At 38.3% G+C, this 51,487-nt stretch overlaps 5 protein-coding genes and 1 pseudogene across 11 annotated transcripts; 4 read left to right on the forward strand and 2 right to left on the reverse strand.

The window, feature by feature from the left end:
- Positions 1-1,729: 1,729 nt before the first annotated feature.
- On the reverse strand, positions 1,730-2,275 carry LOC122654986 (enoyl-CoA delta isomerase 2, peroxisomal-like). The gene has a single exon (XM_043849240.1). The coding sequence runs from the start codon at positions 2,273-2,275 to the stop codon at positions 1,730-1,732; it is 546 nt and encodes a 181-aa protein (XP_043705175.1).
- A 1,021-nt stretch (positions 2,276-3,296) lies between these two features.
- LOC122656620 (dehydrogenase/reductase SDR family member on chromosome X-like) lies at positions 3,297-8,822 on the forward strand. Its single transcript, XM_043851227.1, has 10 exons — positions 3,297-3,411; positions 3,598-3,862; positions 3,944-4,010; positions 5,149-5,177; positions 5,266-5,429; positions 6,745-6,789; positions 7,946-8,064; positions 8,317-8,412; positions 8,499-8,574; positions 8,793-8,822. The coding sequence occupies exons 2-10, from the start codon at positions 3,623-3,625 to the stop codon at positions 8,794-8,796; spliced, it is 840 nt and encodes a 279-aa protein (XP_043707162.1). The 5' UTR covers positions 3,297-3,411; positions 3,598-3,622; the 3' UTR covers positions 8,797-8,822.
- Positions 8,823-9,599: 777 nt separating this feature from the next.
- Positions 9,600-15,016, forward strand: LOC122654987 (annotated as a pseudogene).
- A 9,700-nt stretch (positions 15,017-24,716) lies between these two features.
- Positions 24,717-25,416, forward strand: LOC122654988 (ankyrin repeat-containing protein BDA1-like). The gene is made up of 2 exons (XM_043849242.1): positions 24,717-25,316; positions 25,402-25,416. The coding sequence occupies exons 1-2, from the start codon at positions 24,717-24,719 to the stop codon at positions 25,414-25,416; spliced, it is 615 nt and encodes a 204-aa protein (XP_043705177.1).
- An 8,388-nt stretch (positions 25,417-33,804) lies between these two features.
- On the forward strand, positions 33,805-41,195 carry LOC122656619 (short-chain dehydrogenase TIC 32 A, chloroplastic-like). 7 transcript variants are annotated; one of them, XM_043851220.1, is made up of 11 exons: positions 34,029-34,110; positions 34,168-34,206; positions 34,295-34,559; positions 34,640-34,706; positions 35,885-35,913; positions 36,001-36,209; positions 37,425-37,543; positions 37,911-38,006; positions 38,093-38,183; positions 38,610-38,763; positions 41,025-41,195. In XM_043851220.1, exons 3-11 carry the CDS (start codon positions 34,320-34,322, stop codon positions 41,172-41,174), a joined length of 1,155 nt encoding a protein of 384 aa, XP_043707155.1. In that variant the 5' UTR covers positions 34,029-34,110; positions 34,168-34,206; positions 34,295-34,319; the 3' UTR covers positions 41,175-41,195. The 7 variants fall into 7 exon arrangements, with proteins under 7 accessions (XP_043707158.1, XP_043707159.1, XP_043707157.1 ...); XM_043851223.1 differs by lacking the exons at positions 34,029-34,110; positions 34,168-34,206 and adding an exon at positions 33,805-33,860; XM_043851224.1 differs by lacking the exon at positions 34,168-34,206 and having other exon boundaries at positions 34,004-34,069.
- Positions 41,196-42,699: 1,504 nt separating this feature from the next.
- Positions 42,700-50,465, reverse strand: LOC122656617. Its single transcript, XM_043851217.1, has 5 exons — positions 49,776-50,465; positions 48,270-48,737; positions 47,723-48,100; positions 47,571-47,638; positions 42,700-43,082 (listed from the first exon to the last, which is right to left on the reverse strand). Exons 1-5 carry the CDS (start codon positions 50,442-50,444, stop codon positions 42,869-42,871), a joined length of 1,797 nt encoding a protein of 598 aa, XP_043707152.1. The 5' UTR covers positions 50,445-50,465; the 3' UTR covers positions 42,700-42,868.
- Positions 50,466-51,487: the final 1,022 nt, after the last annotated feature.

Here is a 51,487-nt window from a genome sequence, read left to right on the forward strand (position 1 = left end):
CGTGAGTTCGGGGCTAGTTCAAGGGTACAAGTAATTTAATCATAAAAGAATGTATAAATTAATCTCACAAACTCCAAACTCAGCTCCAAACGTTCTCACTTTCGATTTCTTTATATTGAATGTATTAAAAAACAAACGTAACATGATTCTCTGACCAAAAAAAAAAAACTAACATTATGCATCCAGTTTTTCTTTCAAGGATGTGTTAATTTTTCTGTGTCCGTCCAGCTTTTCTTTCATTTGTGTATTTTATATTTTTTTCTTTTAATACAAATGACCCTTTTAGCCAAAAAAAAATTCTTAACATGATTCACTCTTGGACCTTTATTTATATTAAATCTAAGATAAAAGGTGAAAGTTGAAATGACAATGAGACGCAAAATGACCATCCCACCCCCAAAATGCCTCTGCGCGCCCTCTCATTGGTCCCTGCACACACACAAGGGCCACACTCCCCACAAAGAACAGTCCTCCCAAAAATCTATTAAAAACAACATGACTCAATGGTAATTAGGATTGTCTCATTAGACTCATCAGGTTTTGAGTGTGAGTCGAGTCACTCTTAATATCCCTCTCAAAATCGAAATGCCGAATATTTCATGAAAAAATTTCGAATCATTTGTGGGAGGAATGGTATGCAACAATGATTGTCCCGATTGAGAGAGACTCGAGAGTGGAGGGAGACCTCGCATGATAGTGGTGTAAGTTTGACCATGTCAGCCCGAACCCGAACAGGGCTTGGATTGGATTTTTCAACACTGAGGGTGGGTTAGGGTTGAAATCTTCAAGCCCTTGGTTAGGATCGGGCTGGGCCAGGGTTGAGGCCTCAGGCTAAGCCCAGATTGGCCCGGCCCAACCCTGTGTTAGGTTATGCTTTAAATTTTATTGTTTACATTTTGTAATTTTTGGTTAGTATCTAATTATCTATTGGTTTACAAAAAAAAATGGCTAATTATCTATTAAACGAAAATATCTTAAGATTGGGATAAAAATTTTTATCAAAAAAAAGATTGTGATATTTTTTTAACCCAAAGAAACGCCTATTAGTCAATTGAATATGAAACAAACCAATGCGCAATCACATGTATCTCATTTTTTTTTAATGCATAGGATGCCGTAGATGGAAAAAAAAGCATGGCAAGTTAGGACCAACAAGCCCTAGCAAAAATCAGGCGCAATCAGGGCCAACCCAGCCCTTGGCAAAAATCAAGATCAATGAAGGCCAACCCGGCCCATTTAGGGCTGGGCTGGGCTGAGCCCGGTAGGGTTGGGCCTGGGCTAAGAGACCTAGAGCCGGGTTGGGCTTGGGTTGAACTAAGAGGACTCAGGGTTGGGCTAGGGTTTTAAAAAACCCAGCTCAACCTGGCTCTGTTTCACCCCTAATGGATGAGCTACCTCGGCACCGCTTAATAACCTTCCCAAAAACTGTTTCTGGTGTTTTTTTATTTTGAGAAATAGAAAAACACCTAAAAAGTGCTTGATAAACATTGTTCCATAGAAATTGTTCTGTGAAGGATAAATCAAAATTTCTGCTTCTTTTGAAAGAACATGCGTCATTGCTCAGCACAAACATGACAAGTGGTTTCCGATAATTCCCAAACATCATCAATCGTGGAGACCCAACGAAGTTCCATCAAAGCTCCATTGAACCGAACCCTTTGTTTGGATCATCCCCATCTTCACCGCCTTTCGGAAACATCATCAATCGTGGAGACCCAACGAAGTTCCATCAAAGCTCCATTGAACCGAACCCTTTGTTTGGATCATCCCCATCTTCACCGCCTCGTCTGCCTTCACCTTCGCTGCTTTCAACACCACGTTTCGCCGATTGCATCAACGCCATGAAGTACTCAGGGAAGGGGAGTCCAATATCGAGCTCGCTTATGTAGAGCACTCCTTTATCTCTCCTCATCAACACATAGTCGTGGCTCAGCGCCAGCATGAATCCTGCCGCGGCGGCGTGGCCGAACACGGCGGCTATGGTTGGCATCGGAAGAGAGATCAGGTCGGCGATAAGCGGTTGAAAGAGATTGACCATGTGTCCGAGGCGTTGGCGGGAGGAGCATTTGCCAGCGGCCTGAGCCCAAGCCAGATCGAAGCTGTTGGAGAAGAACCTGCCCTCTTTGGTTACCAGTACGGTGCCGCGGGTTGATTCGGCGTGGACTTGGTGGAGAGCCGAACGGATCTGATCGATGAGTTTGGGGTTTAAGCGGTGCTCATCGTCGTCGGTAAGGGTTAGGAAGAAAATGTTGCCGCGCTTCTCTAACGTGCACATCGTCGTCGTTTTTTTTGTGCTCCTCTTCGCACACACTTCATCCTAGAAGTTAAAACTCGTCTCTGCTTCTTCCTATTTGTCAAAAAAAAAAACGACCCCTTTTGTTTTATTTTTTGTCTTCCAATCAATATCAACTGTAACATTTTTGACAGTTATTTCTTTCTTCTCCTTTCTCCAGTTCTCCCTATGTATATAAAGCCCCCGAACTTGTTTGTTGAGGCATTGTAAAGCTCTGTACTCTCTCATTACTCATTTTTCATTTCTCCTCCATCTTTCTGATTTTCTCTCTATTCTTTTGCTACTGAAATGGACGTTGCGCATTTCTTGTTTGGGATTTTTGGTAGGTTCTTCTTTTCTTTCTTCTGGGTTTCCTGTTTGGTCTCTCTGGGGTGTGGGTTTACTCTCCCTTTCCTGTTAATAATGGCTTCTTTTTGGGTTTCTATATTTCTTGAATCAGGAAACGCTACTGCTTTATTTCTCTCTTGATTACAGCTGATTTGAACTGAATACTCTGTTCTATGCCATTTGAAGTCTAAAATTTGTGATGGGAGAGTGATGATCAGTGATGGATCAAGCATTTTGATTCTCACTCATCACAGGACTTTTAGATCTCTTCCATTCTGGATCCGATTCATTGGTGCATTTCCAGAACAGGTTTATCAAGCGGGTAAAAAACGGTTTCTCAGCAAAGAAAATGAAAAAAACTGTGCTGGGAAACAAAAAAGTGTTTTGATGTTTCCCAGCACAATTCCAGAACAGAAACACCTGGTAAGGTTATCAAGCGGTGCCCTCGTTCCTCAATCCCCCGCAATACTCAATTTATGAATCTTGCATCTTCGGCTGTCCCTGCAAGTTGTTAATCTTCTTATGGTATTTATTCGCTTTTCTTCTTCTTCTTCTTCTTCTGCTGCTCTGTTTTCTCTCTCTCTCTTTAATTTATTTTTCTTGCGTATGGGTCTAAAGCGGATTGATCGAACATTCGGCTGCATCCCTCAACTAATCCACAAACGTGTGCTGGGCCGAGTATGCTTGCCGTGTCTGCAACTTTGTGCCTGAAAACAAGTTTCATTCCTACATGCTCTCTTTCTCTCGACAAGGTTTCTGCGTCTGAAAGTCCTCAAATATAACGAGGTTTAGTTCTGCAAATTCCATTTTCACCCTCCACTCCTTGATGCTTATTTTATTTTGAATTCTGAATTTATTGTTTTTCTTCTTATGTTTATGCTCCGGAGAGGTAAATTTCTCGGATTTAGATTTAAGATCTTAGGGACTTTACGTGAGGGAATTTATTAGTTTTGGTTTCCCCTTTTTTTCTGGTTAAGGATTTTCGAGAATAGGGTGAGGGAGATGAAGACGAATTCAAGGATGCGGGACTGTTGGGTCGCATTGAATTTTGTTTGCTCTGTAGAGTTCTGGAGAATGGCAGTGTTTTGGACACTTGCTCTTGTCAACTCCTACTTGCAGCTGTTCTCCAGGGCTTTCTTCTTTCGGATATCTCACTCCTACCCTAGTTGTTCTCCGTGGCCTACTGCCACTTCAATTTCCAAAACAAACGCACCAACCAGGCCCCTCTGCATCATCACGAGCGTATGTCTATCCATCATTTGTTACTCTGTTGTTTACTTTTGTTCTCCCTTACTCTTACTTTTTATTCCTTTGATGCTACGGGCTACATCTGATTTGGGTGCTGCATCTGCCCATGCTCTTTCCCGTGAAGGCTTCTATGTCGTTCTTGGTATTCTTAATTATTTTGTATTTCTTTTGGTTTAATGTATTGTTCATTCCTGGCCATAAGCCATGTGTATTCAGTATATCTGCACATACTGTATCTACAAAAATGTGATTTTGAAAAATGATTTTGCTGTCAAGACCTTGGATTTCCATTCTTCAGGTCACAAAACTCGTTGTGTTTGTTAGGAACCTACATTTATGCACAAGAAGTGGATCCGGTGTACTTCTGGTCCCTTTTTTTTTTTTTTTTTTTTTTTCTCATGATTGGAATTTTGATGACTCAAAATTATAATAGGAATTGCAGGAGTACCTTGGTGATTGAAGGTTATGTCACATAGTATTCGGCGAAATAATTAAGTTGATAGCCTCAACTTCCATTTGGGCTTTGCTTTCCAGATCTAGTCTGTCTACTATATAGTTCCGAACCTACTTCTATTCCAGGATGCTAGTGTTTGTGTTACCTTCATGACTAAACAATTAGTATGCATTTACCCATTACCCTGTCATTCATCTAATGATGGGCTATTTCCACAGCCTCATGTCGAAAGCATTTTCATCCACTAAAGATCATGGATTACAGTTGGAATGGTGGCGGTGGTCTCTGGTCAGGTAATGGTGGGAGAAGGTAGGATGTGAGTCAGTAAACTAGGAGTGGAACATGAAACTTCTCTTATCTTCCACTGATCCTCACACACACACACACACACAAGCTGCATGCATTGGACCCAAAAAAAACCCGAAGGATTTAAGGCTAAACCCACCACTATGTTAACTATTTTAAGTAACATAATAGGAAAATAATTATAAAAGCTTTGCGTAAATTTGTATTAACAATCCAATGGTTTTTTATTGCATGATTAACATCAAGATGTCAACTGAATCTGACCATTTTTTAGCTGATTCTGATACATTCATTTTTTCCAGTGTATTTGTAGACTTATCTGCTTTGATCTTAATAAGGCTGATGTAGGATGCCTTTTCTTTCTTTTTGTTTTGGTGGAGACTTTTGGATGATTGACCCTTGCATTGGCTTGCTTTTGTCAATCAAATCATACATGAAGCAGTTTCATTTATTGTGTGAAATAGATTATTCCTTTATCAATATCTGATCTAATAACTAAATTTCATTTTTTTATTTGCAGGTGGACGCTCTTCCTATCTTCTATCTAAGGTACAGTTCAAAGCTAAATCCTGTTATCATTTTCCACCACATCCTTTTCATTTCTTTCTACATTTGCATTTCTCTGGTGGTTAAATAGACTGTCGAAGAGATCAGGAAACAGAATGTTGATGCCCATCTCAAAGCATTTCAGATTGATCTGTCATGTTTCCAATCAATCATAAATTTAAAAAATGCATTTGAGCAGTGGCTCTCAGATTCAAATATGCATCCTTCAGTTCAAGTCTTGATCAACAATGCGGGGATATGTAGAAACCGCTTCCTCTAAAAGGCCGACCTTGTAGGAAAGGGAGGAAACAATATGTATATCATACAGGAGCTCTAACACGGCGGACTATCCAAAGGGGGACACGGGTGGATAAATAATTTTTTAACACTTGCCCGCTCCCAGGGGGACTCGATACCGTGACCCCTGTCTGCTCTGATACCAAATAACAGCCATGCCATCCTTTTTTCCAACACCATTCCCTTTCAATAATTCTAATTCCCTTCATATCCCCTACATTTGGCCTAAACCCATAACCCCTTTGGAAGTTAATGGTTTCTCTAATTTGTCATTTCTTCCTTTGCCATTACCCTTAGCACCTCTTGGACAATTCTGGAATATTATGTTTTTGCCCTATCTCTTACATCATCTCTGTTATGTCCACGTGTACTACGCGTGAGGGGGTGATTATGTACAATACACCTGCAGACATTGCAGAATGTAGAACTTGCAGGAACATTGGTGCAGAACATAGAAGATCAGTTCTCTCCACCATTGCCATTGGGTATCCTTCGTTATTGGGTTGAGTTTGCCGTAAGGGGGAGATTGAAGTATTGAAGATATTTGGTTGTTGCCTATTTGAGGACTTTCGATTGGGTTGATCACAGATTTTTTCGCTCACGATTCGTTTTTTGGAAGACATTTCAGTCCCGGTTTGCTTATCATGTCTGTCCAAGTTTTGAAGATCTATTTTTTCAAGTTCTTGAAGGTTTATTTGGGAGCTGCATTCATATGTCAAACTGGATTCTGCTGCACCTTAGTTTTTTTTTTTTTTTCCATTTTGTTCAAATTGGGCATTAATACCTTGTATGCGCCAACTTGAGGGGGAGTGTTAGCATTATTTGGAGTTCTTTTTTCTTTAGTTCAAGTGGATCTTCTTTCCTTATTTATTTGTATAATCCAGCTTGAGGGAAGTGTTGAAATCTTGTTCATGTGACACTTGTTCACGTGAACAGTGATTTGGTTGATATGTGTATCTTCTATTTTCCTAGTCCTAGTTGGAGTCTTAGTTTCTAATTATGTTAAGTCCTAATTCTGCTGTGAGTTGTTAGTCTTAGTTTCAGTTTGAATTGTTAGTTCTAGTTCTTTTCTTATTGTAACTTGGAATCCTATCATGATTAGGAATTCCTAATCTGATTAGGAGTTCCCCTTTCTATTGTAATTTGAGATTATAAATACAAGCATTATGAGGGAGACTGATAAGTTAAACAGTTCTCTCCTCTTCCTCATCTTCTTCTCTTTCTCTTTTTTTCTCTCTAAAGTTACTGGTTACAGGTCCTTGGTTTTCTACAGGATATTTGCAACATCATGTAAATTCACAAATGAAGGCTATGATCAGTAATTATCTCATCTGTTTTCTGTTTCCTTTTCATTATTTTTATTTCCTTATGCCAAAATGATCTCACCTTAGAAGGCTATGATCAGTTATTTCATTATTTTTCTTTCCTTAGGCATAACTTATAAGTCTGATCTTCCCCAAACTAACAGCAGTAGATGGTCTCCCTAGGGTCTTCAATATCCCCAAAAGTGATCTCAATCTGACGGTGGGATGGTGAGATATTGTAGGTTTCTCCAATCCTACCTTCGGTTGGAAGTAAAGGCCCATCAGAGGTGGCCTTAGGGTTATACTGTTGATCTCAAGTTTCTTTTCTTTTTTTTTGGGGGGGGGGGTTCTGTTAACTCAATTTCTGTGGTACCCTGTTACTACCGAGTGTTGAGATATTTTCTTGTGCTTGTTAATTGCTGTGTGAACCATATTAACAGTACATTGACCTTTAATATGTGGTTTCCTTAGTTATCAATCTGGACAGCAGGTTGTCATCACAGTAACCTTACTGTGCAGTGTGATATCTGTCCTTTGATTGACAAATATCCTGCGGTTCAACCTTGTGTCATAATCCTTATACTGTTACCTTTATTATTAGGCTTGCTACTGCTCTACTGTTACCATTAAAGAGGAGTTTACCTTGCTGGACATCAATACCATCGATACTGTCGTTGGGTTGTGTTGTAAGCTTGCTGTTTATTGACCCTAGCCCCATCAGACAGTCATCGTTGGATGGGGGGAGCATGATGAACACAGTCCACTACTATTATAAGTAAGGGCTGAAACCAAAGCGAATAAACACAGTTGCAGTTTAGCACATATCCTTTGTTTTTGATAATTAACAATAGCTTTATTAATGATGAGAAAAATAATACACCTTGCAAAGAATTGGTGACTAATACACTACAACAATAGAATCAAGAAAACATCAAAATTGACCACAATCTATTGAAAAAGCTTCTCCCAAAGAAAATAAAAGGTCCAATCACCCCTTTCTTGGCGAAGTCATCTGCTTTCCAATTCACCACTCAGCATCAGTTTTGTTTAAATATTTGTAATGCCTTAAATGCTGTGTTTTTAGTCAGTTATTTGCCTGTATGGTAGCAATCAGGTATCAACTCTCCAGAAAAAGCATGACCCACTGAGAACTTTTTGTTTATGTTCCAGGATGATGGGAACCAAGTACATTGGTGCATTTGCTCTGACTAATCTACTGTTACCACTACTCAGAAGCAGCCGTGTTCCTTCCCGGATAGTTAATGTTACATCATTTACCCATCGATATGGTGAGCATGCTTTTAATAGTTATGCAAAGTTTTAAGCCCACAGTTTTTGAGTTAAAATAGCTATTTGATTCCTTGAGAAGATCTTGCATTGAATTGCGTACTCAACATTTACTCCCTTGCTTTGTAATCTAGCAGACCTGCATGGTTGTCATTTATAATCTAACTTCTTGACCTTTGGATCTATGCATACTTGGTGCCTGATCGGTTGGTCATTTAATATAAATTTAATTATGTTAATTTGCTTTCCTGCAGTGTCTGGTACACAAGTGGATGAGGAAACTTTGGCTGGGAAGTATTTCTCAAGATCAAAGCAGTGCCCATTCGCTCATATTTATGAAAACTCTAAGTGTGAGCCAGTTGTCCCTAAAATTATAAATAAAATCAACTCTGATTTGTTTATACTCTAATCATCATTTGTGGTTTTCAATTTACAGTCTGCTTGCTGCTGTTCTCTTATGAGCTTCATCGGCGACTATACTTGAAAGATAAATCTCGCAAAGTCTCTGTCTTGTACGTATTTTTTAAATTTGTCTTTTCTTTTTTTTTCATAAACCCACAATCTGACTATTTTAAATGAATCAACTAATGATTGTTGTCCAAATCCATTTGGGACACATGTTGAGAAAAAGGAGTTGAGATCTAGAATGTGCCTGTCATCTAGGACATTTTTAGGTAAACTATCAGCCTTCAGATGATGACAACCATTGATTGGTGGACATGTATCTTAGGTAAATGTTGAACATGATCTTTGATGCTGTTATACCGAAGGGAATAATGGGCACATCATCCTAATGTGCACTGTATGTCCCTATAATGCATATTATAATGGTAATTCCGATATATAGTGCTCACACTATTGTTAAAGCTTTGATTTTCTTTATTTCATCAATTTTTTTATTAGATCTATAATTGTTTGAATTCCTCATAAAACAATTCTGTGCAATTTTACAGTGCTGTGGATCCTGGGGTTGTAGAAACTAACATCATGCGGGAAGTTCCATCATGTCTTTCTCAGCTGGCTTTTATGGTTTTAAGACTCCTGGGTCTCCTGCAGTCTCCTGAAAATGGGGTTGAGTCTATTGTTGATGCAACCCTTGCACCTCCAGTAAGTTTGGTTTTCCCTTCGTCACTCATATGTAGTCTCCGGCTTTTATTTGGCTTGCATTTAAAGCAAATCTGACATAAGAGATGTTGGGTTAGGCTGAAATTTTAGATCTTAGGCTGATTTTGATCAGGAAATACCAACTTGACTGTCTTTATTGGTTGTGCATGGATTGGGGCCTCAGTTAGTCAGTTACCCAACCAAATGCGAGCCCAACTTGTGTGGTTCACTGAATTATAAACCATAGTGAGAACTAGTGGTTACCTCTACTGCAAGATTATGTGAGAGTTCAATGCATACACACTCTTGCTTCTAACTTGAAATGGTCATACAAGCCTAACTTGACCTAGATATTACCTGAGTTGAGATGGTATCTACTAGATAAGAATTAAGATTTGGTCAGGCAGGTTGAGTACCTCTGGGAGGTCTGGTAATGCCGTTATGGGTAGACTGTTCTGTTTGTGCAGTTGGCACTCAACCTGACCCAGCCTACTGAAGTTGCACCCTTATTATGTTGCTTGCAAGTGAGCTGCAAAAGGGATCATATGTTGCTAAGCTGCCAATACAGTCGCTCCCCTTGTAATCAATATTCTATAAAAGAGAATCTCCATATCTAACAATTTTGGGGAACTCAATATCCTTTGAGATAGTAGGAAATGGACTGGTGACTGGAAATCTCTCATCTCCGATTGAACTCATTGAAGAAGACGAGCTCATTCTCGATAGAGTTATGATGATCACTTCCTTCAATGAGACTCCACTTCACATAGCAGCAATGCTAGGTCATGTTGACTTTGCGAGAGAGATTTTGAGACGCAAACCAAAACTTGCAACTGAGTTAGACTCGGAAAGTTACTCACCTCTTCACTTGGCTTCGGCAGAAGGGAATCTTGAAATGGTGAAAGAGCTGTTTAAGATCAACTCAAATGTTTGTTGTTACTGACAGTGATGGGAGAACCCCTCTTCATCTTGCAGAGATCAAAGGCCAGATAGATGTCATGAAAGAGTTGATTCAGGCATGACCTGAGGTCATTCATGTCAGAGCTGATAGAGGAGAAAGCATTCTACACTTGTGTGTGAAATACAACCGTTTGGAGGCACTTAAACTATTATTGGAATCAGCAAGAATTGACCAAGAGCAGCTACTCAATTCGAAAGATGATGATGGCAACACTGCTTTGCATCTCGCTGCAGCTAAGAAACAGACAAAGGTACGAGTAAACATACACATGGGTTCCTCTACCACTTACACTTAACAGTTTTTCTTTAGACACAGGCAAAATTGGTAGATGGGCATGTTAGAAGTTTCTAATTATATGTGGGCTTAATTAATTATTGGGTTAGTCGGCTAATAACCCAATAATGAGAAAAAATAGGATTGAGCTCTTCTCCAGGAACCTCAGTAGAGGGCATCCAGCCGTTGGGCTGTGCTGCACACATCCCTAGATGTGCACTGAGATGTGTGTGACACAGCCCAACCCTTGGATGCCCCTTGAGCGTAGGGCGCTAAGCTCCCTGGAGAGGAGCCGGATCCAAAAAATTATAGAGCGTCCAACAACTAGGGGAAACAAACTTAACCAACAAAAATAGACCTCCTATAAAGAAAACAAAACCTGCAACAAAATCGGCAGAGGATTGGCAACCAACCTCGAAGCCCAAACAAAAGGAAAATCAAAATTCAAACTAAGATCTGAACACTCTAAAACAAAAAACTGAGATATCCTAAAGCAACTTAGCTTTGTTCCTAGAGTTATGGAAACCTATAATCTCTTTAGCAACCAAAAAATAAAAAAAAGAATTTATTCTAATCCCTTAATTTCCATGCCACATAATCCAATCCCTCTCTTAAAGGTAAGCTCTCAATCTCTTTGGGCGAAGAGTAACTTTCTCTTCTTCCACCCCTACAAATAAAATAGATCTATCAAATATATTGTAGCACTTAAAATGCTTTTAGAAGGGTGATGACGTTCGTTATTGTCAGGTTGGGAATTAGATGAGTCTTTTTTTTCCCACTAAAACGATACCTTGATTAAAAGAGGAAAAAAATAAAGACAGTTACAAAAACATAAGCAAGAATTGGAGAGACCTAGGCAAAACTACGGAGATTAGATGAGTTGATCCCAAGATCAAGTTGAATTTTGGATTTCGTAATATAAATCTTCTACTGAAGAATTTTGCCTTAACGATATTTCTTTATAGAAAAAGTTTTCCTCCATCCATAGAGGACGGTTCACCCATTATCCTAGGGATCACAAACTCCTCCTAGGGTTTTAGTAGAATCCAACTCCTCTCAGGTTCCTTGCCCGGTCAGGTTCGTAGGTTCCTCTCATAGGGGGCCGAAAATGATGACCTCACCCCCTGCCCGAACACACTGCCCGGGTGGGGTGAGGTCATCATTTTCGCCCTCCCTATGAGAGGAACCTACGAACCTGACCGGGCAGGGAACATGAGAGGAGAAAAATTCGTTTTAGTATGCTCCAAAACACCCTCCTGATACCCATTCCCACTCTCTCTCGCCCCTCGGTGAATGGGATCAATGGGATCCCATTCACCGTGGTGGAGAGAAACTCAGTCCTTTCTTTCTTTTGTATTAGTTTTGACACAAGTCTAAGGTACAAAGCTCCGTAGATTTTGCAATGCTCCAATTGTTTGAAGGTAAAAATTATGTAGAAACGAACAAAGCCTAAATGATAATTGTTGTTAAGAGTTAGTTGGCAAACCAGGTTTTGATTCGGTCGAGTCACCTGAGTCTAGTAAAAAAATGGTAAAACCTGGTCAAGAGTCGCGTAGACTCGGCCAGAGTAAAAATTAACCAAACTCGGTCCGAACCCGAGTCACAATAAACTAGGTACTTTTTTCCGAGTCAACTAAAACCCACCGAGTTTGGACATCCTTGCATTGAAGGGGTTTATAAGGAGTCATTTAATTCATGTTCCTTAGTTGACTAGTAATAATAGTTAGGGGAAAGGTTTTGTACACGGTCATGTAAACCGTGTACGAAACTTTTCGCCCCCTCCACCAAAAAAAGATGAAATTTCCCCCCCCACCCAAAAAAAATGATTCTTTTTTATTTTTTATTGGCCCCACTCTTCTTTCTTCGTCTCGTTCTCGTTCTCCTTCCTCTTCATCTTCTTCTGATGAACGATCGTCTGCAACCACTCCCTCTCCCCTCTCCCTGCAACCCCATCCCACTTATTCCCAGCAAATCGGCCCGCACCACCAACACCACCGCCACCGCCACCGCCACCGTCATTTGCCCCCTCCCTTGCTCTCCCAATTTTTCTCCCTACCTTGTCATCTCCACCTCCCCACTCTTCTCTGCAACCCACCCACACCAAGCCCAGCCAAACCATTTTTATCCTCAAAATTCTTTGAAAAAGGTTTTTTTTTTTTTTCAATTAGTAGTTCCTTTTTATAGTATGTTATGGTGTAAATATACATAAGAGAATTTTTATCTTCAACAAAGTTAGGATCCTTTTTTCCCCCTTTCGAGTTTTTTTAGTGAACAGCCAGGGATATTGGAAATGGGAAGTCTCTTTCATTTAAATCGGCAATCCAATGTCATGAAAATTCTTCTCTTATTCTCTTTGGGAGGCAATGGAAGATAGGAATTTAAAAGTTATGCAGGTTATGCTCTCTGAAATAGTCCAAGTTTTGGTACACAGTAACCATCTCCTTGTGTATTCACTACTACAAAAATGTCCAGCCTAGACTTTTTGAGATGATAGGTCTTTTTTGTGATCTTGATTGCATGTCATTGATATTTAGCCTCCAAAATCTCGTAAAATGAATCCAAACATAGGCTCAGTTTGATTGCCACAATCCCTTACCGCAAACCTTGACAAATCAATATCTCTCTCTAGAAGAAGACCTTGTTGCTTTGGGTCGTAACCATGATGCCTTTTTGAAAAGTGGTTTACAGATTTGGCTGAAGTCTGCTAGGTGCAAAACCAGATGAACGTAAGAACGACATGAAAACACAGACTAACAAGATTATATGCAACGTTTAATAGCTAGCCCCTTTAACATCTTCACTTTCAAGAAGCTTAACTGAAAGATTTCCCCCAGAACTGGAACCATCTAACTCCTCAGCATTACTATTGTCCATGTGAAGCTCTGCCAATGGCCAAATCTAAGGCCCGCATCCCCAACTCAACAGATAAAGCAGCGTCTTTAGTTGTATTTCCAAAAACAAGGGGGTACATATCAGATAGTATCACAGAAAATCCTTTTCCCTGCAAAATAAGTATGTCAAACCCCATGTTTGTACTACTTGAAGGTAGGGCACTGAAGATACCAGACAAACTAGTAGGAGGAAGAAGAAGAAGGGATGGGGCGGCGTGTCCGTCGTCGCCTTCTAAGAAGAAGACTGAAGGAAGGAAGGAAGAAGATGATAATGCGTGGGACCCACAAGTTGAATTTAAAAAAAAGAAAAAAAAGTTTTTTTTTGGGGGGGGGGAGTTTCATCTTTTTTTGGTGGAGGGGGGAAAAGTTTCGTACACGGTTTACACGACCGTGTACAAAACCTTTCCCCTAATAGTTATTAACATTATTGTTCAAAACTACAATAAATAATTTCACTATTTCCTAAATCACCATGGAGATTATACGCATGTAATACTATTGTTATTGGAAAAGGTTTGGTTTCCAAAAGTCTTTTCCTCTTGAATTAATTATTTTAGTTATTAGTAAGCAATGGATTTCTGAACCGTCATTTGATTCCTTTTCCTTGGCAAGTGTTGGGATGCATGTTCAAGTCCTCCCAACTGTTGGATGAGTGATTAGAGAAGAGTTGGACATCCAAGTACTTGGAGATGATCCAGATCTAGATTTATCCTCGTTGAAAAAATGATATATGTTATATTACAAGGGCAAAAAAATATGATTACAATCATCTTGTTGTAACTTTAACCTTTAAAGTTACAACAAGATTTCCCCTTTTTGAGTTTGGTTATAATTAAACCATAAATGCATGTAATTAATGAATGATGAGAAAATTATTGATTGTGCAAAGGCATCAAGTTGTTGGTGGATAAAAATGGAGTAGAGGTAAATGTGTTAAATGGAAGTGGTTTTACAACTTTGGATATCTTAGCACAATCATCAACACGAGACATGAAAGACATGGATATTGGAGAGTCTCTAAGGGCTGCCGGAGCATTAAGAGCCAAGGATATAATTATATTGTCTTCAACAGTGCCAGTAAATAATAATAACAGTATTGGTGCGGCCATAGCCGGAAGTAAGAGTAAATGGACCATTGATTCTTTCCTCCGCATTCACTTAGCCGACAGACTAGTAGTACGCGATAGGATCGATTATTCGTTTACATAAAGGTAGTTAAAAAAAAAAAAAAAAAAAAACCCCCCACCAAAAAAAAAAAACCCCCCCCCCAAGATGCAATCCCACGATGAGAAATATAATTGGTTAAAGAAGATGAAAATTTCATTAATGGTGGTGGCAATGGTGATTGCTACCATGTCTTACCAAGCAATACTGAGTCCTCCAGGTGGTGTTTGGCAAGATGACAAACCTTATGATCCTAAACACCCTTTTCGCAACAGCAGGGCTGGTAAGTCTATAATGGCAAATAAGGGCAACCATTCCATTTACACTGTATTCTTAGCCTTCAACACAGTGTCTTTCATTGGTTCTTTGAGTATAACCCTATTGATCATAAGTGGATTACCATTGAAGCGGAGGTTTTTTATGTGGATATTGATGGCAAGTATGTGGATCATAATCACGTCATTGGTAGTATCTTACTTCATATCAATAGTTCAACTCACACCAGATGATCCATCATTTCAAGATATTATAAATATAATGAATCATGCATCCACTATTTAGGTGGCGTTGGTGAGCCTTGTTCTCTTACTTCAGACCGCTCGCTTGGTCTTACGGTGTGTGAGTCGATTACATAGTAGGAGGTGGAGGATTTGTATGTGGATATTGATCGTATTAGTGCATCCACTATTGGAGTCCAAAACACCAACAGTTGTCACTGTCATCTATATGGAGATATGGCGGTATACAGCTGTTTTCATTTGGTAATTGGTGTGGAATGGTGGGCCCTGTTCTCTTACTTCAAGCTGCTCGCTTAGTCTTCTGGTGTGTGAAGTGGTCCCGAAAAACATTAATAAAGCAGCAGGCTGGATGTTGTCAGATGATGAATGATCAGAATCAAACCAGTGTCTGAATGAATCTCTACGTAGTATATGCTACTTATTTTGTTTATTTTTAGGGGTAGAAATTAAAACATTTCCTTTTTCATTCTAAGAACTTTCTTAAGAATATGTATTAGCATTTTAGTTAAAATTTCCTTTTTCATTCTAAGAACTTTCGATCAATAATTCTTTGAAATGCAAAATGGTTTATTTATGGATGTTGTCTTGTTAGATTAACCTTGGGTTTCTTATGGAACCTTAAACGAATTTCATACAACAAACTAGAACACGATTAAATAATGAATACGGGAGAAACATGAGTCTAATTTCAAGTTAAGAGGTGTTGTTAAATCTGTGGAAGATTTGGCGTCCAGTAGAAGATTGGGTGTACCTGTTATTCCTTCCCTGCCCAAGCATATTATTGAAGTGTTTTGGTGTAAGCCTCCTGTCCCTTGGATCACGCTCAATGTTGATGGGAGTTACTTAGGAAATCCTGGAAGGTTCGGTGCTTGCGGTGTGACGCGTGATCATGATGGCTAAGTCATTTTCTCATTCAAGCTTTTCGTAGGAGTTAAGACCATCTTTGAAGCCGAATTCGCTGGTCTCATGGAAGATATTCTCAAAGCAAAGGAATTGAACATGTCTGCTTTGTGGATTGAGTCGGACTCTGCATTAGTTGTCCTTTCAGTTCAATCTAGAACAATTCCTTGGTTTTCAATTCAAGACTGGAATTATCTGCAACCTTTCTTGAGTTCCATCCCATGGAAGATTATGCATTGCTGCTATAGAGAGACAAATCACATTGTTGATTACCTGGCGAAAGACGCTGCAAAATTGGGGATTTCAAACTCAATGATCTCGTTTCCTAATCACATAGCCGAGGAGCTTGGGTTTGATGCAATGAATAGACCGAAATTCAGATTCTGCTAGTGGGGGGGGGGTACCCCCACTGGTGGGGCTACTCTTCTAGTGTTTCCGCCGCCTGGGAATGCCCAGGCTTTTGATTCCATGTATTTTCTTTGTTTTTTCCCTTTCTTCTTTTCAATGAATCTTTTTAGCTAAAAAAAAAAAACGGGAGAAACGATGTGTACCTTATACCCAAGTATATTGGAGATGACTTTGTAGAACTTCCTTAAGACGTACACGATCAAAACCTATGGTTTGACTCTTACACAGTCTCCTCTCCCATTAGCACCTCTCAAATTTTTAATGGGAAGAACAGAGAATGAGATTAAGAGACTGCAGGGACCCTAACTGTGTATTTATAATATAAAACTTTAATCTTTGTTTACCCCACAATGGAAATGATTAAACTACCCCCAATTAATCTTAAAGTGATCCCAAACCAAGTTTTATGCCTATGGACCCACACCAATAGCCTAGGGTATAATTAATTAAGCCTACAAGAAATTTAACATGTCCTTCGTGATTAATTTTCCTTTTTGATATATCCCCACGCACTAAGGAGTTGTAATATTCTCTTAATTGCCCTCTATCTTATTTACAAAAGTAATTTAGTATAGCATTAATGTAGGGATAGAAAAAGGTTAATTTTCAAAAAATTGAAAGTTATTTAATACAATAATTAATACAGTTTTGATCATAGGTGAATCACGTGTTTTACTTTTAATGCAATAAATATTTATAAATTAGTTTTAAAAAAAAAAAACAAAAAACCAAGGAATCACATATCAATCCATTTTGAGTTTATACCTTTGAACAAGAGAAGGGAGTTGAGGGTTTCTTACTGTTTTAGAATATGGATTTACCATTTTACTCAACTCAGTTTTTAAGTGAACTGAATTCATGGTTTTAAAAAAAATAACTAAACAAACCGAGTTTGTCATGACTCAAGTAAAAATACTGAGTCTTATTTGACTCGAATGATTTATGATGCACTCTCATCATTTTTTACCTTTGGCCTAAGTCTACACGACTCTCAAACTGATTTTCTAAAATTTTGACTCGACTCGGGCGACTGATCATCCCAATCAAAATTTGGTTTTTCAACTATGGTTTTGATATGCAATGATAAGATTTATCCTCATTGAAAAAAAATGGTGTTATATTAAAGGGGACAAAAAATAAGATTACAATCTTGTTATAAGTAACCATGGTTAACTAATTACAACAAGATTTTCCCTTTTTGAGTTTGGTTATAATTAACTCATATATTCATGTAATTAATGAATGAGGAGAAAATTATTATTAATTAATTGTGCAAGGCATCAAGTTGTTGGTGGATAAAAATGGAGTAGAGGTAAATGTGTTGAATGGAAGTGGTCTTACAGCTTTAGATATCTTAGCACAATCATCAACACGAGACATGAAAGACATGGATATTGGAGAGTCTCTAAGGGCTGCCAGAGCATTAAGAGCCAAGGATATAATTATATTGTCTTCAACAGTAAATACCAGGGCAGGGGCCATAACAGGAAGTGGTAATAATGCATTATTATTCTCTTCCTCACGTACACAGACTAGTAGTAATAGTGAGATGCATGCAATTCTCCAATGAGAAATATAAGTGGTTAAAGAAGATGAAAAATTCATTAATGGTGGTGTCAATTCAACTGTGATTGCTACCATGTCTTTCGAAGCAGTACTGAGTCCTCCAGGTGGTGTTTGGCAAGATGATAAACCTTATGATCCTAAAGACCCTCTTAGCGGCAGCAGGGCTGGTAAGTCTATAATGTCTTTTGTTGGTTCTTTGAGTATAACCCTATTGATCATAAGTGGATTACCACTGAAGCGGAAGTTTTTTATGTGGATATTGATGGTAAGTATGTGGATCATAATCACGTCATTGGTAGTAACTTACTTAATTTCAATACGTCAACTCACACCAGATGATCGATCATTTGAAGTGATTAGAAATATGCTGAATTTTGGTGAGCCTAGATCTCTTATTTCAGACCGCTCGCTTGGTCTTATGGTGTGTGAGTTGATTACATAGTAGGAGGTGGAGGATTTTGTATGTGGATATTGATCATATTACTCAGCATCATATCATTGCTATTGGAGTCTAAAATATAGGTCGGTATACTGCTGTTTCCATTCGGTATTTGGTGTGGAATGGTGGGCCCTGTTCTCTTACTTCAAGCTGCTCGCTTGGTCTTCTGGTGTGTGAAGTGGTGCCAGAAAACATTAATAAAGTAGCTGGCTCTGGATGTCGTCAGATGATGAATGATCAGAATCAAACCAGTAGTGTCTGAATGAATCTATCATTCTAACAACTTTCTTAAGATTATGTATAATTAGCATTTTAGTAATTCATATTTCCTTTTTCATTCTAAGAATTTTCGATCAACAATGTACTCTTTGATATGCAAAATGGTTTATATATATACATATGGACATTATCCTTCCTGATTAATTTTCTTTCTCGATATATCGCCACATAGGTTGGCCATAATTGTTGGGGGGGTATGATGTCTTGTATTCCATTGCTTGGTTTGTGGGTTGATTTCGATGGGTTGTTAAGAAGCCCTAGGCTTCTAGTGGGTCCATGTGGGGGTTTGGAGGGGGCAGCCCTCGAGAAAAATTTTTTGAGGACTCTATGGGTATTTTGGTAAAATTATATTTCTATATAGGTTTCACTATAAATATGTAGTGAGGATTCTTTCTCTGTAACGAAATCTGAGAGAGGTGCGAGGACAAGCGGTTGTAACCCTATTCTCCATTGATAGTGAAACAGATCTCATCTCACTATAGAAGTAGGTAATCTTGTCAAACCACGTAAATCGATCTTTGTGTTCATTGTGTGATTGTTATTTGTAAATTCCATTCTTTTCTGCATCGTGTTAGGATTTTTTTTTTCTTCTAAGCATCCAGATTTGCCTTCTACCCTAAATTTGGACATCGATCATCTCTGATCGATTTATCAAACTCGTCAAAGAAGACAAATTTATTCTCCATAGAGTTATGATCACTTGTGTCAATGAACTCTACTACACATAGCAACAATTGTTGATCATGTGGATTTCAACAGAGGCATTTTAATTTTTACACCAGAATTTTCTACTGAGTCAGATTCAAATGTGAATCCTCATTTGGCTTTAGTAAACCTACTGAAAGAATTGTTAAGGACCAACCTTGCTGTTTTTGGTACACTGGATCATGGAGATGGAAAAACCCATCTAATGCGGTTTAAAGTAAATTTGCACAATAAGGTAGAAAATGGAGAAAATTCAATTGTAAATGAGGAATTAAGTATGAGATAGTTAGGGTCAGGAAGACATGGGCAATGATGTTTTTTTGTCCTTTCAAGTGTTGGGTGGACGATTGGATTCCAAAGTGTGGTGCACTGGGCAGTGCACCACACTTGAGAGGATGAATTGTCATCTATGTGTGCCTTTTTGTTCTAAATACCAACCAAGCACAACCATAATATTTAGAGTAAATTACTCTGACCTCCCCTGACCTTTCTAAAAATTCAGCAAACCTCCCTTATGTTTCTGACAATTATTCAAACCTCCCATACTTTTACAACTTGGTTTCATGTAGCCCCAGTCTATTAGTATTTTAAGGTTAGTTAACGGCTAAATTTAAAAAACGAAGGAAACCTGACCATAGTACCTATTTTTCCCTTTAGGAAGTTACCCTATTGCCCTTAATGATTAGCTAACTCAATCTCAATCCCATTGTCATCTTCTACCTCCCAAAACCTCTCAACTCAGCCCTAATCTGCAAATAGAAAGGATTTATAAAAAAAAAAAATTTCTTGAATCACACAAAGTTTGTAAATGTAATTTGCCTTTGAAATCAATCTCCCAAATGTTTTAGAATCGGATTAGATTCATAAGAGAGGGTTGTTACTCACCGACTTGAACCCTAAGCCGCTACAATGCCGAGTTGGAGGTGGGAGACGAGGAGGACGTTGGCGGGTACGTGAAGGATAGAGTGTGAGTAGACGAGGAGAGTTGTGAGAGCGATGGCGAAGGTGAGCCTGAGAAGGGATTTCATTTCTTTGATTATATCTAGGATTGTTATGTATGTGAATGACTGTGTTTTCTCTTCTGGGGTTGATGGTTTTGTCTTGAGAGAGGATGAAATCTACAGCAGCAGCAGAGTAGTCAGGGTGAGGGTGAGTTGTGTTAATTCGAAGATACTATTGGATGTTAGATTATTTGTCCCAAATGGGAGAAAAACCATAGAAAATAGGATCTCCATAGGTTGTTCAAGAACACAATAAATAAATAAAATGGTAAAGATAGAACCACTAACCTTATTTCGAATCCATAGTGATGATAATCGCAGCGAAAAATAAAGACCAAGGTGCTTCCCCCCTATTCCCAAAGATCACTGACTTGATGAGAATACCGTATGCAATAGGAATGATGAACACTGAATATCTCCATCTCTTTCCATAATGCACTCCTTCAACTCAGATTGAGAATAATAATTATGATGGGCTAGAGGGGGTAACTAGCTCTCTTTATATAGTAATTCCTATAGGCCTCTCTCATCATAGTCCCAGTAGGAATCTAAATGCCCACACCAAAGTCAATCCGTATAGGACTCCTAAAATAACTTAATGACCCTCTTTATTAGACCACAACTCTAATTAGCCTGGTTTAGGGATTTAATTAGGTCCACATAAAATTACATTAGAAATAAAATTCTAACATTCTCCCACTTGGATTTATATTAAATTCCATAATTTTAAAGAATTTGAAAAAACATATTTGACCAAAACAAATAACAGACTAACAACATTTTAAGAAAACTTTACATACACATTTAAAAAACAAATTGGTCTAGGGGTCAGTTTTAGAAAGTCAATCCTGTCTCATAAAGTTTTAGAAACCATAAGCCTTGATTCATCCTTGTTTGGCCTCCTCCTGATTATGAACCCATGTATGGTAAAAGCAACATGGTTAGTTGCACTGCTATCTAGCCACCAAGAGAGAGAGAGAGAGAGAGAAAGCAAGTTCCATAAATTCCCTCCATATTTTTCATGAGAGTGATCAGTTAAGAGTGACGAAGTGGCACTCAGTCTTTAAGAGTTAAACTCCTTTAAAAGAAGAATAAGAATCGATTGGCTCTAATAGAGTTCCAAAGTCCAAACCCAAACAAAATGGCATGGAACAGAAGTCGGTCTATTAGATAAAAGTCATGCTTTAATAACCTATCATTATCATACTTATCGGAACTATAAATTCAGTTTTGCCAATTGGACATTGAAGTAACTCATAGTTTGAACTACAAATTCAAATTGAATATCAAATTTCCCTTCGAGTGAGGCTTTTAAAATTTTGACTCTACTTGGCTAATTTTATTTGACTCGGGTATAAACATCGTCATTTCTGACTCGGACAAACTTGGACCTAATCTGGTCATTTTCTAGCGCGGCGGAATTGACATGACTCATGACCAAGTTTTGCTATTTTTTTACTCAGATTCGGGTGACTTGCCCAAGTCAAAAATCTGATTTTCCAACTATGCTTACTAGTAGTTTTTTGGATAGGGATCCTTTGTTGAGTTTGGATCCTCTCCAACAACATTGAAGAGATATCTCTCCAACTACCTTCTCTTTATGCAACATTTCTTATTTATTCCCAGAGAGAAAACTCTGTTATCTCTATTATTTTATAGGGCAAGAGATCTCTACTTGGTCACATGGTCTTTGCACTAGTGTCTGGGCCAATGGGTGAGCACGTCTGGGTATCTACCCAGGGGGCAGAGGCATCATTTCATGGTGCCCTATGAGAGGGCGTAGGAAACACCACCAAGTAGAGATCTTTTTCCCTATTCTCTCTCTCTCTCTCTCTCATAGGAATCATTAAATTTCATTTGCACTCAAATAGGTAACTAACGAGTTCTTTTTGGGTGGTGTGATATGCTCTTCCCAACTATAATCATGTTCCAACTGTTTAAAGCTTTATCACCGTTTAATTTAAAAGCTTTGATGAGATAGTTTATCATGGTTTGAGGTATCGGTATCGCATTGTTGGTATCAATTTCGCAAGTCACCGATGTCGATACTGTGCTGATGTCGTATTGTTGAAACAGTACAAATAAAGGGTAAAGGCAATAAAAAAAAACATTTTTTTGAAAGAAAATCAGGAGTAAACTTGTTTGATCGACCAATCCGTGCCAATATTGTATTTGTATCGTATCGATTTTGCAAGTGATCGATACCCGATCTGTTATAGGTGACCAATAACCGATCTGATACCATGCACTAAAAACTTGCTCTTAACCCACTTGACCTTTGTAAGCAAGCAACTGAATGGAGGGTGGACAAGAGAGAGAGAGAGAGATTTATTCAATTGAAGACTACTTACTAGTAGAGAGGGATCGAGCTCGTGTGCGACTTGGAGTTGAGTGGCCATTGTGTTGCGCTCAACTCCTAGGTTGCCATGTGGATTCTATGCTGATGTAATGGTTGGTAGACAAGCTCAATTAAAAATTGTCGTTCAAATTTAAAATTATCACAAAATTCAAAATTGTGCGACAATTTTGAATTTTGAATTCAACTCGTCTACCAACCATTGAATTGACATTAAATTCCCATTTCTGACTGTGAGTTGAGCATATATGCACGATGGCCGCTCAACCCCATGTCATAAATGAGTTCATGGTTTTAGTGCACAGTATCGGAACAGGTATCGATGACCTACAAAATTGATACGATACCGACACAATATCGGCCTAAATGGACTGTATCGGATAAAAATACCCCTGAATTTTCTTAAAAAACGAATTTTCTTAAAAAGCCTGGAGAAGCTTGATCCACTTACTAGTAGAGTAGTAGGGACCCATTGTTGAGTTGCAATTACATTTTTTTCTCGTAAAAAGAGAGAGAGAGAAAAGACTATTTATTAGTAGGGACCTTTTGTTGACTGCAGTTACTTTTTCTTTTTCTTTTTTTGTTGGCAAAAAAAAGGAGAGAGAAGACTATTTATTAGTAGGGAGGGACCCTTTGTTAATTTAGTAAACACTCTTTATCGTCTCTTTACCCCAAAAAAAGTACTCTTTGTCATCTGGCACTTAGTCTTTCACACAAAAAGAGAGAGCATTCAAGAGTACCTTTATTTTTGGTAGAAAAGCATTCACGACTACTTACTACTTTCTTTTTTGCAGAAAGACTACTTATTATTTATTACTTACTAATATTGCCAGTTGTGTCTTTCATACAAAAACAGAGAGCATTCAAGACTACTTACTAATAGGGACTTTTTATGGGCTTACAGATACGTTTTTCTCACGTAAAAAGAGAGGGCAAGCCTCGATCATGTGGAAAAATGAACCCTCCCAAGTGAATCCCTTTCGCTGACCGACTTCATGAAGAGACTATAAGAATAAATCGATAGGAGGTTAAATAAGAAGAAGAAGAAAGAAAGAAAAAAGGTGGGTTGATGTTGGTCCTTTATAAGTAAAGACATTTTGATCACAGTAGGTTTTTTACTAACATCATTAATGTAATGAAACTATGTGAAACTAAATTTGAAAGGTAAGAGAGAATTGAGTAATCGTCATAAACACAACACAGGAGAGGTTCACTGAATTGTCAAATAAATTAGGAGAAGTGAAAGTAATTTATTCTAATATTTATCTTATTTTTGTTGTCTTCCTTTTTGTCAATATTTTATCTTATTTTTTAATCAAATTGTTCCAAACCTCCAAAAGTGTCTTTGGGAAACGGACACCGTTCTAACGCACAAACAAAAACAAAAAAACACGGATACCGTTTATTTGCATGATTACATTCCTCTTTAAAAAAAAAATCATTCTTCTTTTAACCACACACCACATGGGTGGGATGATGATCTTGTCGGTTTCAACAAATCATGGATAAGACCTAGTGCTTGCTTGCATGCATGCTGAGCTTCTGTACGTTGATGAATAAGACCTCTCTCCCAGGTATTGGATTTATAAGATTTTCCAGCTGATATATATATAGAGAGAGAGAGAGAGAGATTGTTTTTCTCAACAGCAATTCTGTAGTTGTCCCTAGAACTTCAAAAAGTTACAAAAATGGACGCTTACTTCAAAAAACTTTCTACCAAAAAAAGACTTTACTTTACTAAATAGGCTTTGAGCCACACATGGTGGGTGTGAAGGTGTGGCGGAAAGGGTAAAGAAGTGCGGTTCCCCTGCATAGACGACGACTTCACTTTACTGACTAGCTAGCTTTCAGCTTTTAGGTACTGTTGTTTTCCTGGTTGGACGACTTGACTTCACTTGACTTACTAGGTGCTGTTTGGAAGGCATTGCCCATTGCACAGGATTAGTACCAAGGTATGACATACATTATTCTAAGGTTTACATATTAATTTCATTTTCAACCAAACAACAACTTATATATATATATATATATAATGAGAACAAGCCCTTCAGGCTTTACAGTGGTCTATACACACACAGGGAAAGCATCCATGGAAGATGGAAGGGGAGAGAGAATGATAAAAAGACTTTATGAAGCTTCGTTGGATGGGAGTGTCTCATCTCTGATTGAACTCATTAAAGAAGACAAACTCATTCTCGATAGAGTTATGATGAACACTTACTACTTCAATGAGACTCCACTCCACATAGCAGCAATTCTAGGTCATGTTGACTTTGCGATAGAGATTTTGAGACGCAAACCAGAACTTGCAACAGAGTTAGACTCGGAAAATTCCTCACCTCTTCACTTGGCTTCTGCAAAAGGGAACCTTGAAATCGTGAAGGAGCTGTTGAAGATAAAACCAAATGTTTGTTGTGTTACTGACGGTGATGGGAGAACCCCTCTTCATCTTGCTGCGATCAAAGGCCGGATAGATGTCATGAAAGAGTTGATTCAGACACGACCTGAGGTCATTCATGTCAAGGTTGGTAAGGGAGAAACCATTCTACACTTGTGTGTCAAATACAACCGTTTTGAGGCACTTAAACTATTATTGGAATCGGCAAATGGCCAAGATGAGCTCCTCAACTTTAAAGATGATGATGGCAACACTGCTTTGCATCTTGCTGTAGCTAAGAAACAGAAAAAGGTACGAGTAAAGATACACATCTGTAACACACACACACACACACACATGTGTTTAGCTAATTTATGCAGTTATGGTTTTTCTTTAGGTGACTTTACCATAAAAACTATAAGGACCCAGTTTCCCTCCATCGTCGGTGAATGAGATCCCATTCACCGAGGGGCGGTAGAGGGTGAGAATGGTATCCGGGATTCGGGAGGGTATATTGGAACATACAAAAAACCGTTTGTGAACCATAGGATGGTGAGTGAACTATCCTCTATGGGTGGAGGAAAATTTTGTCCTAAAAACTAACATTGACTCAGATAAAACTTGATTGTTGTCGGGGTTGCAATCATATTCCTGCTGCCCCAATCATAGGAGCCCACTTTGAATCCTAAAGGTTCTTTTAGAAAATAGAACAAATTACATGCACCCCTATACTTTAAAATAATAATAAAACACCCCCCCCGTTTCACTTTTACAAAAAAACACCCTAATGATTCACGGTGTTAGTAAACTATTAGTTTTGTAAGTAAAAAGACCGTTTTACCTTTTTATTTCAGTGACCTACATTAAGTTTCATTTTACATTTTTACCCTTCATGACCTTCTTCTTTCCCAAAACAAAAATTCCCTAAATCATTTAGGGTTTTGCCTTCACATCATCTCCGGCGAAGAAGGTTGTAAAAAAGAAAGAAATGTTCCAAAAAGATTTTGTTATGGAAGAATGACTGCACTTTTGAATCTCTCTACCTTCTTAGGTGAACTTGAGGGGAGGGTGTATGTAATTTGCTCTAGAAAATATTAAAACCTAAAGAGGTATTTATAATTATAACCCAAAAAGGAAGGGAATTATTCCAAGTTGGTGCCTGCTATTGGGGCAGTAGGAACATCGGTTGCAGCCAAGTTTTTTCCGACTCTCTCCATAGGCAAAAATTAGTAAATCGGCAAATCTGTTTTTACCGTGTGAAAGAGTAATGTAGCAATTCGATCCACCCACGACGCTAACCCCTCTTGTGTGTCCATGCACCTGTGCACCCCCTTCGTACGTAGTTCTGGGCTTCCGTCTTTTGTGTTGCCGTGTGGTAAAGTCCGATATTGGCTTGAAACCTAACATAGAGTAGGAGATATTGGGATCTATCTTAGCTTTCTCTAAAATTTCAATCCCATCTGATTTACCACGTGGTAGATCAAGATACCATACCAAGCCATTGTTTTGTTGTGGATCGTCGTCCACCAAAATCGCCCCTTAGTTAAAAAAAAAAATTGAATATGAGTATTAATTTTGTTAAAATATCTCAAAATGTTTCCCATCTAAAAGCACAGTTTTCAAATGTTTTTTACTTGTGAGAGGCAAAGGTCATTTAAAATAGGATCCTCCTACATGTCACTATGAAGAGTGAAGTAGATCATTTCACTAAATTTTTATCTACCCTCCTGAATCATTTTGATGAGTGGAGATGAAAGCTAAATTTGTAAATTGATCCCTAACAAAATCTTATAGGGATCAGGAAGAGAACAGGAGTTGGGGTAAAGATTTGGCAACGTATTATTAGTTTGTGAAATTACCATATAAACCATATATTGAATAACATAAATGAAAAGAGGGGATAAGAAAGTCATTGTGAAGTGAATTGTTTCACTAGGCGTAGTGACAAGAAAGAAAACCTTATTATATACATGGGTAATCTTTCACGTCACTACGCCAAGTGAAATAGTTCACTTCACTAACACCATTTTACCCTCATAAATAATTTTGTTAAGTAAGAATAGAGGGGTAATTTTAGGAAATAAACTAACAATTAATAGCTTGGCCATGCACTAATGTTGGAGTTAGTCTTGTCTCATTTAGTGAATATACTAATTAATTGTCGTTTTTTGACTTTGGTATTAATTTATAGGGAGAATGTTCTCTGTGCCGCAGCACAGTCAGTGCCCAGGCACATGGGCAGCCTGTACAGGGGGCAAGGTGATCATTGCGCCCAACCCCATGTGTTTGGGCACAGGCTGCACTGCGGCATAGAGAACAACACCCCTAATTTATATATGACATGACATGACATGAGTGATCTATATGTAATTTAATGAGTGTAGATCAAAATGAACTGCATGTAACAGGGCATTGAGTTATTGCTGAATACAAACAAAATAGAGATAAATGCGTTGAATGGGAGTGATCTTACGGCTTTGGATATCTTAGCACAATCTCCACGAGACATGGAAGACATGGATATTGGAAAGTCTCTAAGGGCTGCCGGAGCATTAAGAGCCAGAGATATTATATTGTCATCAACAGTAAATACTACTGGGACAGTGGCCATAACAGGAAGAGGTAACACAACATTATTCTCCTCCTTAGGCACACGGACTAGTAGTAGTCAGATACAACCCCCTGACAAATACGACTGGTTAGAGAGGAAGAAGAATTCATTAATGGTGGTATCAACGGTGATTGCTACCATGGCTTTCCAAGCGGTATTGAGTCCTCCAGGTGGTGTTTGGCAAGATGAAGAGCCTTGTGATAATGATCCTACGAAACCAAATTCTTGTGATCGTATTATCCACAGAGCTGGTACTTCTATAATGGCACATGAGAACTTTAGTGGTTACACTACATTCCTAATTTGCACCACCTTATCTTTCGTTGGCTCTTTGAGTATAACCCTTTTTCTCATAAGTGGATTACCATTGAGGCGAAGGGGTTTTATGTGGATATTTATGGTAAGTATGTGGGTCATAATCACTTCATTGGTATGGGCTTATTTTGTGTCAATATCTCAACTCACACCACATGATAAGTTCATTTTGCCTATAGATATAGTGACGGTTTCAATCAGTATTTGGTTCGGGTTGGTGGGTCTTGTTCTCTTACTTCACACTACTCGTTTGGTCTTACGGTGTGTGAATGAATTTCTCTTGGGGTGGAAGATTTTTATGTGGATATTGATCGTATTACTCACAATCACATTATTGGTATTCGATTCTAAAAAACTAGACCTCACACTGCCACATATACTCACACCCGTAGGTATACTGCTGGTTTCATTCAGTATTTGGTGTGGAATGGTGGGCCCTCCTCTCTTACTTCAAACTGCTCGCTTGGTCTTCCTGTGTGTGAAGTGGTGCTGGGAAACATTAATAAAGCTGGCTGGATGTCGTCCAATGATGAATGATCAGAATCGAACCAGTGTCTGAATATTGAATCTTCATAGTATATCTGGGCAGATGTTGAAGATCGATGTTTGGAAGAATAGATAAGTTGGTTGGTCTTTGTAATATGTTTTGGTGATTTGTTTTTCTGTTGTGTTGTTTTTTGTTTCTCTAAGCTTCTTGAGATCTGTTCTTAAGGTCTATTTGGTTGGTCTTTGGCCTTTGTTTGTATGTATTTGTCTTTTGTTTTCTCTCAATAAATTCATATTACCTATCAAAAAAATATTCTTCATATTATATGCCTATTTATATATTTCAGTTACTTTTGAGTCTGGATCCTCTCCACCGACATTGAAGAGGAATCCTCTTAATGTTGTTGGAGGATTCTAGTGAACGCAAATCACGTTTAATGGATTCCTATAAGCAAAGGAGAGAGAGGAAAAAGAAAAAAAAAAATGTATAAACATAGGGAAACAGAGTCAACTCTCCGTGAATTGATATATACATGTGGCATTAAGAAAGGGTCATTGGAGAGGAATCCTCTTCAATGTTGTTGGAGAGGATCCGGACTCCTTACTTTTGTGGGTAGAAATCAAAATATTTCCTTTTTCATTCTAAGAACTTTCTCGAGATTATGTATTAACATTTAAGTTCAACTGTTATTCCTTTAATTATATAAATAAGGGGTGATGTTCTCTGCCCGTGTTGGAATTTTTCTTTGTTTTTAAAATTATTGATTCAAAATATTTTTAGAGGATTATATTTTTTCCTAATAGGCACCAATAGATACCTAAATGCCCAATAAGTGTGACTATTGGACGACTTGTTTGAATGGTCAACAAACAAGTATTTTGGTAAAAGACATGATGTTAGGGTAAGGGTGTTAAACGGTGCGGTTCAGTTTGGTTTTGACTGCTTGAGGGTAGAAACCGTAACCAGACCGTTTAGCTAAACGGTCTCATAATCAAAACCTGGACCGTTTGATAAACGGTTTCGGTTAAATGGTTCTATACGCATTTTCTATTCTATTTATTAGTACTAGTTATTAGTTAATAGTTATTACATATTACTTACTAAGTTATTAGTTTTTTTTTTGGAAAAAAGAAATCATTAATGGAGAAACATGGCTGCTTAGTAGTTGCTACTTGCTAGGTTTTGACTTTTTGTTTATAGTTGTTAAATTTTTAACGGTTAGACAGTTTGGTTATAATCAGTTTTAGTTGGATTATATGGTTTGAAACCGTTGGGTTAATCGGCCTAAACCAAACCAAACCGATTAAATAAACAGTGTCATTTCTAAAACTATAATCGGACCATTTAACTAAACAGTCTGTCGGTTTCTGTTTAAATGGTTCGGTTCGATTTCGGTAAACGGTTTCGGTTTAGTTTTGACACCCTTATGTTAAAGCATGTCTCTTGGAGATACCCCTTGGTGATGTTTCTTCATATATATATATATATATAGAGATATAGAGAGAGAGAGAGAGAGAGAGCGAGGGTGTTGCCCATTTCTCTAATGGAGACAATCTCACTTTAATATGTTCTTGATTTTCTCTATTATTCTTAGTTTTTCGGTTGCATTAAAATCATTCTTCAAAACTGTTTAGTGAGACTAGCATTGTTCTCCCATATCAGTCGAAATTTCTGTGCAAAAGACATTAGACTAGTGGTTGAGTTATCTTGAAGGTAAAGTGCAAGAAACCCCTATTGTACTTATATAGGGGGAGTTTCAGACCTTAAGAACAACATCTTCTTTGGTGTGTCTCAACCAGTTTCACGTAGGATGTTTACACCTGCACCCATGAACAAAGATTTTGTTCCTTCATTTTTTAGGATATATGAGAATGCATCCATTGAACTACTATATTTGTCTGCTTCAGCAGAAGTCATCATCATTCTTCTATGGATACAAGATAAGTCCTAACTAAAGATCATGCAAATCTTGATAATATTTCTATAGTGGAGTTCATAAGAATACGATAGAATAGGGAAAGCACAGAGAGATGAGGGAAAGAACAGAATGAAGAGATAGAAGAAGGAAAGAGTTGAGGGTAGGATTTTGGATTCTTACTTTCGCTCAAGTCGACGGTAGGTGAAGAACGACGGTGTTGCAGGTCTTCAAGGTTCAATGTTGTCTGCAGGTTTTCAGCGGTAAGTAAATAGTGTTTCATACATATGAGATGGGTTATATGGACTTTTTCTTTTTGTTGTTTCAAAATTTTAAGTTAACACCCTTACTCAAACTGGGTACGTGCGGTTGTAATTGTTTCAAAACGCTTACGGGAGTTCCAGGCTAGTTCAAGGGTACAAGTAATTTACTCATAAAAGAATGTATAATGTAATCTCAAAAACTCCAAACTCCAAACGTTCTCACTTTCGATTTTTCATATTGAATGTATTAAACAATAAACATAACATGATTCATCCAGTTTTTCTTTCATTGAAGGTGGGAGGTGTATTTTGTATTTGTGTCCATCTAGCTTTTCTTTCATTTTTGTATTTTTTTTTTTTTTTTTAATACAAATGATTCTTTTAGAATAAAAAAAATAATATGATTCACTCTTTGACCTTTTTTGTTTGGAAAATTTACGAAACATCCCTTGAAAACGGACCGATACTCAGATCAACATTAGTCCTTACTGTTAGTTTTACACTGTTAAATATATTTAAATCCCTAAACTACCCTTGATTAGTGTAGAGTTACTATTTTACCCTTAAATCTAAAACCCCCAATATCCATCTTCTTCCTCACATGACCTGCAACTTAATCTCCGCCTTTCCAGTCCAGCCATGCTCTTTCCTTCGCCTTTCACAAACCCCCAATACTCTTTCCTTCGTCCTCCCCCCTCTTTGTTTCTTTTTGTGGTCTCTATTTCTGTTTCAGAGTCATCGACGGCTGAAGTCGACGACCGATCGTGTGCAAACAAACAATTCGAAGATATGATATTTTCCTAGAACTTCACCTGAGAACAATTTGTTCTCCCGAGATATATAAGCTTTCATTTTGCTTTTAAAATCTGTGGGTTAGTTTCAAAACATTATTCTCTTCTGGAGTTTTGCTTCTCTCATATGAATTCCTATGTGTAGTGATCCTAAGGTAATCAAGAATCAAGAATTTCAGTTTTTGAATGATGGCGAAACAAGGGATAGTTAAGCGAAGATGCAGACATCATAAGTACACAAAGGATAACTACTGGCTGAAAGCTTACTTTGTTGAATCGACACAATTCTTAGTAGCTAAAATGCAAGATTTTAACAATAAAATGAAATTAGTGGACTAACCAATTCTGAACGGCTGGAGAAAATAATCCCCACACCTGCAGAAGCGTAATTCACTCCATGGATCATATCCTCAACCGTCCCACTCTCCCCGAGGAACGCAGGAACAGATGGGAGGCCAAGACGCAATGCTAAGCAAAATTAACAAGAAAAACAAATACCGTGTCAGAACTATTTGGAAAAACATACAAATCCTGCAATCAAAATTTATCGATCTATTTCTGGAATTCAATCAATAAATGAAGAAAAAACATTAAAAAGAAATATGAAAATTCAATCTAAAATCTTACAAGAGTAGTAAGAGATGTAAGTTAAAAAAAAAGAAAAGAGAGAGAGAAAAAGAAACCAAGAAGATTGAAGGCTACCAAGAAAATCTACAGGGATCCTTCCATTACAGAACCTCCCAGTGGGCTTGTGAGTGTCGAAATCCCTTCCATACGGTAAGAAATTAGCACGAGCGAAAGTCCCAAGATAGTTGTTCGTGCCGCAATCGACGGTTGAATCTCCAATAACAAATAGTGTCGGAACCAGAGAAGCATTCGAGGTCGTTGAATGGGGAGATGGCGATGCATTATTAACTTCAGAAAGATCGAATGAGAGACTTTGAGGTTCTTAAGGCAGTTGCAACGCGCTTAGTTGCAGAAACAGGGCGAAGAAGACAATTAATGCGAGTACGAATAAAGATTGGAGTGACATTGTTTGTGGCCTTCTCGTGTTGTAGCTTTTCGGTCTGCGTCCAGCGCTTATTGACGTCGGCCGGTGGAGGTGCTGCCAGCGGAGTTGTAGGAAAGTGGTGGGTATTTTTGGTTGAAGATGAAAGAAATGGTAGTATTGTAAATTTAATTCTAAAGTTTTACTACAAGGCTAAAATAGTCTTTTTACAATAATAATTAACAGCAGACTAACATCGTTACTTTAAAAGGGGTGATTATCGATCCATTTTCAAGGGATGTTTCATAAATTTTTCCTTTTTTTCTTTTTTATGAAAGTGTAATCACACTCTTAGACCTTTATTTATATTAAATCTAAGAGAGAAAAATTCTATGTGGGGGAGTGTGAAAGTTGAAATGACAGTGGGGGAGAAAATCCCACCCCCAAGATCCCTCTGCGCTCCTTTCATTGGTCTCTGCACGCACATAAGGGCCACACTACCCATAGAGAATGGTCTCCCAAAAATCTATTAAAAACAACATGACTCGCTGGTGACAAGAATTGTCTCGTTAAACTCGTCGAGTGTGACTCAAGTCACTCTCAATTTCCCTCTCAAAATTGAAATGCTGACTAATTCACGAAAAATTTTTGAATCACTTGTTAAAGGGATGGTACACAACGATGACTGTCACGAACGAGGGAGACTCGAGGGTGGAGGGAGACGCTACATGATAGTGGTGTAAGTTTTGCCTCTCAGCCCGAACCCGCCCTGGGCCCAAACAAGGCTTTGGCTGGAATTTTCAATCTTGAGGGCTGGTTAGGGTTAAAATTTTTAGACCTTAGGTCAGGGTCGGGCTAGGCTTAAAGGGTTGAGGCCTTGGGCTAAGCCCAGCCCGACCCAACCCTCTGTAAGGTTATGCTTTAAAATTTCTTGTTTATATTTTGCAATTTTTTGTTAGTATCTAATTATCTATTGGTTTACAAAAAAAAAAGGGTTAATTATCTATTGAACGAAAACATTTACAATATGAAGATAGGGGTAAGTTTTTTAACCCAAAAAAAAGTCTAATAGTCAATTGAGTATGAAACAAACCAATACATAATCATATGTGTCTCATTTTTTTATGCATAGGATGACATAGATGACAAAAAAGCAGGGCAAGTCAGGACCAACAGGTCCTAATAAAAATCAGGGGCAATTGTAGCCGACCCAGCCCTTGGCAAAAATCATTGTCAATCAAAGCCAACCCGGCACAGCCTGACCCAATCAGAGCTGGGCGGGGCTGGGCTGAGAGACCTAGGGCCGGGTTGGGCTTGTGTTGAGCTAAGAGGACTCAGGATTGGACTAGTGTTTAAAAATCCCCGGCCCAATCCGACCCTGTTTCACCCCTACCGCATGAGCTACCTCGTTCCTCAATCCCCCGCAATACTCAATTTATGAATCTGGCATCTTCGGCTGTCTCTGCAAGTTGTTAATCTTCTTATAGTATTTATTCGTTTTTCTTCTTTTGCTCTCTTTCTCTGTCTCTTTAATTTATTTTTCTTGCGTCTGGGTCTAAAGCGGATTGATCGAACATTTGGATGAATCCCTCAATTAATCCATAAACGTGTGCTGGGCCGAGTATGCTTGCCGTGTCTGCAACTTTGTGCCTGAAAACAAGTTTCATTCCTACATGCTTTCTTTCTCTCGACAAGGTTTCTGCGTCTGAAAGTCCTCAAATATAACGAGGTTTATTTCTGCAAATTCCATTTTCACCCTCCACTCCTTCATGCGTATTTTATTCTGAATTCTGAATTTATTGTTTTTCTTCTTATGTTTATGCTCCGGAAAGGTAAATTTCTCGGATTTAGATTTAAGATCTCAGGGACTTTACGTGAGGGAATTTATTAGTTTTTGTTTCCCCTTTTTTTCTGGTTAAGGATTTTCGAGAATTGGGTGAGGGAGATGAAGACGAATTCAAGGATGCGGGACTGTTGGGTCGCATTGAATTTTGTTTGCTCTGTAGAGTTCTGGAGAATGGCAGTGTTTTGGACACTTGCTCTTGTCAACTCCTACTTGCAGCTGTTCTCCAGAGCTTTCTTCTTTCGGATATCTCGCTCCTACCCTCGTTGTTCTCCGCGGCCTACTGCCACTTCAATTTCCAAAACAATCGCACCAACCAGGCCCCTCTGCATCATCACGGGCGTATGTCATCCATCATTTGTTACTCTGTTGTTTACTTTTGTTCTGCCTTACTCTTACTTTTTCTTCCTTTGATGCTACAGGCTACATCTGGTTTGGGTGCTGCATCTGCCCATGCTCTCTCCCGTGAAGGCTTCTATGTCGTTCTTGGTATTCTTAATTATTTTGTATTTCTTTTGGTTTAATGTGTTGTTCATTTCTGGCCATAAGCCAGTTATTCAGTATATCTGCAGATACTGTATCTACAAAAATGTGATTTTGCTCTCAAGACCTTGGATTTTCATTCTTTAGTCACAAAACTCGTTTTGTTTGTTAGGATCCTAAATTTATGCACAAGATAGTGGATCCGGTGTACTTCTGCTCCCCTTCTCTTTTTTTTTCATGATTGGAATTTTGACGACTCAAATTATGAAAGGAATTGCAGGAGTACCTTGGTGATTGAAGGTTATGTCACATAGTGTTCGGTGAAATAATTAAGTTGATAGCCTCAACTTCCATTTGGGCTTTGCTTTCCAGATTTAGTCCGTCTAATATATAGTTCCGAACCTACTTCTATTCCAGGATGCTAGTGTTTGTGTTACCTCATGACTAAACAATTATTATGCATTTACCCATTACCCTGTCATGCATTTATTGTTGGGCTATTTCCACAGCCCAATGTTGAAAGCATTTTTATCCACTGAAAGATCATAGATTAGAGTTGGAATAGTGAGGGTGGTCACTAGTTGGTGGGAGAAGGTAGAATTTTTATCACGTGCGATTCCCTGCCCGGTACGGTTCCCTAGTGCCTCTAATAAAAAGGGGGTGGACCCCACTCGAGCAGTGTGTTCGGTCAGGGGGTGGAATGGTCATTTCAGCCCCCCCTATGAGAGGAACCGCACAACCATACCGATCAGCGAACCTCAAAGGATAAAGGCCTGAGAAGGTAGGGATTTGAGTCAGTAAACTAGGAGTGGAACATGAAACTTCTCTTATCTTCCACTGATCCACACACACAAACAAACAAACACAAGCTGCACGCATTTTTTGATTGCATGATTAACATCAAGATGGCAACTGAATCTGACCATTTTTTTAGCTGATTCTGATAGACTAATTTTTTCCTCTGTGTATTTATAGACTTAGTTGCTTTGATCTTAATAAGGCTGATGTAGGATGCCTTTTCTTTCTTTCTGTTTTGATGGAGACTTTTGGATGATTGAACCTGGCATTGGCTTGCTTTTGTCAATCAAATCATACATGAAGTAGTTTCTTTTATTGTGTGGAATAAATTATTTCTCTATCAGTAACTGATCTAATGACTAACCTTCATGTTTTTTTATTTGCAGCTGGACGCTCTTCCTATCTTCTATCTAAGGTACAGTTCAAAGCTAATCTTGTTATCATTTTCCACCACATCCTTTTCATTTCTTTCTACATTTGCATTTCTCTGGTGGTTAAATAGACTGTCGAAGAGATCAGGAAACAGAATGCTGATGCCCATCTCAAAGCATTTCAGATTGATCTGTCATGTTTCCAATCAATCATAAATTTCAAAAATGCACTTGAGCAGTGGCTCTCAGATTCAAATATGCATCCTTCAGTTCAAGTCCTGATCAACAATGCGGGGATATTTGCAACATCATGTAGATTCACAAATGAAGGCTATGATCAGTAATTATCTTGTCTGTTTTGTGTTTCCTTTTCATTATTTTTCTTTCCTTATGCCAAAACAATTTCACCTTAGAAGGCTATGATCAGTAATTTCATTATTTTTCTTTCCTTAGGCATAATTTACAAGTCTGATCTTCCCCAAACTAACAGCAGTAGATAGTCTCCCTAGGATCTTCAATATCCCCAAAAGTGATCTCAATCTGACGGTAGGATGGTGAGATATTGTAGGTTTCTCCAATCCTACCTTCGGTTGGAAGTAGAGGCCCATCAGAGGTGGCCTTAGGGTTATACTGTTGATGTCAAGTTTCTTTTTTTTTTTTTTTTTTTTTGGGGGGGGGGTGTGGTTCTGTTAACTCAATTTCTGGTACCCTGTTACTACCGAGAATGTTAGGATATTTTCTTGTGCTTGTTAATTGTTGTGTGAACCCTATTAACAGTACATTGACCTCTAATATGTGGTTTCCTTAGTTATTAATCTGGACAGCAGGTTGTCATCACAGTAACCTTACTGTGCAGTGTGATATTCGTCCTTTGATTGACAAATATCCTGTGGTTCAACCTTGTATCATAGTCCTTATACTGTTACCTTTATTATTAGGCTTTCTACTGCTCTACTATTACCATTAAAGAGGAGTTTACCTTGCTGGACATCAATACCATTGATCCTGTTGTTGGGTTGGGTTGTAAGCTTGCTGTTTATTGACCCTAGACCCATCAGACAGTCGTCGTTGGATGGGGGGAGTATGATGAACACAGTCCACTACTAATATAGGTAGGGGCTGAAACCACAGCGAATCAACACAGTTGCAGTTTAGCACATATCCTTTTCTTTTATATAACTAACAACAGCTTTATTGGTGATGAGAAAAATAATACACCTTGCAAAGAATTGATGACTACTACACTACCATGATAGAATCAAGAAAACATCAAAATTGACCACAACCTATTAAGGAAGCTTTTCCCAAAGAAAATAAAAGGTCTAATCACCCCTTTCTTGGCGAAGTCATCTGCTTTCCAATTCACCACTCAGCATCCAAGTGAATGAACAAGTGTATAAATATACTATAACCTAAGCAAGTTTGAGTTTTGTTTAAATATTTGTAATGCCTTAATGCTGTATTTTTAGTCAGTTATTTACCTGTATGGTAGCAATCAGGTATCGACTCTCCAGAAAAAGCATGACCCACTGAAAACCTTTTGTTTATGTTCCAGGATGATGGGAACAAATTACATTGGTGCATTTGCTCTGACTAATCTACTGTTACCACTACTCAGAAGCAGCCCTGTTCCTTCCCGGATAGTTAATGTTACATCATTTACCCATCGATGTGGTGAGCATGCTTTTAATAGTTATGCAAAGTTTTAAGTCCACAGTTTTTGAGTTAAAATAGCTTTTTGATTCCTTGAGAAGATCTTGCATTGAATTGCTTACTCAACATTTACTCCCTAGCTTTATAATCTAGCAGACCTGCATGGTTGTCATTTATTATCTAACTTCTTGACCTTTGGATCTACGCACACTTGGTGCCTGATCAGTTAGGATCAGGATCTTTTATGTTTTATTCAGTCTTCTAATGAAATCAAGTGCTTTATTTATCTCTATGTTTGAAAATTAAACTCGACAGTCTAGTTGTAGTCTACGTGAGAGCTCTAAAAGGGTCATTTTAAATTTAATTATGTCAATTTGCTTTCCTGCAGTGTCTGGTACACAAGTGGATGAGGAAACTTTGGCTGGGAAGTATTTCTCAAGATCAAAGCAGTACCCATGCGCTCATATTTATGAATACTCTAAGTGTGAGCCATTTGTCCCTAAAAATTATAAATAAATCAACTTTGATTTGTTTATACTCTAATCATCATTTGTGGTTTTCAATTTACAGTCTGCTTGCTTCTGTTCTCTTATGAGCTTCATCGGCGACTATACTTGAAAGATAAATCTCTCAATGTCTCTGTCTTGTACGTATTTTTGAAGTTTGTCTTTTTTTTTTTTTTCCCATAAACCCACAATCTGACTATTTTAAATGAATCAACTAATGATTGTTGTCCAAATCCATTTGGGACACAAGTTGAGAAAAAGGAGTTGAGATCTAGAATGTGCCCGTCATCTAGGACATTTTTAGCTAAACTATCAGCCTTCAGATGATGACAACCATTGATTGGTGGACATGTATCTTAGATAAATCTTCAACATGATCTTTGATGCTGTTATACCAAAGGGAATAATGGGCACATCATCCTAATGTGCACTGTATGTCCCTATAATGCGTATTATAATGGTAATTCCGATATATAGTGCTCACACTATTTTTAAAGCTTTGTTTTTTATTTCATCATTTTTTTTTATTATCTCTATAATTGTTTGAATTCCTCATAAAACAATTCTGTGCAATTTTACAGTGCTGTGGATCCTGGGGTTGTAGAAACTAACATCATGCGGGAAGTTCCATCATTTCTTTCTCAGCTGGCTTTTATGGTTTTAAGACTCCTGGGTCTCCTGCAGTCTCCTGAAAATGGGGTTGAGTCTATTGTTGATGCAACCCTCGCACCTCCAGTAAGTTTGATTTTCCCTTCGTCACTCATATCTAGTCTCCAGCTTTCATTTGGCTTGCATTTAAAGCAAATCTGACATAAGAGATGTTGGGTTAGGCTGAAATTTTAGATCTTAGGTTGGCTTTGATCAGGAAATACCAACTTGACTGTCTTAATTGGTTGTGCATGGATTGGGGCCTCAGTTACCCAACCAAATGCAAGCCCGACAAGTGTGGTTCACTGAATTATAGATAACCATAGTGAGAACTAGTGGTTACCTCTACTGCAAGATTATGTGAGTTCAATGGGTACACTCTTGCTTCTAACTTGAAATGGTCATACAAGCCTAACGTGATCTAGATATGACCTGAATTGAGATGGTATCTACTAGATAAGAATTAAGATTTGGTCGGGCAGGTTGAGTACCTCTGGGAGGTCTGGTTATGCCGTTATGGGTAGACTGTTCTGTTTGTGCAGTTGGCACTCAACCTGACCCAGCCTACTGAAGTTGCACCCTTGTTATGTTGCTTGAAAGTGAGCTGCAAAAGGGATCATATGGTGATAAGCTGCCAATACAGTAGCCCCCTTGTAATCAATATTCTATAAAAGAGAATTTCCATATCTAACAATTGTGGGGAACTCAATATCCTTTGAGATAGAAGGAAATGGACTGGTAAGGCCGGATCATATGACCAGACTTGGAACTCAATATCCTTTGAGATAAGAACTAGATGACCAATCGGGTTGTGTGAGGATACCCCTAGGAATAGGGTGATTGTGGCTTCTTGGGATCTTCCTATTCAGTTCCCTTGAGTATGTAGACTTGGTGCTCCTGCTATTTTTCAGTCACTTTGTATCTTTTTTTTTTCCTGCTCATTCTTCTGAGCTGCTTATACTTTTTGTGCTTTATTGAATATATTACCATATTTATCCAAAAAAATGTGAGGAACTGGCTTGATATGGATGAATATTTGATTGAAGTAGTTGAACCTTAACTTTCAATTTAAAAAGAAAAAAAGAAGTCAGTGGTTGGGGCAGAAGAACTGGGTGGAGATTTTCATATTCCATACCAACTCAACTAAGTTCATGGACAGTGGATTCTCTCTCAATCCTTCCATCTTCTCCTCCATCCTTGCTCTTAACTCCTTTCCATTATTTCCCTTGGACATTTTATGTAGTTTTTACTGTAGTAATTACTTAAAATAAGCTTTCGATATTGAATAAAATATCTTTCTACCCTTATTATTAGCTAAAAAGGGTCTACCATATGTGAAAACCTCTAATTGACATTCTGGAAATGTTTTGATTTATGTAATTCTTTTTCCCCCTAGTGGCTTACTTATCTCTATGTAATCTATCAGAATTTCAGTGCTTGACATCTCATAGAAATGCCAAAAGGCCCTTTGTCTAGAGTTTTGACCAGACCGCTGCCCCTCGAGATTTTAGTATCAGATATTTTAGGTTGACACTTTGATTAATTATCAGGTGTTGACCTGAATTGGCGACCAATCATGATGCTTTCGATGCTGAATGGCAAGCTTGTGACTCTTCCCAACTTGCCATTTTAAAATCTGTCAAAGAGGGAAATTTTTTTTCCTTTTTATTAATGAATGACAGCATTTGTTGAAAAGAACGAACGTATAAAACTTGAGCCGCAAAGATCCAAATCACAACAAAGAAAAGCCAAGCAGCACAAAGAAACTGAATGGCATTACAATTTCTTCCTTGACATATCATCAGCCTTAACTTAATGTCCGCTTTCAGTGTTCTGTGAAAGAAACACAGCAAATGTAACTAGCAAGCTGAAATCCTCCTTAAGAATGATATTCTGAAAACCTCTCTGCCAATAGAAAGGCCCAAATAGTGAAGAAAATTAAGTCCTGTTGGAGTCTCCTTCCCTCTCAAGTCTATGTACATCCTCCTACCCCCTGTGGATCCAGGTTGAGCTTGAATGAAGGAGAGGCTTTCAAACCTTCATCAAATATAATCAAAAAAAAAGTCCTGCTGGAGTTCCTTCCCAACAAGTGTTGAGCTTGAACATAACCAAACAAAGAGCCTGCTGAACCTGTAGAACCTGTTGTCTACTGGCATGAGAGTCAACCACATTATGCCATTCCTTAACAATTGTGTAGTGAAATCTCCAGTGGTGACATTCTTCAATGAGTTTGATTGGCATTGAATTTAATTGGAACGTTTCTGTACAATATTTTCTGCTTTTGAGACAAGACAATGGGATATGTTTAGAATTCTCAAGTGGATTTAACGCTCAACTCTTCTTTTCAGGAATCATCTGGAGAGTACTTTTTTGGAGGAAGAGGAAGGACAGTTAATTCCTCAAAACTTTCTTATGACCGTGAACTTGCTGAAAAACTATGGACCAGTTCTTATAAGTTGTTTATAGAGTCGCAGCTTGTGTCAAAGGATATTTCTTGATTGGAACATCAAGTAGGAAGAACATTATTATTATTGTTGGATATTAAATCATCTAGGTTTCTAAATTGAACCAATCTGCTTACAAGTTACCAGAAGATGTAATGGTGAGACTTGAGTCATGCAGCTGACCACAAATTACTTGCAAAATGGTCTTAGTTGAGTTGAATTTAGTTCCATTTTACATTTGTTTATGTATGCATGCAAAATGTTTTCTAGCAGTACAGTGGCACATTCTGTGTCTACAATGGTTTCTTGTTTATGTATTGCCATTGGTTGTCATCCTCGATCTTGATGAAACATGAACTATCCCCTAATTTAGGGCCCTGAAGCATCACGCATGTTAATGAATTACCTTGCCATCAGGAAAGAATGTGGGTTTAAGAGATGGAGTACTCCAGGTCTGTCTCATATGTTAAATTTACATCCATCTCATAGATCAAATTTCAGTACAAAACCCCTTGCAGTATGATTCAAAATCTTGTCCAAAGTTATGAAATAAAAAATGTCGCTAATCTCTATTATTACATGTGGATGTTGTGCCATGTTTGCAATTTTGAAGCATGTTTAGCCTTCTATTGCATACTTATATTAGGGTGAAACTTCTTTTATAAGATGGGTGTAGGGTCTCAATCACCTGAACCCATCTTAATTTGTCATAAAGTCCGTCACAGAAAGAAAGTGTGGCCTTTTGGATTAACGCAAGTCACTCATCTTTGTGATTTTCCTTTTTCTCATGGAAGACCGTAGAGGCAAAAGCCATTCATTAAGGATATGGAATGAGGTACACCAGAAAAACTTGGGGGGCCATCAAGCCATGGTTCAATCAATCCAACAGTAAATGGGTTGTGATGAGAGAACGATATCAGCTCTTCAAAAAACAATCTCTGTAGCAGCAGGAGAAACCTAAACCACTGATTTGAACAATGCCTTCGACTCCTTCTCTTCCTCTCACTCGATGATGTTAAAAGATTCAACCACCATTGTAAAATGGAAATTGAGACCTTTATGTGCTCCTAAAAAGCTGTAAATCCCTGTTAAATAAGCGCGAAAAGAAAACAAATTGCTTCTCCCCACCCCCGCACCCCCCAAAATACCAGTAAATCAAGTTTACTCGGTTCAAATTTTCTGCAGAGTTTATGATAAGCATCCAAACCTGAAATGATGTCACATTATCAATGATAAGAGAAAATATGCCCCAAAAAAATGCAATAAGCTGTGCAAGTGATGATATCCAAAGGCCAGATCATGCAAATTTCTGATATACAAACAAATAAACCTGGTCTTCACAAAGAAGCAAGTAAGAGATTCTTCTAAACCCGTAACAATGATATGTGATAGAGGAACTGGACAATTTCTTACACAAATTCCAGATGTAATTACAAGCAACAAGGTTGCAACACCAGGCCATACCACCACAGGCATCCCAAGGCACATAATCAAACACCAAGGGTAAAAGCATGGCTCCGAGATTCACAAGAACGTGAAAACATAGTGGGGTTACATTAACATTAGTATATCTAATGGAGTTACTGGGTCAACAAGAAGTTTCTGTTCAACAATCCAAAACCGGGTCTATATGTGAGAAAAGACACTTTTTACATGCTAAGAGAGCTTAAAGTAGAGCTCAGACTAGTCAGATACAACCACCGCCTTATTCACAGCAGCCAGGAAAAGGACTCTAGAGAGAGCACAGACTAGGCAGACAGGAATGACGACATAGCTCGTCTAAAATCCAGAGATTTTAGGGAAGACTCTGGGATATGGTTACCTTCAGGTACCCAAAGTCCACCATTATGAGGCAGCAGCACTTGTTGGCTTGAATTCTTTGCTTTGTCACCAGGTTTTGCAGATGGAACTTCTTTCTTTTTCTTCACAAACTCAAAGAACTCTGCCACCTGGCGAGCATACCTATACAAAATGTAGCACATTGCATTCAGTAAATGCATACTCTACCCCTTAGAACCAAAGAAAGAAAGTAGAGGCACTAACATGGAATGAGAAACACACTAATTACCAAAACAAATCCTGAAAACTGAGCACACAAGAAGAGTGGAAATAGCACAAATTAAACTACTATATCAGTATCTGAATGTCCAGATTGATGCATCAAGGTATCAGTAGCATATCTAGACTAGAACAAGATGCCAATAGAACAAAATATGTTGACAACCACACCTATCCAAAAGAACATTATTAAGCCAGAAACATTTTTTCGCCCCGATAAATAGCCAGGGATCTCTTTTTGATCTACGCGGAATGGGTTTCTAGAATACACATCAAAGTCAACATGAAAGTAGCAGGAAAACTAGACAAGCATAGACCTCATCACACGCTAGCAACTCAACCAAACAAGTAAAAAGACTCCATAGCTACTCTTGTTCTGTTATTATTGTTCTTCATTCCTTTTTTCGGGTTTTTTATCGTCAACCAGTTCAGTGTGTCGATGAGATCAAGTTGTTGATGTAAAAATGTGGATAAGATTCCATTTATGATGGCATGGTGACTAGTGTGAGAACCATGGGAGGCCAAGGTAGTGAATTCCCAATTACAATTGAGTTACATCAAGGATCAGCTTTAAGCCCTTATTTGTTTGTGCTTATCATGGATGATTTAACTAGAGACATTGAAGATGAGGAGCCTTGGTGTATACATTTTGCTGATGATAATATTTTGGTGGATGAGGCAAAAGTAGGGATTAACGCTAAGTTCGAGATATGGAGATAAACCTTGGAATCAAGAGGTTTAAAGATAAGTAAAACAAAGACGGAGTATATAGTGTGTAACTTCAGTTACACTAAGACGGATAACAAGATGGTGAAAATTGATGAGAGAGATACCGCAAAGTGAGTATTTTAGATATCTGGGTTCAATCATAAATAAAGGTGGTGATATAGAGCATGAAGTTTCACAGAGAATTAAAATAGGAGGATGAAGTGGAGAGATGCGACCGAAGTGTTGTGTGATTGACATTCCTTTAAAGCCTTGTTGAAGGAAAATTTCATAAGACAATCATACAACCGGATATGATGTACAGGGCACAATGCGGGGCAGTTAAGAAGCGTCATATAAATAAACTAAGCGTAGCGGAGATGAGGGTGTTGAGATGGATGTGTGGCAAAACTAGGAGGATAAAGTAAGGATGACCATATTAGAGCTGATTTGGGAGTTTCTCCGATACATGATAAGCTACGAGAAAGTCTCTTGAGGTGACATGGCCATGTTCAACGTAGGTCTTGGGATGCTCCAGTACGAAGAAGTGATTTGATTTAGATTGAAAAAACTAAAAGAGCTAGGGACAGGCCTAAAATGACCCTAGAATAAGTCGTGAGGAAAGACAGGCATAGTTTAGGCCTTGTATCAAGTATGACCTCGAATAGAGTTGATTGGAGGGCAAGGATTCATGTAGCTGACCCCATTCAGTTGGGATAAGGCTGAGTTGTTGTTGTTGTATTGTAGCCAATGAGACAGCTAGCTACATATCAAGCCATGAATTGGAGAAGTTCAGGTGCTTACTTGGCATGGCCACATTAGAAATTGAATCCAGTATCACTTAAAAGTATTAAGAACCCATAGGCCAACGGATTCCAAAAAAGTTGGAAAGCTAAAGAACAAGTCTAGTCTTTGTTATGGTTTTCACAATCTGAAACCTCTTTCAACATCAAAATTAAGGAAGTTTCAAGCAATTGCCTGCCAAGAAATTATGTCTCAGCCTCCAAATTTGTACTCAAGGGAGTGATGGATGAAAAGCATAAGGTACAGCATATCAAGCATATTTTATAAAACTTATAGAGGCGCAAGAAATAATATTTAAAAAAAAAAAAAGTGAATCACATCATTTCACTTGATTTCCAAAGTAACAGGGCCTGCAAAACTAAATTTCCACCACTTTGTTGAAGGGCAAATTAAACGAAGTCAATTGATTCATTGAATATGGCAGAGAGAAATGCTCACATTCCTCTTGTACATGTTGAGAAAGCAAATAAATTAGGCATCCAGTGAGGAATGCTCAAACTGATCCCATACTTCAGTTTTAATTGGTCCTTAATTCGTATCCTGTTTCCCTACATCCACAAGCTTTTGTATCCCAACAAAAAATGAGAGAAAATTGGCATGTTTGAGCTGGGGTTCCATTGTGTCTAGAGAGATTTGCTAGTAAGTAATGAGAGAGCATGAGGTAATGTTCAAGAAGAGGTGACTCTTGGAGGGCTAAGAGCTCAAAGAGAAATTTTCCTAGCAAATTATATTAGTAATATTTTTTTAACATTCAAAATGATGGTGATTTTGGGGGGCTAAAATTCAAGGAACCTTTCTGCTTTTTGCTTTTCTTTTCTTTTTTTGTGACTTTGTTTTTTTTTCTTTTTTTTTTTCTTTTTCTAGTAAAATAGCCAACTTAGGTCAACCCAACTCAACTCAGCTCAGCCTTATCCTAAATGGGGTTGGCTGCATGGATACTCTTTGCAATCAACTCCACTCAAAGCCATACTTGTTAAAAATGAAGAGCTCTATCGAAAATAGCCAACTTAGGTCCTTTTCTAAAAATGCTACACCACTTCTTCCCATTTTCCTAACTGAACTAGCCAACTTAGGATTTTTATTTTACTCCTGAAGAAGATATAAACTTTCTTTTGGAATCTGTAGGTGGTGATGAAGAAGACAGGTTTTTGTTTCTGTTAGTTTAAAATCTTCCAAGGTTTTAACTGTCTGGGGTTCTATATCTGGGCTGGTCTTCAAGGTCATTTGACACAGAATGAACTGACAGGAGGCCAAGTGGGTAAAGGATGGTTTTGTTTCATCATTAAAATGTTTAAGATCCATGGACCATTTCCTTTACAAGCTATATGCCCGTATCAACTTGCACAAGAGCGGGACATGTCAAATGAAGCCTAAGCGTTTTGGTCCAATTTCTTCCCTTCATGAGAAAATGTTTGAACTATACTTCTGTCAACCTGTAATCACTGGATTTGGAAATGGCAACAAACATTCACCTGCACAAGTAAGTCATTAGTGCCAAGCAGCTTTGTGCGGACTACTAAGGCAAAGAAATTGATAATACCCATATCAAAAGAAAAGGAAAGCTGGGTTTTAAAATATTTCCCACCCTTTTTGAGAGATCTTCTAAGTTCGTAACTGACATTCAGAAAGAAAAAAAAATTTATTTGTAAGAAATGAAAAGAGACTTGGAAATTGAAGTAACGGCTTGATTATAATGAAACTCAGATTATTTCAAAACCTAGAAATATTAAGAATCACAAAGAAAACAAGATGGAGACAAAAAACAGGGCAGCGGCAAAACCAAAAGATGTTTTGGTGAATGCAAATAAAAAGGCCTTTTTCTTCTTCTTAGCTGTTAATACAATGGAGCCACAATTAAACAGTCCAGATTTATATCGAAAGTCATCATGCAAAGAAGCATAATCAACAATCCAATATCCATATGATCATGAATAGGTTACAGGTGTAAACTTGTTAAGGATCACAGAAAATGATACTAGCACACTAAAGGGGAAAAGTAATAATGGCCACATCACAATTTTTACCAGCACTTGTGGAGTATGTTGCTACAACAACAATAAATTCTCTCATTGCATTGCAAGGGCCGAAAAAAGAAGGTTCTTGGAAGAACAAGACAACAAGTACAAGACCAGAGAGAAACAAAATAAGGAGAAAGAAGATGTTATTAGTCATCTAAATTCACTAAAAATATCAACTTCTTAGTGAGAAAATAAGAATACCAGCCCACTGAATCAGGAAAAATAAGAACAAATTTGTTGCATAGTAGCCACAGAAATTACCGATATAATAATACAAAGCTTCTTGGGACAAGATAGTATGAGGCTACCAAGCACGGACACACACAAGAATAAATTGATAGATAGAATCACTGTTAGCAAAAACGCACGTTCCTGTTTTTTTGGCGTTTTTTAATACCTTGGATTTAACTGACCATATCTCTCTCTCCCGAACTCTGATCGGCTTGATTCTTTCACCGACGTAAAGATGACTCGAAGAGCAACATTTTTCATGATATCACCTTCAACTCAAAGTCAATGCATGAATACCGGAAATAGAAGCATGTATTTCAAATAAAAATTCCTCAATTTATATGAGAATAGTGACTTTTTTTTGTTTCGTTTTTTTGAAATATAAATGTTTAAACCCCGTACCGTCCGTTTTCCGTTTTTTACCGTTCTCTTTTTTTTTACCGTTTTATTTGACCGTCCGTTTGGAATTTTTTACCGTTTAAAACCCGTACCGTAAAACTCCGTTTTATTACCGTTCCCCTTTTTGCTAACTATGGATAGAATAACCATCTACTTGAGAAAAACAACAAATCACCTAATTATATCAGTTGCAAATCAAATTCCAAAAAACTAAACAAAGCTTTTATAATCTTACTGTCTCTTGGCTTCAATGTCCTTGCTGAAATCAATGTTCGGTTCACAGTCCAACACCAAAGCTGGGACCTGTCATGAGCAAAATAATGCTAATGCATAAACTAAAAAGGAACTTGGTGGTGAAGAAATTGAAAAGACATTAGTAAGGACAACCTTTTGAATGCTTGAATGCATATGATCACCCTCCAAATAGAAAATACGATCCTTTATAACAGAATGTAAAGAGCTGTCCATATGGTGGGGTAACTGACTAACAGATAAAACACCATGATTGCCACTTTGGGAGGGGAATAGCCAGCTTTCATGCTTTTCATGCAAGTCACGCAGATAATCCAGACTAACCCCACTCTCCTCCGCTCTCTTGCGAACCAGCATTCGTTTATGACATGTGTCGGGGCTAGCTCTAAGATAGATGAATCCATCAGGGATAAGCCCAGGCAGACATGAAACAACTGGATCAAACCACGAGTCATATATGTTGATCTCCATCTCACTCATCCAGTTTGCTTCATGAACAGCTCGTACAAATACCTAAATCATGCAATGACACAGAAAAAAACCTTAGATTGTGAAATGCAATTATATTTTTCTCAAATTTGAGGTTCAAATCTGGACCAACAGAAATCCAAGGAAAGGTTAAGCGTAATAGGATTAATTTTAGGTTCAACTAATCACAACAAATGACAAGTTGAATGCTTACCATCCTATCACTGAATATACTCCTTTCCATCAATCTAAGGGGTTTAACCCCACCAGCAGATTCTTTTTCCTGCATGACCCTTGTCACAAACACATAATTCTGGAAGGTATAGGCATACCTCTGTGGCTCGGCATAGAAAGCATCCAATATATTGAAATGATCAGGACCTACATCCTGCCACTTGGATATAGGCTCTGGAACAATCTCAACAAGATCACGTAGCTCGAGTGTTTCATTCGCTATCCTCTGAAGGAAAGTGGTCTTTCCAACGCTAATATTTCCTTCAACACAGAAAGTGAGCCGTTTCTTCTGGGCAGGCTTCTCTTCCAAGTTTGGGCTTTCTTCATTTAACTCTTCATCCATGCTTTCCTTAATATAAGAAGTTATGCTCTCAGCGTGACTTTTGTGAATTATCCCTACAGAACTCTGTAAATACTCGACCATCTTCTGACTAGACTTTCCAAAAAACTGCAAAAAAGAATGGGTTGAAAGCATCGTTAAGGGAACACTATAGTCCATCAAAGTTAAAAGTTGATTGGTAACAGATTCTTTTGTGAAATAAGCTTAAAAGCACAAAAGAATAGGGTAAAAGCATTCCCGTGATAGGTGCAAAAAATACAGAATGCACAAAAGTCACAAGATGTTGATGACTAAATATGGGAAAAAGAACTGTGTCCGGGAGTGTGGTCTATGCCAGCACTCCCATTAGTCTATCTCTCTCCTTACCATATGAAAAGACACATCTGCCCCCTTGTTTTCAGGAGAGAGATAGACACATGGGAGTGCTGGCGTCAGCCACACTCCCAGACAGAAAACTATTTCCCAAATACATATCTAAACCAACTGGCCCTCCCACAGAATGGATATCCATTTGTAATGACAGATTGCTAGTTGGGAAGAACTCTTCACTCAAGCATCCCAATCATGAACATCAACCATACAGTTTCAACTTTGTCCATGCTAAATTACAAAAGATCCTTCTACTTCAACCGCAAATAGAGATGTCTACAGAAAAGAATAATTACTCCAGCTGCTAAAAGGAGTCAGGCCACGATATTATTCAAAATTGATGCTTGGTTCAACTCAAACTGGTTTAAATTAAAAACATATAAGAGGCACTATATCACCCTAATGATTTCACAATGAACAAAGAGAAGCGACACAGTTTCTTCTTCTCTCTTACACATAAGACACCTACTCGCTAGATGATATTCCCTCTCTCCCTAAGGACACACACCTCCTCTAAACTTGGTAGTAAAGGTCTGCCCCAAATTTTCCCCCAAGAAGAACACCACCTCTACAACTTCTTCAACAAGGCTTGCGTAGTAGGGTTTCTTTTATTTATGCAATGTTAACATAAAAGCGGGGTACGCTGCACCTCATGAAAATTCATTTATCGCACCTTATTTGTCCAAGAAAATAACAATTTTGAGAGAATTTCACCCTATCAAACAGACTCTTTTCTGTGTATGATACTGTTTTGAGCAAGGGGGATTGGATTATTACCTTGTCTCTGTATAGCTGCTTGAGCTCGGAGACTCCGGCTATACCCTTATCAACCAATTTCCTCAAATTCCGAGGCCCAACTCCAGGAATCGTCAAGAGGTCAGGGTTCCCAGGCAGAGCAGAAGCAGAACTAGAACTACCCTTCTGCCTCTTCTGGAACCGTAACGGTCGAGATTCAGCGTTAACCGAAGATACTTCTTTTCCTCCTTCATTAGAGCCACCAACACCGCAAGACACGCTGTTCTCAGAGCTCTTTGAGCTCTCGGCAACCACCAGAGGAAGTCCACCTTCTGTCTTGGTGTGGAACCAAGCAGACCCAAAAGCGGAATGCCCTTTTTTTAAGACGACCCAGGCTCTTCCTGGGTTTTCAGAATCAAGAGAGCAGCGGCAAAAGCTACCAGAGCTGCTTGAAGCAAAGCAAGCGTTGGCGGCAGAGGTTAAACTGGGCTTTTTGTGAAGAGAAACGGTGGGAGAGAGGTGGAGATGGAAGGCAGAGGAAGTGGGCATTGTGGGTCGTGGGCGGAAAGAGGAAAGGTTGAAGAGAGAGCCGCCGTTGTCCTTTTCGTAGCCGTTCTTCTCGTTCTTGCTAATGTTAAGGCCCCAAGGAGAAGGGTTAGCTGAAGTGCAGAGGATGGGGACCGAAGGGCTTCGACGAATGAGCTTTTGCATCCCTAAGCATTGCAAAGTTCAATTACATAGGTCCGTTTCTCCTGTGTCTTCTTCTTCTGCTGCTGCTGCTGCTGCGACTGTTCTTGTCTTCGTCTTAGCTGCTGACGCTTCTGCTGCTACTGAATCTCCTTTTTGTAACATCTGAATTCCCGGTAGAGAAACTGAGAGCGGGAATTGAAGATGGTTTTTTATTTCTATGCCAGAAAGAAATGGTTGGAAACTTTAGAAATATTTCTATGCTAGGTGCTAATCCGACTTCTGATTTCTGAAATTCTTTTGAGAAGAATCCCACAGATTCTAATCAAAGGGTCTGACATCATCGTTATGTTTATTCCAATTAAGAAATGATAAAGGGAATATCCCAAGTCTGGCGTTGGGCCCTACAAAATGCAAAGTTCCGTACTTCTAAAACGTCACAGCTAGGGCTGTAAACGGATCGGATTCGATTCGGATAGTGCTATATCCGTATCCGATTAGTTATCAGTTGGATTCGGATAGTGCTAAATAGATACGGATAGGATATTTTTTTCGTTTACACGTAAATATACCTTTTCGGATAGGTATAGCCTATCTGTATCCTCATTCGTTTAGTTTTCAAACGGATTCGGATAGTGCTAAATGGATACGGATACGGATATAGAAATGGATTTTGTCTATTCATTTACACTCCTCGTACTCACACCCTGTGATTAATAGTTTTTTTCATAAATTTTTATGATAAAAAAAAAGGGAAATTTATGAAACACCCACTGAAAATGGATCGAAACTCAGATTACCCCCTGAAATTTGGAAATACTCAGATCATCCTCTCTACACTAACGGTGTTAGTCTGCTGTTAATTATTGTTGTAAGAAGACTATTTTAACCTTGTACTAAAACTTTAGAATTAAATTTACAATACTACCCTTTCCCTCTCCTTCCTCAAATCGCTAAACCAAGAATGAGAATGGAGAAACCCATTTAGGGTTCTAATAACCACCACCATGGTCTCTTGCGGCGACCGAACCAGAGGCTGGCGGCCAAGCTCAAACACGGCCAACGAC

This window comes from Telopea speciosissima, chromosome 3 (genome assembly GCF_018873765.1).
Source record: "Telopea speciosissima isolate NSW1024214 ecotype Mountain lineage chromosome 3, Tspe_v1, whole genome shotgun sequence".
NCBI lineage: Eukaryota > Viridiplantae > Streptophyta > Magnoliopsida > Proteales > Proteaceae > Telopea > Telopea speciosissima.

Bases quoted from the DNA above. Each gene is read 5' to 3' on its own strand.
- LOC122654986 (XM_043849240.1), bottom strand. From the start codon at position 2,275: ATGTGCACGTTAGAGAAGCGCGGCAACATTTTCTTCCTAACCCTTACC.
- LOC122656619 (XM_043851223.1), top strand. From the start codon at position 34,320: ATGAAGACGAATTCAAGGATGCGGGACTGTTGGGTCGCATTGAATTTT. The intron at 35,914-36,000 runs GTACAGTTCAAA...GTGGTTAAATAG, and splicing joins CTTCCTATCTTCTATCTAAG to ACTGTCGAAGAGATCAGGAA. The intron at 36,210-37,424 runs GTAATTATCTTG...TTTATGTTCCAG, and splicing joins ACAAATGAAGGCTATGATCA to GATGATGGGAACAAATTACA.
- LOC122656617 (XM_043851217.1), bottom strand. From the start codon at position 50,444: ATGCAAAAGCTCATTCGTCGAAGCCCTTCGGTCCCCATCCTCTGCACT. The intron at 48,738-49,775 runs GTAATAATCCAA...TCTTTTTTGCAG, and splicing joins AGCAGCTATACAGAGACAAG to TTTTTTGGAAAGTCTAGTCA. The intron at 47,639-47,722 runs GTTGTCCTTACT...TGCTCATGACAG, and splicing joins TGCATTCAAGCATTCAAAAG to GTCCCAGCTTTGGTGTTGGA.
- LOC122656620 (XM_043851227.1), top strand. From the start codon at position 3,623: ATGAAGACGAATTCAAGGATGCGGGACTGTTGGGTCGCATTGAATTTT. The intron at 3,863-3,943 runs GTATGTCTATCC...TTGATGCTACGG, and splicing joins CCCTCTGCATCATCACGAGC to GCTACATCTGATTTGGGTGC. The intron at 6,790-7,945 runs GTAATTATCTCA...TTTATGTTCCAG, and splicing joins ACAAATGAAGGCTATGATCA to GATGATGGGAACCAAGTACA.
- LOC122654988 (XM_043849242.1), top strand. From the start codon at position 24,717: ATGGAAGATGGAAGGGGAGAGAGAATGATAAAAAGACTTTATGAAGCT.